The 61,956-nt window shown below is 40.2% G+C and overlaps 4 protein-coding genes across 5 annotated transcripts; 3 read left to right on the forward strand and 1 right to left on the reverse strand.

The window, feature by feature from the left end:
• Positions 1 to 1,370: 1,370 nt before the first annotated feature.
• Positions 1,371 to 9,656, forward strand: rgmb (repulsive guidance molecule BMP co-receptor b). The gene is made up of 3 exons (XM_032515719.1): positions 1,371 to 1,927; positions 5,811 to 6,364; positions 7,938 to 9,656. Exons 1-3 carry the CDS (start codon positions 1,810 to 1,812, stop codon positions 8,691 to 8,693), a joined length of 1,428 nt encoding a protein of 475 aa, XP_032371610.1. The 5' UTR covers positions 1,371 to 1,809; the 3' UTR covers positions 8,694 to 9,656.
• A 3,211-nt stretch (positions 9,657 to 12,867) lies between these two features.
• On the forward strand, positions 12,868 to 20,911 carry erap2 (endoplasmic reticulum aminopeptidase 2). Its single transcript, XM_032515669.1, has 21 exons — positions 12,868 to 12,963; positions 13,603 to 13,976; positions 14,073 to 14,259; positions 14,349 to 14,518; positions 14,641 to 14,779; positions 14,863 to 14,997; positions 15,093 to 15,213; positions 15,316 to 15,470; positions 15,553 to 15,666; positions 15,769 to 15,900; positions 16,225 to 16,356; positions 16,921 to 16,989; positions 17,074 to 17,249; positions 17,437 to 17,516; positions 17,616 to 17,799; positions 17,933 to 18,089; positions 18,186 to 18,370; positions 18,522 to 18,683; positions 18,890 to 19,030; positions 19,479 to 19,560; positions 20,614 to 20,911. The coding sequence occupies exons 2-21, from the start codon at positions 13,807 to 13,809 to the stop codon at positions 20,758 to 20,760; spliced, it is 2,838 nt and encodes a 945-aa protein (XP_032371560.1). The 5' UTR covers positions 12,868 to 12,963; positions 13,603 to 13,806; the 3' UTR covers positions 20,761 to 20,911.
• A 510-nt stretch (positions 20,912 to 21,421) lies between these two features.
• lnpep (leucyl/cystinyl aminopeptidase) lies at positions 21,422 to 36,481 on the forward strand. Its single transcript, XM_032515898.1, is given in 21 exon segments — positions 21,422 to 21,868; positions 24,177 to 24,271; positions 24,927 to 25,129; positions 26,266 to 26,377; positions 26,552 to 26,809; positions 26,975 to 27,165; positions 27,412 to 27,550; positions 28,124 to 28,262; positions 30,194 to 30,273; positions 30,447 to 30,483; positions 30,486 to 30,557; positions 30,560 to 30,579; positions 30,868 to 31,028; positions 31,122 to 31,210; positions 31,295 to 31,478; positions 31,636 to 31,792; positions 31,912 to 32,096; positions 32,302 to 32,463; positions 33,361 to 33,501; positions 33,608 to 33,689; positions 33,883 to 36,481. Coding segments are annotated over 21 exon segments (2,667 nt in total). The 5' UTR covers positions 21,422 to 21,840; the 3' UTR covers positions 34,015 to 36,481.
• A 10,862-nt stretch (positions 36,482 to 47,343) lies between these two features.
• Positions 47,344 to 52,603, reverse strand: slc14a2 (solute carrier family 14 member 2). 2 transcript variants are annotated; one of them, XM_032515709.1, is made up of 10 exons: positions 52,422 to 52,603; positions 51,941 to 52,018; positions 51,635 to 51,818; positions 50,741 to 50,930; positions 50,410 to 50,538; positions 49,817 to 50,009; positions 49,412 to 49,559; positions 48,146 to 48,280; positions 47,962 to 48,011; positions 47,344 to 47,877 (listed from the first exon to the last, which is right to left on the reverse strand). In XM_032515709.1, the coding sequence occupies exons 1-10, from the start codon at positions 52,443 to 52,445 to the stop codon at positions 47,467 to 47,469; spliced, it is 1,542 nt and encodes a 513-aa protein (XP_032371600.1). In that variant the 5' UTR covers positions 52,446 to 52,603; the 3' UTR covers positions 47,344 to 47,466. The 2 variants fall into 2 exon arrangements, with proteins under 2 accessions (XP_032371600.1, XP_032371601.1); XM_032515710.1 differs by lacking the exon at positions 52,422 to 52,603 and having other exon boundaries at positions 51,909 to 51,975.
• Positions 52,604 to 61,956: the final 9,353 nt, after the last annotated feature.

Genomic DNA, 61,956 nt, shown 5'->3' on the forward strand with positions numbered 1-61,956 from the left:
TCCACAAAGAGCGGGTTCAGTTATTCATTTATGAATTATAGCTGTAGGGGAGGAAACAATAGTGATAGCAAAGGTACAGGCTCCTTTGCACTGTCTATGCGGTGTCTTGCCATTATTGCGTTAGGGTGTTTACATATAATAGTCACACATCGTACCTTCTGCAGTTTTGTTCTTTTGACTGTACAGATTTACGACTGTTACAGTTTGAACAGCTTTGTTATGTCTGGACTGCTTCATGTCACAGAGGTGCTCCCTTCACTTTGTGTTCTGTTCTCTGTGAGCTTTTTTGCCAATAACGTAAGCACAAATGCAAACTTATCTTTAAAAATCCACAGAGGGAGGGTTGGTGCACATCTTCCAACTGCAACAAGTTATTTGAAAAACAGTTAAAAATGTGAGGTTTAAGTCTTAGAGGGTTTTTCTCAGAAAACATAAAACGAGCAAGCAGACAAGGAGCCTCTCTGTGGTGTATATCATCCACCAATTTCTCCTAAGTATTTACAGCTCATTTGGTCAGTGCACATGATCAAATAAAAAAGATGAAACAGACTAAAACCATAGCAGTGTGGAAAACTTTCTGCATTCAAAGTTATGACAGGCATTAAAACTTGCAAGTCATTATTAAGTCTTCACAGAATTATATTATTTTGTATTTAGTGTGATCATTTCAAGATCAAAGTGTGCATGCATAGCATCCCAAATAATTAGAAAAAGGTTTCATTTATAGCCTACCTAAATAACAAACAAATGTATACATGTAATGTATACATAAATGTATATCTATGGGAATGTTTAGGTCATAACTAGCCTATTACAGCTTGTAAAACTAATTTCCTTAGTTTCCTTTGGTTAATACACTGATATTTATACTATTATAGCCTACTATTTATACTATTTGTGCAACTGCAACACAGAGTTTCCCTCCGGGATCAATAAAGTATTTCTGATTCTGATTGTCCGGCCAGAGGGGTTACTATCATTATATAATAGGACTATTTTTTATTGTTATTAGCCTAGTATTACTATTATTAGAAAGAAAACACGAGAAAAACGAACTCAAAGAAATAGGCTATGGTGAAGGGGATATAGGCTCCGGTTTGTGTTGATCAGTTTTCACTTTGCCAAGTAAAATACTTTGGCTTGGCAGCGCTCGGACACCCATTATTCTCTTCGGTATACACATTTGATTTGACACGTGTGATTTAATGGCATCTTACCAACGTTTTACAACTTTTATCTCCGGCCTCTTCATTATTTTGTAGTCTGCCTCTCTCTCTCTGTGAGTGAGAGTCGTGGTAGGCGGGTTTTCCGCCAGAAGGGTTTGGTTGATTCTCTATTGATTTGTTGGAGGGGCAGAGGAGGAGGAGTAGGAGAAAGTGAAAGGGGAGGAGTGGAGGAGAAACCCCGGCCTGGCTGGTGAGGAAGAGAGAGATGTGATTGTGCGTGTTTAGGACGGTAGAGGAGAGCACATTGTGATCACAATCAAGGGGAAAGTCCGACCGCGGAGGGAGCGCACTTAAATCACGTGCGGTGTGGATGTTGTACAGGGGGAAAAGTAAAAGTGTCGTCGGAGTGACTTATCCTTGTACTTTGTTTTTCTCATCTCTTTGCCTTTCAACCCCCCTCCGCCCTGCACTCCGCGGAGCAGCTGTGTTTTAATGCCCCTGCGCACCCGAGGAGGAGAGGAAGGAGAGAAGAGTGAGGAAGAAGAGGCAGAAGAAGAAGAAGAAGTGAGAAGGCCTGGACACCACTCCTCCTCGCCCTTTGGAGGTCCGTCCACTCTCCCCTCCTGGCCCTGCATGGACGGGGATGGGGAGAGCCGGATGCTGTTGCCGCGGGGCTGAGCGCCTCGCCTCCCCGTCTCTGGTGCACCGCTTCCGGCCACTGCTGCTGATGATCATCGCTCTCTGCTGCGGTGCTCACATAGGTAACTAACTACACTTCAACACTCCAACAACGAGTGTGTCTCTCGGACTAATCACAACTAAGCTGTAATTTCATGCACTGCATTTCGCACTTATTGCTGTGCGCTGCACTTATTGCAACCACAGTAAGAACATTTATTGTCAGTCTGTTGCATTAGGTCTTAATCAGAGATACTTTATTAGTTATTAGGCGTTTGCAATCATTGCGTTTCCGATCCTTGTGTTTGGCCCAGTGCTGCCTGACAATGGCTCTCGCTCTAGCGGCAGTGCAGCAGTCTGAGCACGGATCGAGTTTCTCCTCCTCTCTCCTGGGCCGTCATTCTCCTGTCTGCCCCTTAATGGCTCATGGTCCATGGAGGAGGGGAAGAGAAGGGAAGAGAGGGTGACTTTCTCTCTTCGTGTCCACATATAACAGATTACTGCTTTCCTCAGAGCAATATCGAAAGAAACAATGTCTAAATGAACATAACTCTGATCTGACAAGTTAGTAATCGGGTCTGTACTGTTTTGTAAATCAGACTAAACCTATTGTGGATTACATTTTATGTTCAGTGGCATGGTGCACATTTAAAAAATGCATCATAAGAGATGGTTTGAAAGTGATTTCAAGTGACTCAAGGTATATTCATCTAAGGAAAAAACATAAAGTAGGCCTAATGCTTTTCTGAACAGTAATTTGTTGTCTTCTAATCACCAAAAGCAGAAAGTCCCACTTCCCAATCTAAGACACATGCTGGACAGAAGAAGAAAACAAAGAATTAAACAAAACAAGAGAAAGACAAAAGTTAATAAGGTGTTTGTCAGAGTTACTGACACTAAAACAAAATATGACTCCTCGGCTGTACAGAGGTCATGATTTACCATCCACCTATTTATCACACTGTGTGTTGGTTTTAAATTTATCATCACAGATGCATTTTTTGGGGCTAAGTCTGTGAATGTTGCTGTGTGTGCAGGGGGTCTGCTGTTGTGGCAGCTGTCTGTTGAGCAGTCACACCTTCAGTAATTAGTTTAAAATGGCTCAGGCAGCGGGACAAAACCGCCTCTGCACGCAGCGTGGTGGGAACAGAGAGACCCACTTCACATTAAAAGACCCTCTTGGCACCTTCTGCCACACGTGCGTCACTTGGAAAGAATGTGCATATATTTAGTCAGTTGTTTTATTTGTTATACCTTGTACATAATAAGGCATTCAGACATATTCAATTTTCGCCCCAGCCATTAGGTCCATGTGTCTGCTTAGACTGGGTCGTAGGAATGTCTGAGTTGTTGACTATTGTTTGCACTCCTGAGTGTCTGAGAGGGAGAAAGAGTGCACGCTCTAGTGAGCTCCTGTAAAGCTTTGTATCTGTAAGCTTGGAGGGCTGTTTGTGTGATTTGAGCTCAGTTTGAATGTGTGTGTGTGTGTGTGTGTGTGTGTGTGTGTGTGTGTCTTTCTGTGTGTCTGTCTGTGTGTGTATGTGAGAGAGAGAGAGAGGAAGAGAGAGAGAAAGTGCACACAACAAGATGATCAATAAGCACTTCACAAGCTATTCCCTCAGTTGAGAGATGATCCCAGTAGATCCTTTGCTGATCTCTTGAGATCAAAAAGGTTGGAGGCTGTCGGATAGGGAGACAAAGAATTGCTAAACTGAGCCTGAGAGATTCAGATGGAGGATCTTTTGACCTCTGTCTGATGGTGGAGAGGGTGCCTCAGGATGCAGGAGTGAGAGGCCGGCCAGGGAATTAGACTGAGATGGCTGTAAACAGGAAAGAATAGGGCTATATCAGAACACTGCTGATGGAGGGAAATAATTTGAGCTGGAAAAAATATCTGACAACAGATGAGGCTTGAGAGAAAAGAAGAAGTGAGACCGGGGAGTGGGGGATGGAGTGATAAAGAGAGGTTAATATTGTGGTAGGACATGGAAGGAGTGCTGTGGGCATTGCTGGCTGTTTTATTGTGTCTATATTAGATACTCACCCCAGGGGATGAAATAAACCAGGCTCTGGATGTGTTGAACGGCCCTTGTGCATCAGCTCCTCACATGAGAAGTTCTTTATTCTCATCTTAACAATATTTTCAGTCAATTCAGTATTCATCACCTCGACTCGACTTACCACAAATTGCTAATTTATATGCATAGATTGGATTTTCTAGAAAGTAGAAAAGTACAGCTGTGCGTGTTTCAAAGGAAGGCTTAACTCAAAAGGGAGATCATACTGGAAGCCATAAAGAGCAAAAATATGAAAATTGTGCTTTATTATTTTTATTAATCATCTCATGAAAATCCCCTTTCTGTGTGTGTGTGTGATGCATGCACAGGGAGGCAGTGCAGGGTCAGACGCTTGTTGTCAGAGAGGTTTTAACCTTTATATAAGTCAGCAGTTTGAACTCAATTCCTTCAGTTACAGGGCCGACTCTCTTCTCTGCTACGTCATCCTGCTGGGAAAATGTCAATGAATGAGTTCTTTTGTATGTTTTTAGAGCAGCTCATGATTCTGATACCCCTTCGAAAGAGAATAAACCCGCTCTGATTAGATTGGGAGCGGTATTTAGGTACTGCAGGGCAGATAGGAGGAAAAGAAGGAGGCTGTTGGTGCGCCAGTCGAAGACACAATGTGTCCTCAGTACTCAGACTGTCTGTACAGTGGTTGTCGGCATGGACAGCAGCCTGTGTGTGTGTGTCTGTGGGTTGGTGTCAGTATTTAACAGGCAGGAGAGAGATTCTAAAGTGGGGTGTGAGTGGGGGTCCGTACCTGCCCCTTGATTTCTAAAACTCAGATCACTACTGCCACCAAATGGTGGTGCCCAACTCCTTCATGCCCCAAAATAAAATAAATGTACAAAGAAGAGCTGGAATGTGCTGTTTGCTTGTGTGTGTTTATGTGTAAGTGGTTTTGAAGTGATAGTGTGACATTAAGGGAATCAGTAAAAACCATGCACTTTCTGCTTTTGCTTGGCCATTAGAAGATCATAGCACCATCTGAAGATCACTGACTGTGTGCATTTAACGAAAGCACAAGCAGAATTCTTTCTAAGATAGCTATTTGTATGTGTGTGTGTGTGTGTGTGTGTGTGGTGTGTGTGTGTGCAGCTGCCCATACACTGCAGATCCTCCCTCTGGCCTAATCTAATGGGAGAATGCTGTGACTGATGCATTAGGTCTGGTCTCTATCTCTCTCTCTCTCACTCTAACTCCCTCTCTCTCTGATGATCTATGATATAAAAGGCTGGTTTGACCCGTGTTACATTCAGAAATATAGCAACAGATAAAACATCAGAGACAATTTTAGACCAAGAAATTTGTTCCTAATGGGTTAACAGTGACAGAATAATCGGTCTTTTGGATGCATTTCCTTACTTCAGCCTGCTCTGGTACTCATAACTGCAAACAAACATATCTAATAAACTAAATACACATTTGTGATTGTGTAATTTATCTACTAAAGCTACACAGGATCCCACATACAATACCCTTCACAAAGTCATGGTAGAATGTTTGTGTACATAGCACACCTTGTATTGTTATGTGCTCCTTGGCTATATAAGCAGTATTATCTCACTCCTTGTGGGAAAACAATCTTTATCTTTTCTCTCTGACTGATCTTTGGTTTATTACACTTAAGGTTTATTACACAGACGGCACTACTGATTCATCAAGACTTTTAACCAGTGGATGGCCCTTTTTCCGATTGTATTAGGTTGGATTGTAACAGGCCGGTAGCATTGTGTTTATGTTGAAAGTAACCTTAATAATCTTGTGTGTGCACATGAGCTTTGCATTTTTCTCAGTGTAGTAAATACCCACATTAATGGACGTGTGATCATCTTTAAGGCTGTTATGGCTGTTCCTGAAATGATTTCACTCTGCCGACAATATTTCTGCTCTCTGTCCTCTCCAGGTCAGTGCCAGGTGGCCACCCCTCAGTGCCGTATACAGAAGTGCACCACTGACTTTGTCTCCCTTACCTCCCACCTGACGTCAGCCGTGGATGGCTTTCACACTGAGTTTTGCAAAGCTTTACGTTCATATTCGGCCTGCACCCAGAGGACAGCCAAGTCCTGCCGTGGGAACCTTGTCTTCCACTCTGCTGTGTTGGGCATCTCCGACCTCATGAGCCAGAGGAACTGCTCCAGAGACGGGCCCACGTCCTCCACACACCCGGAAGTTCAACACGAGCCCTGCAACTACCACAGCCGCACCCAGCATGCTCACACACACTCCCATATGCATGCACACACACACTCCCATGCTCACGGCCATAACCATGGCCACTCTCGGCCTGTCTATCTGTTCTGCGGGCTGTTCGGGGACCCACATCTGAGGACGTTTAAGGACAGCTTCCAGACTTGCAAGGTGGAAGGGGCGTGGCCTCTCATCGATAATGACTACCTGTCAGTACAGGTCACTAATGTTCCCGTGGTACCTGGCTCCAGTGCCACAGCAACGAATAAGGTGAGAAGAGAACCTTCATAAAGCAGGAAGGAGAAATGAGCTTTAGAGGTCTAATTTGCTGTTATTAAGGCTAAAAGAGTTTCCTAAGTGAAGGCAGCTGGCGTAATCTAGTTATTTGTGTGTGTGTGCATGTGTGTGCGTGTGTGTGCGTGTGTGTGCGTGTGTGTGTGTGTTACAGAGAGAGAAACATTTTCTATAAGGAACTCTAAATTGCTTCTTTTTTCTTTCTGTGCTTCAGAGTAATAAATATAATCAATGTGAGGCTAGGAAACCTGCTTGCTCTCCCTGCTACTTTTCTCTCTCTTTCTGTTTCGTTCAATGTGTCGCTCAATGCCTCAGACTCAAAGGTGTGAGGAAAACAGCCCAATCTTGTGACTATCTCTTGTGACTGAAGCAGTGTTGAAAACCTAACTTGGTTAATGGCTGAATATAGCCTGACCTCTAATAACATGGAATGAGATGTGTGAAAGGACCCACTGTTTACTCATGTGTGTGTTTCCAAGTATTTTTGTGTGTACGTGTGTGTGTGTGTGTCTCATAAGTGGCACTCCTTGCACTCAGCTTAAAGCACTATGTGTGTTAAGGGGCCTTATCCCTTTATGACAAAAAGACACACACACACACACACCACACACCTTCACATACACAAACCTACACATATACACACCACCAAATGGATGGCGAGCCACACAAGGTGATCTTTGTGGTGTTAAAGAAGCTATGTTGATATTTCCCCTGATGATCTGCCCTCTCTAGCTTAGTCGATAGCTTTAATTATTAAAACATACACACCAATGCATACACTTAGTCATGCACACGTTGACATAAACACACACACACACACACGCACACACACACTAAGCAAATGCAGAGCTGAAGGTTTGACCCTGTGTCAGAGGTGGGGCAAGTTATTAGTCACGATATTATTATAGACACACACACAACACACACACACACACACACACACACACACACACACACATATACACACACACACACTCACACACACACACACACAGCCCTCCAGGCTTAATGGCCTGCCATGCCTCATTCCTCACGGCTGTCATGTGAACAATGCAGCCATTCACCGGAACTATGATGCGAGTGCTAACCGTAATGCTCACACCACACCCCTGTATCCACTGCCTCCACTTACCACTGTGCCCTGTGTGTGTGTGTATGTGTCAGCATGTTTGCATAGCTGTGTCAAATTACAAGTTGTTTAAAAGTAATTTAGTCATTTCTCAAATGTTGTGTGATGAGAGTCAATAACCGTGTAATGGGTAAATGTTACATTTGTGTGTGTGTGTGTGTGTGTGTGTGTGTGTGTGTGAGAGAGAGATTTACCTTGTCTCAATTTTGTCCAACGAAAAGATACTCAATAAAGAAATTTATTTGAATGATAAATCAGTTAACTATGATTAATTGACTCAGCTCTTCTCATCTCCTTGATGAAAGCTGTGTTTGTCCTATATCTAATGTATTAAGTTTATAACTGTGAACTGTACATCAAGCATTATTCTTTATTGAACCCACTTTAAATTTACATGTCTGTCTCTCTCCCATTCTACAGATCACCATCATCTTCAAGCCCTATGAGGGTTGTACAGACCAGAGGGTCTACCAGGCCGTCACAGACAACCTACCCGCTGCCTTTGATGATGGAACCGTAAGCAGCGGAGACCCCATCCACATTTCTGCTGGTGCGGAAGGTGCAACTGGTAAAGTCCGGGCTCTGTGGATCTCTGAGCGCAGCCCGGGGCGCCACGTGGAGCTGCATGCTGGCTACATAGGTGTAACTGTAATCGTTCGCCAGCTAGGTAACTACCTGACCCTGGCGGTGCGGATCCCAGAGGAGCTGGCTCAGGCCTACGATGCCACCCAGGACCTGCAGCTCTGTCTGAATGGCTGCCCCGGCGGAGAACGTATCGACCAGGCAGGGCACCTTCCCCTGCCCCTCTCCCCTCCTGCGCTCGGCCTGCAGGTTCAGCAGCTGCGTCGGCCCAGCTACTCCTCACAGACACAAGCGTCCCCCTACGGTGCCGCGCAGGTTTTCAGTGCCGAGGGGGCGAAGGAACGCTGCAGGGAGCAGCTGGAGGTGCAGGACATTTACTTTCACTCCTGCGTGTTTGATCTCCTCACCACCGGTGATGCTAACTTCACAATGGCAGCGTACAGCGCCCTGAAGGACATGGAGAGTCTCCATCCACACCGGGATAGATGGAGGATCTATCCCCGCGGCGCTGCAACCTCCGCCTTACACTCTGATTCTCAACCTACGGGGCTAGCTCTGCTCCTGCTGTGTGCTCTAAGCGTAGCATTGATGTAAGAGCAGGAGTGGGAGGCTTGTGTATGTGTGTGCACTAGAGAGAGAGTTTGGCGTGATTTTTGCTAAGCACTGAAACTGAGCACTGATTCCTTTGTCATGTTCAGAGGAAACAGCAGTCTAGACAGTTGCTGCGAACTATTGTTTTTAGCACCGGAGATGGCAACACTAACTACATCTTACCTGGCAGAATCAGCCCTCTGGGAAATAACACAGGTGATGTGATGTTGGCTTTTGCAATCTGTCTTCATCTTTGGATAAGATCCTTGACAATGACACAAACGTACCTGTATGAGTGTGAATGGAGTGTGTGGATATACACTCCAAACTGTAAATAGCTTGTCTTCAGTGCAAAGTGGCGTGGAGTTCATTTTTTGTGTCATTTGATGTGATTTTTTCTTTGATACCTCAGACAGAGGATGTTTATTTTAACAGAAGCACTTTATTTAGTTTTTTGTTGTTGCTATAACAAATCCACATCAGTGTTTCTTCCTCTCACTTACTGTCCTCCTTGACAATCTCAAGTTTTGGAGATCATCCATAAATTGATTTTTGATCCTTTCAAAGTAAAAGTCTGTTAAATACAAGGAGCTGCCATTTTTGCTAAATGCCTCATTCTTCCAATAGCTGATTTGACTCAGCTTCTCATTTTAAGTCAGTCAATGTGAGTTGTTCCCTTTTGAATGTATTGTGAATAGTGTCACAGCAGATGTCATCAGTACTATTTTGTTGCTGTATGAATTTCTTGTTTTTTCTCAGTCCTGATTTCAAATATGTGCGATTGTGTATGAAAGTGTGTGTGTGTGTCAGTGTTTTTTTTTCTATTACAAGTTGGTGACGTGCTTGGATGTTTTTTTATTTTCTCTGAGAATCATATCAGAGTTAATCCCATCTTTTTGCCAAAAGGCTGTGATGATACCGGCTCATGTATGTTGCTCTCTGTATTCTTTGTTGTTTTAATTTGAGCCAAAGACCGATAATGTATGATTTTTATGTACAAAGGAGATCACAACGCACCACCAAACCAGCACTTGTCTCCTCCTCACACTCCCTCCCCTGTTTTTAATGTTGCTCCTGTAGATTGTTTTACTCCTACTGCTCCTTACTAGGATATGTGTAAGATACCTGAGTGCTAACAAAACTCGGAAATTCACTGAAAACTCTACCACACCGTCTGCTTCAGCAGTGTGTTGTGGGAAATGTATGCTATTTGATACCTGATAGACATGTCAAGACTATGAGCTTTTTTAAGATGTAGCATTCTGTATAATTATGCCCCATTTGGTTGGCCATAATCAGCTTAATATCAGTTTTTGGCAGTGTGATATCTTACATCATGTGTGAGTGTCAGTTTGGTGACGAGTGACTGGTCAATATTGAAATACTTAACTTATTTATTAACGTAGTGTCCTGTAGAGGAAGTAAAGCTCCATATTCTTGCTGTTGGATAATTTAAAAAAATGTCAGATGTGATTGTACTGCCACTTAGTGGTGCTCTGTTGCTATATTAATGTGTTACTCAAGGCGCTCAAAAAAACAAAGGAAACAGGAAAAAACTGTGTGCAAGTGTTTTATTTAAAAAAAAACAATAAAGTCAAAATGGTCCAAGCTTACATCTTGTTTATTAATGTCACATTTAACAGAAATATGAATAAACCAAGCAATATCTTAAAAATGTAAAATGATCTTTATTTGTAACTCCGCTATGTGTTTAGTAATTCAAGGAATTGAGGATTAAAGAATACACACAGATCTTGTCACAAACACACACGGATATAACAGCATGTGCACCAACCCATCTGTCTGAGGTTAGGTTTTGATCAGATACTAGGTTTGGCCTCACAGGCACGGTCTCTTTTCAACTGCCACAGTCGGCAACACCTGGGATGTCAATGAGAAAATGCTGAAAAGGGCGCGACAAAACAATTGAAGCATTTGAGACCTGCTACTCCTGTCATCCCGAAAGTGGATTATTTCCCATTTAATTCATGAGATTCAATCCGAAACCCTCAAGGGCCGACTATGCTCAACTTTTTCCAGTGCAGAAATCCTCACTGTGCAGATTCAGACAACAAAGAGTTCCCCCCTCTGGGTTAGTTTTCTTTTCAAGGCCACAAAGGTACATCAGAAGGTCTTCCAACCATCTGAAAGATCAAATACACCGTAAGAAACCTTACCCAATGAGTTTGATAAAACACATTTTCACACTGTTAGACAACACCATAAAGGTTAGTAAAAACCTGATTATTTTCTCAATAAAGACACATCAGTCCAAATAAGACATGTACTCATCCTCTTACCACTTAATCACAACGTAAGTGGTCATCAAAGTGTTGAAGACAATAATCTTCATGAGAAGCAACCTCATAAACAAGACAATTACTGTGTTTGTCCACACAGCAACATCTGGAGATCAAACCACATAGACCAACATAAGAAACAACATCTGTACGGATTACAGGGAAACATGTTTTTAATTGTTTGCAAAATGTACCTTGTGTCTCTTCGTATTCATAGCAGATCTTGTCTTTATGATCTGAAATTATCAAAAGTAAAATAAAATGTATCTTGTATTTGTGAGAAGGGATGACAGAAAACAAAATCACAATCAGCAGCAGTCCTACCTGATAGGGGGGTTTGGTGTCTCCTGGTGACTTTTGGGTGTCGTCGGTGACTCACAGAGCAACTGTACGAGGGCCAGTCACCGGTTGCTACTGTGAGGATCGCCACAGCGCTGTTGCCACGATGCTTCCTGCTTGCGGCAATGCTGTATGGCGAGCTGGACACGTGGCCTTCTGACGGTGATCTCCAGCTGACTTCTAGGTGGCCTCTCCTGAAGTCACTCACCACACACACCAGCAGAGTCCAGCCCAGCCTCTCGCCTGACAGGTGGACTGGAGGGGCCAGAGAAGCCAGCACATGACCCTCCACCACTCCTAAAAGAGGATGGAAGACAACATGAAAAGGATGCGGAGAGATCTTGGTCTGTAACTATCTTACAGAAGGTTAAGGTTAGGGTTATGCACCGGATCAAACACAACAATGCAATCATGTATTGAAAATGTATATATTAGTTGTAGATAATAGTTGCTGTTAGCTTATAAGAACAACATTTCAAACATGGACATCTAAATAAAAACAATGTTACATACTGGTGTGTACCAGTTTATAATTGAATCCTTCGTGCATTTAACACTATTGCCAGATACAATATTTCACTCATTAGTTTTTGTGCTGCAACCTCAAAAACCTTATCATTCTTTGTGATTTTAATGTAGTAACTCCAGTAGAAGGAGTCAATACTCCTCTATGAGTGACCACTATTGATATCATAAAAATCTAAGGATAAAGGTGTTGTATATAGTGTAAATTTGTGATTTTTGGTTTTATGAATAATATTGAATCAGCCTCATGAATGAACTCAAACAACATAGCCGTGTTTTAAACAAAAAACAAAAAGTCTACCTGAGAAGTAGATATTTTGATTATTTATGAATATCTTCAAATAGTGATGTTGAATTTTCCCGCACGTTGATTCAGAATATGCACCATAATCATTCGTTAGAAATTCAAAGCTCTTACCTGTCCATAAGTAGATGATGGGAAGGTAAAATAGACCCCTGGATGGCTCAGCCATGTCTGCTTTATAGTTATAGTAGCTAGAGTAATAACTGCCTTGCCTCTCTCTCTCTCTCTCTCTCTCTCTCTCTCTCTCTCTCTCTCTCTATGTTTTTGTGTGTGTGTGTGTGTGTGTGTGTGTGTGTTTGTGTGTGCACACACTTATGTATTTGTGAGTGTGTGAAATGGGGACATGTTGTTTGCCTTTGCCAGGAGCATTGCATTATGGGGGATTAACATGTCACATTGTTGTGACCTTACTAACAATGGAACCCCCCCACCACAAACACACACACACACACACACACACAAACCCACACAGAGGGAGAAAAAGAGAGCTGTAACACAGTTTGGACTGCATTTGATCTGCATTCATAAAGAGGACAAACTCAGGACAGTAATGTGGACAGTAGAAAGTCAGTAAATTTGAATAACTGGAGACCCACCTGCATTTGGCTGTTAGATCTGAGGTAAGACAACACACCCAGAACATTAGGAAACACTCTTGTAGGGTACACCTGCACACACACACACACACACACACACACACACACACACGGCAGTTTTTTCAGCACTGGGCGGGAGCTAATAAGAGAAAGTGAAACTCAGCATCAGGAACATGAGGGAAGGATGAGGAAGCTAAAAATTTATCGAGGTAAATGTTTATGATTTCTGTTAAAACATGCAGATACAAGATGAGCATTACTTTAGCTAAGTGTAACTTTATAAGAAGTCCGCAGTTAGTTACATTTCTGTTGTAACTAACATAATCTGTCATAATCAGCATGGTAAAGCACAACTACTGCCTATGCAGCCTGATTTGAACTGCAGTAATGCCCCTGCAGCTGTTGTCACCTCTCTATTATAGCTGTGTCCTCATCTTGTTTTGTCCGCATGGAAAATCATGTGGTTCATTTATCACATGTTTGCGTCTCCTTCAGGCTGTGCTGTGGTGAGGGCCTAAAACTCAAAACGGTCCCTTTGTCAAACATAAACCCTTATTGTAGGTAGGAACAGATTTGCTACATTGCAAAATATGGTTACATTTGTGGGAGAGGAATTATTTTGAAGCATGGATAACAATTAGAAGTTGTAGTAAAGGCATGTCCAAGGGTTTACTGTGAAAATAAGTAACCTTAACCACAACTATAATGCCGGAAGACATTAGTGGTAAGACACAGTCAATTTAAACATTTTTGATTGGACTCTAGAAGAACACATAAAGAACAGTGGTATACGTGTTTTAATAAGAAATGTATGTGGTGCGTTCCTAATCCTTCTCTATGACTTTCAGGTTTAAGAGAAAAAATCCAAACATTTATGATTCAGCCATATTCTGATAGCGCGACATCTGGACAAATCATCCCAGCAGGAATTCAACACTCACATCAGGCGATCCTTCACTGCTCCTCATGTTTGTGATTTGACCAAGTTCAATACAAGCTGCCAACCTGTTACACGGTTAGCTTTAAAAAAAAAAAAAAACATTTCCTCTACAATGGTCCCGGTTAGGATATTAGTGCTGTCTCTATTCCACATGTCTCTGGCTGGGTCTCAGCCCACCCAGCGTTCACAACAGGCGTCAAGCCCTCCTCACCCTGCAGGAGAACAGTCTTCTTTGGGTACTGGTAATCTGTCCTTCCCTTGGAGCCGTCTTCGTCTGCCAAGGTACCCTTCACACTAGTTTTTTAACAGCCGTATCCAAGAGATGAACAAGACCTCTATCTTTTGAATCATAGATTAAAACATGTTTCTTTATCTCAGGTACATCATTCCTCTTCACTACCACCTCTTCCTGCACCCAAACCTCACAAGTCTCAGTTTCACTGGCTCTGTAAAGATCCAGATTGATGTCCAGAACAATACAAACTGGGTTGTATTACACAGCAAGGGCCTGCAGATCTCCAAGGCCACCATAGTGGACCAGAACCATGCTCATCTGTCTGACCAGGTAGTAAATGCAGAGCAGTTATTATTACAGCTTAGTTGTCATTGTTACCTACAATAGACCAAACTTATTTCCATCTTCTCCTGTTGTAGGTTCTTCCAGTTCTTCATAACCCTTCCCATGAGCAGATTGGCATTTTCTCTCCCAGGGTGCTCAGCAGTGGACAAAAGTACTTTCTGTATATTGAGTTTGGGGCAGAACTTGCCGACGGTTTCTATGGCTTCTACAGGAGCCACTACAGAACCAGCGCCGGAGAGACCAGGTAAGACCAGATACATTGTTTCACAGCAAGCTTAGTAAAGGATCTTACTGGTGGTTCCAACTACAGTTCAATAGTCCACTTTCTATTCAATACAATAAGTATCTGCTGATGTTTCTTTTCAGAATCTTAGCTTCAACTCACTTTGAGCCCACAAGTGCTCGGATGGCATTCCCTTGTTTTGATGAGCCGAGTTTCAAAGCCAAATTCTCCGTACGGATCAGGAGGAGTCCAGAGTTCATTTCCCTTTCCAATATGCCTGTAGTGAGTGTAGCATCTATGCTAGTTATCACACATGTTCAAATGTGTGTGTAAAATGGCTGCAATAAATTCTTTGTGTATTTCAGGTCAAAACAGTTGATGTAAGCGATGGCCTGCTTGAAGACCAGTTTGATGCAAGTGTAAAGATGAGCACATACCTCGTAGCTTTTGTCATCTGTGACTTTAAATCGGTCACGGCAACAACCTCTTCTGGGGTGCAGGTGTGTTCCCCCTGGTGATATTTAAAGCTCTTTATTTCTTGCCACCAATATTTCTTTCTCAGGGACACATTTTTGTTTTTGTTTTGTGTCTGTAGGTGTCCATCTATGCCGCCCCTGAGAAATGGCTGCAAACCAGCTACGCCCTGGAGGTTGCTGTCAAAATGCTAGACTTTTACGAGGAGTATTTCAACATTCGCTATCCTCTACCCAAACAAGGTACCCTTTGTTCAGTTTTCCTTTAACTACTTTTAACAATTGTCATTTCCCCTCTTTAACCTGCCACTTTCTGTACCCTGACCTGTGTTTTCCCTCTCTCAGATCTGATAGCCATCCCAGATTTCCAGTCTGGTGCAATGGAGAACTGGGGTCTGACCACCTACAGAGAGACCAGCCTTCTCTTTGATCCTCTCACATCCTCCATTTCTGATAAACTCTGGGTCACTATGGTGATCGGCCATGAGCTGGCACATCAGGTGAGAGTGTGATACTATCTGTACTCAGGATTAAGTGTTTGTTTAGCTTAAGTAGTCAAATCATTACATGTCTTGCCTGCAGTGGTTTGGTAACTTGGTGACCATGGAGTGGTGGAACGATATCTGGCTGAATGAAGGATTTGCCAGATACATGGAGTACATTTCAGTCGAGGCCACCTACCCCGACCTCAAAGTGGTACATGCTTTGTTTAATCTGAGAATCAACTTAATTGATTAATAGTGGTAAATTCATATCAAGCCTAGTACTGATGATCCTGTTCTGTGCACATTTTTGCAGGAGGAATATCTTCTGCATACTTGTTTTTCAGCAGTTGGTCATGATTCGTTGAACTCTTCCAGGCCAATATCCAGCCCAGCAGAGAACCCCACTCAGATCAAACAGATGTTTGACTCAGTCTCCTATGACAAAGTATGCTTTCAGTCTCACACATGTGGTGCAGCTTCATTCACAAAATGGGTTACTCAACTGATAATGACAATTCAATATGAGGATATTATCTGTGAAAATGTATTAACGACAAAATCAGGGGATAAATACAACAAATCTATGTCTCTATCTATAAGCACACCTGTGTGACTGCATAACTATCAATTTCTTTATTATGATAACGTAACAGAAAATCTGATCGTTTTCACATTTATGACTAAAATTCAAACTTCTTTGAAGAATAACCTACAGCATAACCTGTCATGGCTCATTGATTAAATAAAGCGTAATTCTCTTTCCCACCAGGGAGCATGTGTCCTGCACATGCTGCGACACTTTCTGACAGATGATGTGTTTCAGCGGGGGATAGTACGGTACCTCCGCAAATACAGCTACAGAAATGCACACAACCAGGACCTGTGGGACAGCCTAGCCGTTGTAAAAAACACAAATTACATTCTTTTACTATGTAGTCCTTTGATATTTGATTTTATTAATTATTATTATTTATGTATCTGTAATCTGGTATAGTTTGTTAAACATTTCATGTTGGATGCTGTATTGTTTTAGAATTTTTTTAATTGTTTTCCCTCCTATCAGACAGTCATTGTTTCCCATTACTTCCGTTGTGGTGCATAAATCAATTTTGCTGAGACTTGAAAGTTGCTTACACTAAGTAATTCAACAAAATGAACAGTAGTCTGATTTATAGCCATTAAAGTTATGTTATCTTTTGCCAGAAGTTAAAATGTAAATGATTGTAAAAGTATACACTGTGCCATGCATCGATAACAAAACATTAACGAAAAATAAAGCAGAAGAGGTGTCCATAGTGATGGAGTACCCATCTCAAGCACGTTTAAAGTCTCTCATAGTAAATTGGACTATCTTGTAAAAAATGTAATTGGAATTTAATTAAACAGCTGCCTTCAAGGCAGGAAGATTTTACATTTTTAAACATGATGTACAATGTTAAGCTGTAATTTTGTTGTTGTTTTCAAGACATGCTCTGAGGAGGACTTCATCTCAGGAAAGCATTGTTACAGCAGAAGCCAGGCCTTCAAGAATGCAGTGAGTAAACTCACAGACCTCTCTATCACATAACCTTGGGACGTGGTGTGGTCACATGTAGTGATCACCGATTGTCTCCTACAGTACCTGTTTGCAGGGGAACACTTGGACCTGACAGCCATGATGAACACTTGGACTCTGCAGAAAGGTCTTCCTCTGGTAACCGTAACTAGGAAGGGGCCTCGTCTGCTGCTTAGACAGGACCGCTTTCTGAGGACAGTGCTGCCTTCGGACACTCTCTGGTCCACATTGCAACAGGGGTGAGCAGTTACTTGTACAGTTTTTTTTTAAATTATTATTTAGTTTACTCTTCTAATAACACTGTACATTGCTCTTCTACTCTGTTTTTGCCCCTGCAGCAACTCGCCCATTTATACTTTTAATCTGGGGTCACTCTCGGGTTTAAACTTGAGGTTTTACATTTTTAAATGATACTCTCTTGTCTAGTTTCCTGTGGCATATCCCTCTGACATACCAGACAGATGCTTCCAACACCATTCACAGACACCTGATGACAACACACACAGGTAACCAGGAAGAGAGAACATGCTAAATATAATTCATGCATATCTTCTTTATATTATATTGTTTTCTATCCTCTCTTATGTTGTTCATGTCTCATTTAGATAGTATACATATAGGAGAGGAAGTCAGCTGGGTGAAAGTAAACACCGACATGACGGGCTATTATGTGGTTCATTACGAGGACGGTGGTTGGGACGAGATGGCAAAACTACTGAGGAAAAACCACACTGCGCTGAGCTACAAAGACAGGACTCACTTGATACACAACGTCTTTCAATTGGTCACGTAAGCATCTGTGTGTCTATGTTTGTGGGTTTGTGTGAGACAACAAGACAGACAGTGACTTAAACAAAACGGCTTTAATTGTCCCACCTTAAATAGCATCTAACATTTTAAATATTCTTGTATGTCTCCAAAGGGCAGGTTATCTGCCGATCAATCAAGGCTTAGACTTGATTGGTTACCTGCAATTGGAGACACACAATGTGCCTCTCCTCGAAGGACTGGGCTATCTAGAGGCCTTCTACCGGATGATTGAGAAAAGGAATGAGTTTGATTTAAGAAGCAGCCTGGGGGTAAGAAGACTAGAGTGCACATTTAGATAGATATTTATGCCAATGTCAATATGAAATGCAGTTTAAGTTAACAAGATGCTGTTTCACTGTGTGCAGATGTACATCCTGCGATTTTTCCGCACGGTCATTGACCAGCAGACATGGAGCGACAGGGGCTCTGTGTCCGAGCGACGACTGAGGTCAGAGGTCCTGTCACTGGCTTGCCACCTGGATGACCCTCCCTGTCTGAAAAAGGCACATCAGAGCTTCAAAGACTGGCTTCAGTCCAACGGTACACTCAAGTATGTCGTCTAAATTATATTTTAACACTCATTGTTATCAGCCAACAACCGCTATTATAAGTCACATAAACAGCAGTTATTTGCTTTGCTGGACTGGACCGTGTAATTTTATATTTTATCATGTCTCTGATGTGCGTATCTCTACTTCTAGCTTGCCAACTGATGTGGCAGAAACAGTGTTTGCAGTTGGAGCTAGGGATGACCACGGCTGGGCTTCACTCTTACATACATACAACATCTCCCTCTCTGCAGCACAAAAAAGCAAAATCCTATTTGCCTTGACCTGCAGCAGAGACACAAACAAACTACACAGGTACAGTTCATCACCAATACATGTTTCATACAGTGAATGCTGCCACCGTGTGGCAAACATTGGGTATTGTATCAAAGAACTGGAGCCGATATTTATTCTGTGTCCATGTGACAGATTTGCTTAACAACTTTCATTGTAGGCTCTTAAAGTTATGACAGATAATATGGCGCTAATTAAATAGGTTATATTGTGTGTTTTGCTTGCAGACTGCTGGAGTTGGGTCTTGAAGGTAAGGTGATTCGATCCCAGGACCTGTCCACTCTCATTCTGATGGTGGCCAGAAACCCGCGAGGACATCACCTTGCCTGGGACTTTGTCAAAAAGAACTGGGACACACTAGTTCAAAAGTTAGTACAACATAACGGAGGAATTGCAAATCACAATATAAGTCAAATAAGTAATGAATGATGCTATGAAAATGCTATGTTTTCCATACCTTTTTAAAGCATAACAATAATATCTTACCCAGTATATACACACAAAGTGACATTTACTCATTAAGCTGGTGTTCTGAGTTGGATGCAAAAACTTTGTGTAAAACAAGAAGTCCTGTCTTTTTAGTGGATCCATGCTGTTCAATAAAAAGGGACAGGTTGCTGATATATCACGGACCTGAATTTACCAAAAGCAACACAATGGGTAGTTGATTCCACAACAATGTCCGCCCCACAGCGCTATGGAAATAGGTCTGGCAATGCAAGCCTATGACCGCCCTAAATCACAGTGTGTGTACAGTATATGTAGGAAATTATATTAATCTGTGTGTGTCCTCTCTGTTTTCTTTCTGCTCTGTAGGTTCCAGTTGGGATCATTTTGTATTAGAAACATCATCATTGGCACCACAGGCCAGTTTTCATCTCCAGAGGACCTCACTGAAGTAAATGCTCTCTTACATCTTGAACTAGGCATTTGAGATTACCAGTTGTTGGAATAATTCCATTATCAAGAATAGACAGGAACCACTGAAATTATAATAAAGTTTGTTTACTTGCAAGTAGAATCAGTTTTACAGTACTCACAGCATCAGTACAGAAAATGACGAAAAAGCTTTCTACAGCAGCCTTTGTAATACAATGTGGAATGAGATAAATCACGCAGTCACAACAAAGCAGTAATATTTACAGTTTCTCACAGGCCAGGGGTGCATGTTCTTTTCCCAGCGTCACACCGCGCTCAAGACAAGGACAAGACAGTGGTTCCCAGAGACCAGATGTCAACTACAGTAATGCAAACAGTTTTAACACTGATCGGAGAAAAAGTATATATGTATAAAGTACATTAATAACGTAATTTTTCTAACACCAGTATTTCTTATGCTGTTGGCATTGGCTGGCATTTGCAATATGAGCAAGATACTAACAGTGATGTTAAAACCAAAACCTGACCAAAACACAACATGTTTTGTCCTTGCATTTGTACTATCCTACGGAATTCTAATGGTCTTCACTTGTAAAATAGTGCTATATCTAAAAAAAACACAAGCATCAGCAAATGTGTGCCTGTCTTGTTGCAAACATAATGGTGACTATAAAATAATATGAGATAGACTTATCAATCCCACATTGGGAAATTCCTTAATTACAGCAGCTCCAAAAAAATTAACACACGTCAGAATAACACAAATATAAACAGACAGTATACATACACAGATATACAGATGAGTAAGGTGCGGATGAATAGAAATGCCATATTGCAAAGTAGGAGGTGACACAGAATAATAAAGAAATAAATATGCATAGTGCAGAATATTGTCCAGTGGTGGCTCTTGTAGCAGAATCAGTTAGCAGTGCTACATTACAATGTTTTATAGAGTCTAATGCTGCTGGAATGAAGGACCTGTCGTAGGTTTTTTTTTAGCTGAAATTGGTCTAATTTTCAATTGTATGCATGTATGTGTTTTTGTTAATATATGTGTGCGTTTGATTCTCAGGTGCAGTTGTTCTTTGAGTCCATCAAAGAGCAAGCATCTCAGCTGAGAGCTACTCAGGTTGCCCTGGACAACGTGCAGAAAAATGTTCGCTGGTTTGAGAGAAACCTCGAGAATCTGAGAAACTGGCTGGGCAAGCAAATGAAGTGAAAGACAGCAGAGAGAGAAGTTGTGGTTGACAAATGCAACAAGGGAATATTTTGAATTTTGAATTTGTGTTTTTATTTGCTATTTGTATTGTGCTCATTATAACTAAAGAGTTAACAGTTTGGTATATTAAAGAGTGTTTTGTAAATTTTCAGGGGACTTATTTATTATAAGTTAAATGTAATTGGTAGAACTGGCAGCTCAGAACCAAATAGACAATACAGTAAAAGTAATAAAATGCACCTTTGTATTAACCAAAACACAAAATTGTGTTAAATCCATTGTGTACGTGTAATTGGTATTCATTGTATTAAAGTATTTCATTTAGGATTTTATACCTTGTTATGGTAAAAAAAAAAAAGTTAACGTTGGCCAGCAGGGAATGCATGATAAACAGTATGTCCTCACAAGTATAGTAAAAAGAGTGTTTGCAGCTTTTCGTCATTTAAACTATTTATTAGAGGGTTCAGACTTGGTTTTAGGGTTAAACTAAGACCCGTTAGATTACTTAATATCCCTGTCGTGACTATGAAAATACAATGTCCAAGTGAGGTAAAAAAAATTTCAAGTGCGTGTTTTTCGGCGTGCGTGAAAGCGTGTGTCGTATGGCCCGCCCCGCTCCTAGTAGTAACATCCAATAAGATGTCAGCATTATAATTTGATGGGCGGTTGTCAACAACTGTTCGAGCAGGAAGGAAAGTGTCATTTGCGTTTTCGTTTTTTTACCGAGCGTGTTAGAGGAAGATTTGTTTACATATTATTAGTGTAAGGTTGGATTTTCTTTTAGATAATCCAGCCACATTCACGTTTTTAGTCTATAGCTATGGTCTTTAAAGTTATGGATATTAGCTAACGTAAGCTAACTGAATGTCTTTCAGTCAGTCACAATTGTCAGAAGTTGGCTAGTTCCAAGCTAGCTACTAGCTACGTAGCTCACGTTAGAGCAGTGAGGATAGGCTGCTATTTATTGTAAGCCTCCGTATAGCCTGCTGTGTGGCTAGCTAGAGAAACAGCACGTCTGTCGAGCTGCTGTAAACCTGTTTCTTTGTTTTGGAAGCGAGGAGCTGTTTGAGATATTCTACCATGGATCCATTTGACAGTAACGTTGCAGGTAAGGAAGATAATAGATTAATAGCAAGCTTACAGCAGGCCAGCTAATAACTAGTAACAGGACATTAGCAGAAAGCTCACTGAGTGAAATGAATGTCACCCTAGGACACACGTTGAGAGGGGTGGGTTTGACTTTTGACATTAAGCCAAGCCTTTATTTCTGAGTGACTTTTTCCCTTTTACAGTTGAGATTCTCAGAAGCAAACTTAATCGCTGTGTCTGTGTGTTGACGGTCCTGCAGCGGCATGATAAGATTTCACCGCACACGACTCTAATCACAACGCGGGATGGGATGTCTGTGTACCTTTTAGTTTATTCATGGCACATTTTGTTAACTGAACAAATCCAAAAACACATTTCTAACAGCTTAAACAATGGCTGTCTTGACAGAAAGAGAATATGTCACTGTTAAGACTCAAGTTGTTAGATGAAACACAGCAGCGCTGGTTGCCCAGTTTCCGCCTGTTGGTTTGATAATAGCTAGCTATGTTTTGTCTTGGTGTGGAGAGCTGATAAGTCCTACTCATCTCAGGCCGCCAGCTGCTTTATGACCTCTGCTATATGGCTCTATGTTGTCCATGGCTTTATTAAAACAAACAAAAAGCCCAGTGCACACAGAAAAATGTTTTTCTCCTACCCTTAAACCCGGAAGAAGCAATCATTAAATCACATCAGTTAGACTTCCTGTTTTTAAATCCTACTTGGTTTTTGTGACTTAGTGATTTATTGGTAAAACCCAAAGTTACATTTCACAATCACATTTCAGATCAGATAATAATATCAAAACAGAAGTAGATGCTTCCTTCCCACATGATTTGAATGACCAACCAATAACAATATTGTGGTTCAGCACTCTGCATCTATGTATTTGATCTGTTGTCTGTTTTTACCTGGGCTGAATTAGTGGACACAACTGTCAAAGTCAGACATATATTTAACTATATTTCTGTAACTCATCTGTATGGTTGACATAATGTTTGGAGTAAACAGGAAGAGTGCAGTAAACTGGTGAACATGCCCTGCAGCTGTAGTTGCATTACAGTAGTTGGTTGTTCACATTTGTAGTGTGGCTTATAACCATTTCATCAACTGCCTCCCTCATGTAAGCACAACATCCTTTTAATGAAATAAATGTCACCATAATCTCACAACAATTAGAAGTAGATATGATAATCATTATTAATCAAGTTTGAGGTGTTTTGTATGGGTCTTTTTTATTTTTATCAAATCCTCCTCTGCACTTTACCCAGTGCTTAGCTCTTAGCCTATTAATAGACATACATACCACAGCAATGTGGTCCAGACAGGGACATGGTGACAGCCCATACAGTCTTATAAAAACACTGTACAGGACAGCCATGAAACTTAATTCACCTCATGCTCTTGGACTTTCTTTAGAGGAGCTAAAGCCATTGTGCCATTGTTTCTTTCTGAATGGTACTGTGTCTTCAGGAAGCGTTGACTGTCTCTCTGTGCTTTCCACTTAAATCCATCACCAACTGAGACTGAAAATGCATTGTCTTAGGCCTGTAAATGAATGGAATGGAATGGAACGTGAGACAAAACAGGAGACTTACATTGCTTAGCATTATACTACTTTTGTTGTTGTTATTAAATTAGGAAGTTGAACATGCCTCTGATTGTTTCAAGAAATACTTAGATTTATTGAGGGGAGAAATCAGCTGCCAGAAAATCTCATGGATTTTGTAAGGCAAGGCATAACTCTTGTCATGCTGCTGAAGATGCATGTTAGTTTGTGGAAATAAAGGCATTTGTAATTGTAAACCGAAGTAGTAGCCTATGTGACAGGGCCAGATGATGAGTATTTATTGTATTGTTTTTTTTTTCTGTTTTTGAGGGCATTCTTAGTTTTTAGTTTTTTTTCTTAATTTTCTTCAGTTGAATGAATGAACTTTGAAGGGAATACAGCCATTTATGTCATAAAAGATTTTATAATATACCAGCATTGAAAAGTAGCTTTCTCACATGTAGGTCAAAGTACCAGGAAATGCTTTAGGAGTTTTACCAACAGGAAACTGAAGACACTCTGCTTTGTTAAACCAGGTTTCATTTGCCTGCACATTTGTTGACAATAATAAGCCTTTGTGTTAAAAATGGCTAGTCGCCACAACTCTTCTGTAGAAAACTCTGAAACTCCAAAAGTCACTGCACATACATTGACATCAACGTATAATGTAATTTGTCAGTGTATATAATCATTTAGATTGTGTTCTCTCTCACTTTTTTTTTTTCTTTTTTTTTTTTTTAAAGAATCCTCTATCTGACTTCTCTATTTCTGTGTTTTGCAGACCGAGCCAACCTACCGAGGAACATGATTGAGAACAGCATGTTTGAAGAAGAGCCTGATGTTGTGGATTTGGCTAAAGACTCCGCTGCATTTCCGGTATGCTCATGTCATGTTTTCTTATTCAATGCGTACTATGCATGTCTTTATTTAAAGTAGCCTACTATCCTGGCTCAAATCAATCTATCCTATCTATCTATCTATCTATCTATCTATCTATCTATCTATCTATCTATCTAGTCAAAACTGTGAGAATTACTTCTAGTAAAAAAGGAACTTGCTTTAGGCATGACGATGCTATATCCTTCTGTTTAGAGCTACACTGACCCTTTTTCCTCTTTTAGATTTAGTCAGTACAGACATACTGTATCATTGAGCCTCATCAGCAAAGTACTATAGATCTTAAGTTTGTAGTTTCCACTTCCTCTGTCCTCCCTCACTGTGTGACACCCAACAAACCCTCTCCTAAAGTGATGATGATGATTATTTCTGCATCAACCACAATCCTAACAAAAAACACCCCTAATGCTCTCCATTCATTATGATTGTGCCCTGTTTGTTGTCCCCTATTTGTTGTCAGACCATTCTGTCCTTATTATTTTCCATTATTCCTGTCTCTGCTCTCACTCTCCTCACCACCTCCACACATATTACCCTGTGCTAATTGATTTACCCGGGAAGGCAATCCAGTTGTTGACATTATATGGGAAACACTGCAACGTTTAAAAGAGTGCACTGTACACACTCTCTGCAGACGTTTCCTGCTCTTGACCCAGATGAAGTGGTATATGAGCCTCGTAGCTCACGGTTGCTTGTGCGAGGCCTGGGAGAGAATGACATGGACGAGGATGATGAGGACTGCGAGTCTTCAGCCCGTCTGCTGGGCATGTCCTTCATGAACCGTAGCTCTGCTCACAGATCCAGCTCTTCCCCCTACACCAGACAGGCTGCACCCAGGTAATGGGCTGAATATGTTACAGTTTGGTATTTTGTTAAAAAAAAATCAAGGTATGCCTTGTGGGATTTTCATCTCAAAGCAGTGCTTATCATGTAATATCATGTGCAAAGCTTCTGTGATTAGTCTTTGAGTGTGGCGATATACAAATGTTGAAATCAGGTGGATGTGTTGTAATACTTTAACTAAGTTTCTAAAACTTCTATTTGAAATAAATATTGAATTACTTTTTTTATTGTTAGGAAACACATTTTAAAATAAGTACGCCATGTTCAGCTAGTAACTATAGATGGAAGTAATAAATGCTTAGCAAGCACAGTGCCATGGTTAATCTCTGGGGCTCAATAAAAATGTTTTCACTTCCTGAAACTGAAGCTACGTTCCAAGACTTTGTCACGATTGCAGCTTAATGGACTGAATCTAGGTTAAGTAAGAAGCCAAAAATTATAGTTAGTGCACTTTAATATAATATGAAATATAATTTAAATCACACAACCAGCCATCACAAAACCCAATATAAATGAGTATAGACTAAAACATCTGGAACCATCTGGAACTGTTCAGGAAACCTTTCAGTGGTATTCCCAGACCAACAAAAGTAACCATTGAATGCAATCCCATTATTTGACAAAGTAATTCTTTGATATCATTGTGTAGCCCTGCCTCACTCAAAATTGAGTGCATAGAATGAATATCAAAAGGTGTGTTCAAACATCATGCCTGTCTCACACATGAAACCTGCAAAATTACCACACGTAACAATCAAGGCAAGGGAAGTGTTTTCTAAGTATCGTCTTCTGCACAGAAAAAAATGTATGACCATTCTGAAAAGATCCGGCTTTTTGATAGTAACACTTCTTTGTAGTAAATCATGTTAACTGCCTGTCTTACGTAATAAATATAGTCAAGGTTCCTACAATTCCTACATGAGATAGTGACACAGATAAAGTAAAAATGTGCATGGACAAGGGTTTTAGTCTCCTCGGCAACAGATTACCAAGTTGAAGCTTTATGTTTATAGCTTCTGTCCCCCCGGAGCATCACCATCTACAGCTTTTTCCTGAACACTGCTGCTCCTTTTCACCCTGAATCTGTAAATGAGTCGAAGTCAGTAATGTTAAGCTCTTTCTGGTCTCAGGTCTTGTTCACGACCCTCAGCCCGTACCACCGTTGTATGTGTGTTATTCCTGGTGATAGGGGCCTCCATGGCCATGCTGCTTTACTTCTTACCTGGATGCACATTTACCAAGGTAAGAAAAACATTCACTAGATCAGTTTAAGTAGGTTTTTGTGAGCATGTGTAAAAAAACTAAACGTGACTTATTAGACACATTATATTAAAATCTTTGTCAGATTATTTCTCTTTTGAAATTCTCTGGCGCACCCATTTCTCTGGCTGACCCCAACCCTCCTTCCTTTTGCAGGCGGGTTGTCAAAAAACCAACAAGACCACTCCCTTCGAGCCAGTTTACCCTCTGTCCACAAATGGCAAACTGTTTCCATGGGCTCAGTATCGGCTGCCTCGTAGTGTACGTCCTCTTAGCTATGACCTCACCCTCAACCCAGACCTCGACCACATGACTTTCACCGGCCGCACTGTCATCACCATGTCTGTGCTTCACAACACCAAAATCATTGTCTTACACAGTGCTAATCTCAGCATCACCAAAGCTACCTTCAAGGTGGGATATGAAGTTTTTTTGTGTGCAAATGACAGCGTGTAATTAGAGTTTAGATGATTTAATTGTCAGTCTAATCAGATGTACGTAACTTTATGTAAGGATTTAAACGTTTTGCTTTAGGTTATGTTGTCTGCTAGTTGTTTACTCATACTTCCTCTCTTCCAGCTGGGTGATCAGGAGACCAGAGATGTGACTGTCCTGGAGTACCAACCCAAACAGCAGATAGCTGTTCAGTTGTCTGAGGAGATGAAGGCTGGCCAGTACTGTGTTTTGACCCTGGATTACTCAGCCAGCTTCTCACACACCTATGACGGTTTCTACAACAGCTCATACATTGATAAAGCTGGAATCAAAAGGTACACTTGACTTACTGGCTGTGTAAGTACTTTGCAACAGCTGTAAAATACGCAGAGGTAAGACTTAGAAAAAAAACCTGTATGGAGAGGATTGTGTGTCTTCAAAGCTAATCGTGTGACTTTTGAGAACTCATGACCAGACACTAACAAAGCAGTGCTGCAAATAAAACAATGACAAGTTAGATAACTGATTTTACAGCAGTCATCTAATTTGCATGATCATGCTCATCTTTCTCTTGCCACCAGGGTCTTAGCTGCAACCCAATTTGAGCCACTATCAGCTAGGAAAGCCTTTCCCTGCTTTGATGAACCAGCTTTCAAGGCGACCTTCCTGATTAAAATCAGCAGGAAACAAAACTACATGACTCTTTCCAACATGCCTCAGGTATTGTAACATTAATGCTAACAAGTGTTGAAACACCTCATACAGTGTTCTAAATGGCTTTAGCACAAATTAAATATTCTTTCTGAACATACGGCAAATGTAAAGGGACAATTGATAATTGAATAATATTTTATCTATTAAGCTTGAAACAGGTTATTTCAGTGTCTGTCTTTAGCCTTATTTGGTTAGCACATATGTTTGGTATTGACAGGCTCAATGTGATACAACTGGTTTCTAGCCGGCAGTAAATACCAAAATAAAATAGAATTTGGCATGTTCCCTGGCACAAATGGGGGGTAAAAGACCTAGAAAAGGTTTTGCCTTTGTGCCATTCTCTGCTCCCCAACACATTGCCAACTGCAGCTGACCAATTATGTCATGTGTCACATAGATGGACAGAATTTTCAATACTCGTCACTTCTTGTCTTGAGGAACTTTGGGTATTTCCTCTTCCCCACTGTGACTCATATGCTTTTATTGTAGGCATAACTAAGCAGACCATGCCCTTGCATTTGCCTGCATTGCTGTATTTATTAGTTGGTAGTTATCTTGTCTGTGTGCTTTGTGTTTCAGGCTAAAAGCACACTGCTTCCCAAAGGCCTCATACTAGATGAATTTGAAAAGACCAGTGTTAACATGAGCACCTACCTGGTGGCCTTCATTGTCGCTGACTTCACCCCTAACAGCAAAAATGTCTCTGAAACTCTGGTAGGTCGGACACAACGATAAGTCCTTTTTGCTTTCAGTGCAGGCTGTACATTTGTATTTTTCATTTAGTATTCATGGGGTTTGTTTTTGCTGAAAACTTCTTATGTGTACTATGGGCTCTGGTTCTGTGCCAGACAGAAGGGCAAAATGACTTCCCGGGGCTCACCCTCAAGCTGCTGAATACTACAATAATTCTTTGATATTCTATCCCCCCAAAAAATAGGTGAGTACACACAGGTACTACACGTTGAGATGTTCAAATACTTTTTACTCCGATCCCGATTCCATACTTGCTTGGGGGTACGGCCGATAGGGTACCCTACCAGTGGTTTTAAAAAAAAAAAAAAAAAAAATGAGTCATAATTTTACTTGTGGTAAGGCCTGGCTCAGTTTAAAACCCCTTTTTAAAATGAATTAATAACCAAGGGGAGCATATATTTTTAAATAGAACATAAAAAAATGTAAAACATGACTTTGGGCCTTGGGGATTTCCATTTACTAGAACCCCCAATTGATTCGGCAATTAAATGTGCCGTATGTGACCATGGAACCCCCGGGGGTCGGATTTCCGCACTTCGAGGGGAAACTTTTGACTCTTTTGGTGTCCACCAGGGGACGTTAAACTTAGAAAGACATGGGGAAACACGTCGGAGGCCAAATGCCCGTGGTAAAGCCCAAGCATACACGAAATGTGCCCCCTAACTGTCTCGTTAAATTGGGTTTTAGCGCATTTCGGAGATATATTTAAAACCCTGGCAAAACGTACCTTGGCTTCAAATGCTCCATTAAGAAAGCGAATCCCAAATTTTCAAAAACAGAGGGTTGGTAACCCGACAATAAATTCCAAAACTTGTTGGTTATCGTGTTGCTTTTTGGCGTCTTTGGGGAATTATCCCATTAAGGCAGTTTCCAAGTTTGCTGCTGCCAGTTCGCCCTTTTTTTCCCCCTAGTTCCGTAAATTCGTTGGCTCTTAGCTTGAGCGTCTTCAAATTTTTAAATTTAAAGTTGCTGTGTTGAAATTGCACACATGTCCACCCTTGAAATTGCTTCTTTGAATAGGGTGCATGTTCCCGTTTTAAAGCCGGGGAACGTCCACTTTTAAGTACTGCCAAACGGCAACATGATGCCCCTAATGCTAGCTTGTTTTAGGAGGGTTAGGCCGATCATTCTTCTTCGCCCCTCTAAAAAGCGGGCCCCCAAACTATTTAAGAGTGGGAAGAAAACTGTGTCCAGCTAACGGGCTCAACCAGACAATAGATTCCTATTTTAATGGGTTTAGTGGTATGGGACGGTGCCTGTACTCAGTAATTCCCGTCCCGATGCCAGCTTTTTTCGGCATTTCGGAGGCAATTTCCCATTACTGGTTTGAATCGGACATCTTACTACACGTTCCATACAAGGGAAAACGACATGCTTTTTCTCCTCCTCCGATGATCTTTCTTTACGCACACCCCAAATGCTGCCTTTTTTGTCAATTTGGTAGCCATTCCAGATTCCTAGCAGGAGCCATGGCAAAACTGGGTCTCATCCCACTTTCAGGGAAACCACCGCTGGTGGGCCACCAGCCTCCTCTGAAAACAAGTAGTGCCTCCCCCTAGCATGAGCCGTCACAGTAGGGTGTTTGCCTGTGTTTTGTGAAAGCGCGATGCAGTAAATATATGACATCAGTCCTAATCTACCCTCTGAGTTGTTTTTGCAGGGGTTTTGGGAAAAACTTGGTAACAATGAGCTGGTAATGCCTGTGTCTAACAAGGCTTTGCATTACTGCAGACATGCGCTTGCAGATGCCTTCCCAAGCAGACTTGATTTTAGATTCAACATCTGCCTAACATATTTGAAGCAATAAAGCTGTGCTTACTTTTGGCCTTCCAGAAAACCCTAATTGTTTTCCAGGGTAATTTGTTGGGTTCGCTTCAGAGTTGGACAAGATGCAGTAATCCTTCCACCCCGTGTCAAACTGAGTTATAATCCCCGAACAGGTGGAAGAGATGTTTGACTCCGTCTCCTATGAGAAGGTACACTTTTCAAAATTATATATCTGTAGATAAACAGATTAAATGTACAGTAAGTTACTGGACGTCCATATCCAGCTGTTAAGCTCAGAGAAAAATATCTCTACTGGACCTCAAACTCAATTATAATTTTAGTAATGCTTGTTTGGGTGCTTTTGTGCTTCTTTGTCTTCCAGGGCGCATCCATTCTCATGATGTTGGAAGCCTGGCTGCCAGGGAACAGTTCAGTAAGGGCAAACATTCAGTAAACCCGAAACAGTTCAGTGGGTTAAACACGGAAACTGACGACTCTGGAACAGCCTTACACAGGTGTGGGGTTTGGTGTGTGTGTGTGTGTGTGTGTTTTGTGTGTTTTTGGGGTGTGTGTGTTCGTGTGGGTGTGTGTTGTGTTGTGTGTGTGTTTGTTTTTTTCCCTTGTATTGTCAATCAGCCCTGTGGCTACAATTATATTTCTGACAGCAAAAGCTTGACAGCTGATCACGAGCTGCATTATCAATCTTTTTTTGTGTAATATTTATATGGGTTTAAATTGGAATTGTTACCCTAACTGTTCTGCACAGACTAGATGTGTCAAAGGATTTGTCTTCCTGTCCTCAGGTCTCTGTCTCGGCGCAGTATCACAATGTGTCAGAGATGATGCGCTCATGGACGTCACAGAAAGGCTTCCCATTGGTCACTGTAAGCCGCAAGGGAGATCAGGTGACCCTCACACAGGAGCACTTCTTGCTCACGTCTGACAATGCCACATATACTTCCAGGTGGGTTACATTACCACGCACGCACACACTCAAACTCAGATCATAGAAACACACCAAGACCCAACAGCTAACTGTATTTTGCACTCTCTTTAGCTTGTGGAATATTCCAGTGACGTACATAACTGAGAACTGTAGTTTGGGCTCTGAGTGCAGACAGATGTTTAATCTGAAGACCAAGTCAGGTAAAACACCAAGTTTTAACCTTTAACATGTCAAGAGTCTGAAGTACTTCAAATGTGAAATGTGTTTTTTTGTGTTTTTTTTAGGGACTTTGGAGTTACCAGAAAGTGTAAAGTGGCTGAAGTTGAACCACAAAAACACAGGCTTCTACATCGTCCACTACGGAAAAGAGGGCTGGGCTGCTCTTCAAGATGCTTTGTCCAGCAACGTCCATGTTCTTGCACAGGAGGACCGTGCCTCACTTATACACAACATCTTTGCTCTCTCCAGGTATAGCGGACAACATAAATAGTTGTTCTTTTTGCGTTCAGTCACAGGAGAAACTGAAGCATAGGAGTGTTTTCCAATTTCTGTATTTGACTTTTAAAAAGCTTTCATTCTCCACCTTTCTTTCTTCTCCCTCACTGTTGTTGTTTTTTTTTAACAGACTGGGACATGTGTCCTTCTACGATGTCCTCAACCTGTTGAAGTACATGTCAAATGAAACTGAGAGTTCTCCTGTGACTGAGGCCTTGTCACAGCTCAATGCAATCTACCGACTCCTTGACAAAAGACAAGAGGACAGTCTTGTAGCCCGCATGAAGGTACGGACACACACACACACACAAAAACACAAAAAGGTAACCTTACATTGCGGGAACTAAGATGTACAGCTACATTGCATTAACAAAATGACTTCTTTTTTTCTTTTTACATATGACAGCATTATATTTTGGATCTGTTTGGTTCTCTGATGGACAAACAAACGTGGGGAGAGGAGGAGAGTGTGTCTAAACAGGAGCTGCGCTCTGCCCTGTTGGGGTCAGCCTGTAGTCTGAATCAAGAAAACTGCACTCAGCAAGCCAAAGCCCTGTTCAAACACTATGACGAGTCCAATGGGACCTCACGGTACGTACAGTGTAACACACATTTTATTTTTGAGTTCCTTTTCTGGGTCACATTGACAGTGACAGCAGGGTGGGAGGAGTAGCCCAAACATATTTTTATAGATAAAAACTATCTTTAGCAGGGACAGGGGAATGTGACATTCGATAAACAGAAATTTGGTGCACTTTTAACTTAAAATTTGTTTGCATCTTTTTATTTTCTTAAGGATCCCAGGAGATCTGCAGCAAGTCGTATTCAGTGTAGCTGCTCAATCAATTGAAGGTTGGGAAACTTTGCTCCACATGTACCAAACCAACACCTATGATGCAGAGAAGCGAAAAATGCTACGGGGCCTAGCATCCACTCAGGATGCAAGGCGTATAGTATGGTAAGTGTTTGTGTTTGCTTCTGGCCAGGATCAGGCGTTCACATATTTCCTTCTACATCAATGATATATTCAGCATGCATTTACCTGATCATGTCCATGTAATTTGTAAAGCTTAAAGAGAGAAGCATCCAATGCACCCGTTCAAAGTGAGATTTTCTTTTATTGGAACATGCTTTGTGTGTAACAGAACAGCACTGTTTTAAATGTGCAAAGCATTTCCCTTTTAAGTCCACTGAGAGGCAAAATCCTACAATTTCTTGATACATTACAGTTACTACTATTACTCTAACCAAACATGGACTCAACTCAAGCCAGACGCTGTATTCAATAAAACACCTGAACCAAAACCCTATACGTCTCTTGACCCCAACTGTTTGAGTCAAGTAACAGATCATTTGATGCAACATACACAGTTTGCTAAATCAACAGTGTTGCACCTGTTTTTCAGTGACCACTTAAATAGCACCAAAATGTGGCATTATGTAAAAATATATTGGTTCCTGATGTGGTCCATGCTAACTCATAAAGATCCCCATTCTCCTCATGATATTATGATTATATTACTATTATTGTACAAATTAAATGTAACCTGTTACCCTTAACTTTCCCCCTGTTAAATATTTAGTTGGCATTTTCACATTCATCTTGGTTATTGTTTGCGAATTCCATTTACTAAATTTCCAATATTTGAGATGTGATGAAAACATTTTTTGTTTTTTCTTGTCATTGATATTTGAGTCCTTCATTTTGTTCTTTTAATGTGTTCATTCTGAAACACCTTTTGTGATTAAAAGGCTTGACAAATGTACTTTTCACTGAACAGCATTTGAACACTATTTTTTTTTGTGATAACTTTTTTTTATTTAAGCATTTGAACACTAATTATGGTCTGTCTAGGATTCTAAAGGCAGGTCTGAGGGGGGATATCATTCAGACACAAGAGTTGCCTTTGGTCATCCGCACTGTGTGTAACGGCTTCACCGGTTACTTGTTTGCCTGGAATTTCATACAAGAGAACTGGGACCGCCTCATAGAGAAGTAAGTGGTCCTGGTCAGCTTCATATAAGTTATCACTGAGAGTACATTTAAGATCATTTCACATACAAATGAAAAGATGAAACAGCATCAGTGTTTTTGTCTGTAGGTTCCCTTTAGGCTCCTATGCCATCCAGACAATCATCAATTCTGCCACCTCTCAGTTCTCCACACAGGTGCATCTTGATCAAGTACGTTTTTAATGTTTGTTTACACAATATAGTTATGCCGCACGCGTATTTGAGGTTTTGTGCACCTGCTTTTGCCGGTATTCAGGTGGCATTTAGTATGTTATGCCAAGTGATCTGACTAATATTTCATGTGTGTTGTGTTGTGTTGTGTTGTGTGTGTGTTGTGTGTGTGTGTGTGTGGTGTATTGTGTAGGTTCAGGGTTTCTTCTCCAGTCTGAAGGAGCGCGGCTCTCAGATGAGGAGTGTGCAGGAAGCTTTGGAAACCATCAGGCTGAACCAGCGCTGGATGGACAAAAACCTGCCCGCGCTCCATCAAGGTCTCTAATAGAGGCGCTCCATCCAGCCTCCGCCCCACTGACAGGGATCCTGGGGCGTTTCGTCAAGACGACAGCAGTGTTTGCACTATTGAAGGACTGTGTCTCTTAACTCCTTTTATTGAGGTCCAGAGTACTAATCAAAGCCAGAGGTTTTGCTCTACCTGGGTGGACAAGATGTTAGATTTTCTGAGATTGATTGTGAGTTGTGTTTGCTAGCTCAGGGTGGCTCTGATTATGTGTCTGACAAGAAGTTGTCAGATGCAAACGCACACTCTTCACACTTTATGCTGTCGACCAAACCTCTCCTCTGCAACTCTCATCTAAACCTCATGCCTGAACAGACAATCATGCTTTACCCACACTCCATGTGTTCAGCCTGCTCTCAGGCTCTTAACTCTATAAGCTGTGTAATGGCCACTTGAAAAAGAGGAAATATGTGGAATGTCAACATTACTGAGTATGTACTGTATGTACTGTTGGTCCAGGACTTTCTCTCAAATCGTTGGATATGTGTTGATGCAGCTGTCAGGGATTTATCAGCGATAAGAGGTTGAAATTACCGGTACTTTAGAGAAGAATTATTCTTAGCGTTAAACTGACCTTGTATTGCCGTGTTACAAAATTGCTGCCTGCCCATCTGGACTAGTTACTCGTGCAACCGAAAGCATTTACTATATTAGTCATGGTTTGGCTAGAAGGTTGGTTGATTGATTGCTTCAAATACCAAACTTGTGTTGGCATCAATTGAATGTACTAAAAAACCTTCCCACTGTGTACAATAGATGGCGTACTGCACAACAGTGCAGGTTTAAATCCACAACCAATGTGTCTTAGGTGAGAGCACGCTGGAGCCAAATGTTTTTTTCTTTTTTTTTCTTTCTTCTACCAGTCATATGCCTAGTTTAGCTAGTTCAGTTTTATTTTGATAGCTTTTGGCCTGCGGTGCAGTCACTGTACAGACTCATCCTTTAACACAGAGTGCTTTTAAACTTGTAATTACTATTATGTAAATATGCTCAACCCTACAGCGTTTTCCCCTGTGATTTTGGATGTACTCTTTTAAACAACTTGATATTTTACGATTCGCTTTGTGTTGTGTATATAGAGTGTAAAGACTATACATGTATACATAGAATTGAATCTTGATCAAATACTTTTACTGTATTAGACTACCTAATGGAGGACATTTGTTTGTGTTTTAAGGGCTAATTTGCGTATTGAAGATACAAAGTGTATAGAATACAAATTTGAATTGGGCATGACTAATCTGTCCAGTAAGCTGTTCGTCAGCCTAATAAAAATACAGAAGGTTTAAAGTTACTCTAATGTTAACTGGTCGTGTTGCTCCTGAGAATGGAGAGTAGCCTAGCTATTTAATGAGTGTCTAAACATGTTTTCCCACCTTTTGTTCCAAGATTTTATTTAAATAAGTTGTACACTCATTTTGAGCTTTATTTTGGTACTGCTTACTTTATCCACTCCATCACCATCACGATATTCAGGATGACTGAGTAAATATTGTAGAGTTAGGGTTGTTCAAAGAAAATCACTAAATCTAAGATATTAATTTATTTAAAAACTTTTCCCCAAATGTTTTGTCACAAAGGCAACACACGTTGGTTCAATTCCCTGTAGTGTTACCTCCTTACCGCACACAGGTGGGAAACATTTTGAAAAGGCCATGTGTTCGTTGCTGCACTGGTGACTCCTACTGGTTCGACCAACCAGTAGGAGTTGGTGGCTGCCAGGATGAGTGGGATCCAAGGTGGACCAGACAGGGAAGCCTAGCATAGACTCTCTTAGTGAGATGACTGGTGGAAAAAGACACCATGTGTATCGAAGGCCTGGCTGTCTACATCATCACCAGGTGTGGAGGTTTGCAGTATATAAAGCATCACAGTACAGAGAATTGTACATTCCAAACCAAAGTCGTAATAACTTTGAAGAATCTCATTGCAGTTTAGATCTGTCTAGAGGTTATCATCAACAGTATTGCCATTCACTTATGTCATCCAGTCCATCATAGTTTTATAGACAGTGTGATAATGCATTAAGAATTTAGAATATGCCTTTAAAATACACCTTATATTTTATGTCCTGGCTATACCGTTTTATTGTGAAAAAGTGACACGTTTTTTCCAGCTGACCGCAATCACATGAATAAATCAGCTTTATTGAGGCTCTGGGACTTTGTTGTTTCATCATTTTTTATTTGGAAAACAACTTTCATTTGAAGTTAGTTGCGATAAGCTTTAAAAGACAAGAGTTGCTGATGTCATTTAGGTACAAGGTTTAGTCAAAGTTGGTGAATCCGCTACGAGGCCGGTCTCATGAGAGGATTGTAGTAGAGTACCTCATGTGCAGTAAACCCAATCCCATTGTCTTTGTTTTTGCACTGGGATGAAATGCTGCAGATGCTTTTAAACTGTCACTCTTCATGTGAATAAAGTATAAGTAAAAATTGTTTTCAGAAGATTTAGATTTTTCAATTGAAATACAAATATTATTGTTATACTTTGTTTTTACGACACAATACAAAACGATTGGAGCAATGATGGGAGCAAAATGCAAGGTGCTTCTTCAGACAACGCTGTACTAGGGAGCCTATGAAACCTTAAGCTGGGTCATCAACTTACCACCAAATCACCTCTACAGCCAAACAAAAACCATTTATCAAAGGCTTAAAATCCTCCTCATCCTGTTTCACCAAACTTTGTCACATTTGAGACCAGAAATGATTTTTTACGTTGATTGTTGCTTTTGAAAAATGTATTGTGAATGCCGAGCTGCAAGATCTCTCAATGACAACTACTTCCTAAACACAGTGGAGATGGTGATGATGCTTCTCAGTTGAACCACCAGGGGTCTTTCTCGCTCTTCTAGAAACTTGCGTACTGACTCTCATACTGTACTACTCAAATTGTGGATGTGTGTGTTGTGGCTGTGGGAATGATCTTTTAAAAGGACTTAAAGCCATAGTTATTTCATGTCAAGTGTGTAAAAGAAAATAAATAAATCAGTCTACTTATAAAAGGGATTTTTTATGTTAAACAACTGAAATTATTTCTGCTTTTAAATCCAGTTCAGTGTGACAAAGTGTGTTCTTCCCATGTGTGTGTATTTTGTGTGTGTTTTAGAAAGTCTGTTTTGCTCCTTGAAGACTTTCTTTTGGCAGAATGCCATACAGCTGGAAGACATATAATACCAGTATTTTACCCTTATACTTTCTTTCTTGACCAATTAACAAAAGTGCACAAGATTGAAATACAATCGAGGGCTTTGTATTGAAATAAAAAAGTCCAAACTCAGTATGATTGATTAATGAGCTGTATGAGACCTGACAGACATCAGTCGGCCCATTATGCCTTTGTGTGTTTGTAGTTGTTACAGCAGTATAGTTTGAGTTGCTTATCCTTAATAGTGACCATAAATTGATTTTTTGTCGTAGTCTTTCCCAACATTGTTTTTATTGAAGATTTATAGCACATTGTAGCCAAAATATAGTGTTGAAGCAGTTAAACATAACAGCACATAGCAACCTATACGTACCAATTTCTGTTTTTTTGAGTGTCCCAACTACTTGCAATCTTTAGTTTCATTAGAATTTATTCAAATTTAGAATTTGTGAGAAATCACTTAACACACACCTAACAGTACATGTTTTATATGGAGGGGTTGAGCTCTCATGTAGTTAATTGTATCAAAGTCAGAAAAGGATTTATTGCTAAGTAAGTAACACTTACAAGTAACGTGCCTTTGGGGTTGGTGCATACATAAACACACATTAAACATTCATATAAAATAAACAACAAAGGCAGAAACAAATGTATACAAAATAGTTGTTTAACATCAGAAAAAGAAACCAAATGGTTTACTGCAGAATATGCAAAAATGTTTAGGGATATGCAAAAAGTGTAGGACAAATAGTTTGTGCAATGGGCCTATTTGGGTGTATAGTCCAGGATGTAGGTTTATGCAAAGTGTAGCAACTAGGGGGGTTAAGAGTTCATGTCAGTGGGGGTGGGTGGCTTTGTTAATGAGGCTGACTGCATAGGGGAAGAAACTGTTTTTGTGGCATGAGTATTTGGTCAGCCTCCTGCCAGAGGTGAGAAATTTGTGTCTAAATTGAGAGGGATTGGCCATCTGTCCTTCCCACGTTGTGGAGGTGTACAGTTCCTGGAGAGACAGCAGATTCCAGCCAATCATCTTCTCAGCCAAGCAGATGATACACCGCAGTCTTCCCTTGTCCTCAGCAGAGGCAGCAGCGTACCAGATGGTGACGGAGGAGTTGAGGATGGACTCAATCATGGCGGAATAGAAGTGCACCATCATTGTTTTCGATAGGTTGAACTTCTTCATCTGACGCAGGGAGTATATCCTCGGCTGGGCTTTAGATGAGGGAGCCGATGTTCAGCTCCCACTTGAGGTCCTGGGAGATGATGGAGCCCAGGAAGTGAAAGGACTCCACAGTGTTGACTGTCAAGTCACCCAGGGTGATGGGGGCGGGTGGGAACTGCATCCTTAATACTGTGATTGTTAAAACATGAACCACAACTATGTCATAATAATATTAGTGTCAATCCTATTAAAACTATATTCTAAAAGCTGATCAAAATACTTAATAAACTGATAGCCAGCCAATATACTTTTAAGCACATAAATGTTTTTGCAAAAACAATTCAAAGAAACTTCCAACTGTAGATGTCAGATGAAAATCATTTACTAAAAAATATAATTTACTTGTATTCATTTCAATTCAGTATTATTGGTCCCATTTAAAAACACATTTAAAACCAAATACTATTACTTTGGAATGCTGTATTATAGAATACTACTGGCACTTTAAAACTGAAGTTGAGTGCAGTACTTGAGTAAATGCATTTAATTTACACATTCTTTTCAGTCTCCAGTGAGTGAAGTGCCAGCCCCCAGATGCACCCTCTCATCACACAGAGGACCTCAGTGGGAGATGGGGACAAACTCCACACCAGCAGCTGGAAGCTAGATGACTGTTCCATGTGTTCATGTCTCACTGTAGATCTATAAAGCCTGACCGACACAGCCTGGGACCCATCCTGCATGTCTGTGTGTGTGTGTGTGTGTGTGTGTGTTGTGTGTGTGGTGTGTGTTCATGTCTTTGTCTGATGTTTGTCTGATTGTTGGTCAGCTATGTTTTATTGTACATTTTAGCTTAATAGTACTTTTTACCAAATGTATTGTAATTGTTATATTGTTATGTAAATATGTAATTTTACTTCTTTTAGGGTGACTTTTATCATCTGTCTAGGGACTGCAGATGAAAAATAGCCTTTAGCTCATGTTGCCATATTGACAGAAATGGTCATTAATATTCACAGTCCCTGTAATACTTTTTTTATGTCACTGTTGGCCTTGTTAGAAGCACAACTATGCAGCCTTACTGAATGGAGAGGTCAGGTTGACACTATCAGATTCATGATCACGCACATAGTCACGTTCATAGTCACCTGTGTTTGCAGCTTTAGCTCTGTGATCTGTATGATCTAATGGTGTGTCAGTGAGATTAAATATTACATGCGTCTGATTGCTGATATGCAAGGCATTGTGGGTAAAGGCTTTGCATACAGACACATGAGCATCAGTTAGCAGTGTGACTAGCTGGAATTTGTTGATTGCTGTTCAATGTGAACTATTTAAACTAGTGGGATAGATTATTTTTCATGGCTGTGGGATTAGGGGACACAACCAAACATTGCACTATATCTGAACTCTTGGAATGAAAATGTGGTTAGTCCGTATACTACATTTAGTGAGAACTAGTATAAACGTGCGTTCCCTGAAGACTATGACTGCAGAGTTATGCATTCTCAGCCAGCAGACCAGCTGGACCACACTGTGACAGGAGGTGCAGCCTGTTGACCCTTGTGATTGAAACCACTGTGACACAATCTGTCTAAAATAATTCTGCTCATCAGTAATGATGTTGTGTTTGTTAGGCTTGTTACACTGGAGCTTTATACAGGACTTTAGGATGGGATTACGTTATTTTTACAACGTCACGTTACGTTATTTTTTTAACACAAACCTAACCCTGACAATTGGATTTGCGGCATTGAGCAATTTCAATGTTGGTACTTAGATCATTACACTTTGACTTGAGATAACTCTGCATTTCTAATCTAAGTTGGCAAAGTTTTAATCTTGCTGACCTCCAATTTTAGTCTTATCATTTTTACAAAAGCTGCCTTTTCACTGACTGATGAGGCTGGCTGAGTCTCAGATTTTGTGATACCATGGAACTGAGATGGTAAGATAGAAAGTTAGGAACATGCCCACATACATTACATAACAAATCCTCTGACAAGACTTCCGCGTGGCATAGCCAAAGTGTAAAAAATGATAGGAAGGCTGTCAAAACCAAAAATAATGTATTAATATTTATTTTATTTGCAAAGTACACTTACACGTACACATACATTAAACCCATCTTGACCAATTAGGAGCAGTGGCCAGCCACAGGTCACAAAGCAAATATGTGTGAATAGCAAACACCATAAAATGCTTATTACAATATGACAGTGAGTTACTACATGGTCACAATGATAGACAAGCCATAAACAGGCTTTTGTTTAGGCATGTCACATCAAGTCAGAAATGCCCCATTACCCCTCAACACAACGCCCATCTGCCAACCATAGTCCAGTGCCTGGGGACCACCTCTAATTCTAATGCCAGTACCTACATCATGGGAAACGGAAAGAGTTAGCTTGCATGTCTTTATTCATGGTGGGAGGAAACCAGATAAATGTATGTAGACAAGCACAAGGGACAAATGGTGATTGTAGGGAATCCCATCCATATACTCTTGACTTTGTCACAAAGACACTGCGTAGCTGCTGGGCCGCACCACTAGAGGGCACTCTACCTTTCCTCTTACTGGTCCACATATGGTGCATCTGCAGTGGTCCTGGACTCTTCTGAAGGATATTGTTGCATTTCAGAAAACTGTGTTTTTAAAGAGAAGCTAAGTAGAATACATTGTCTGTATGTCCTAACAAAGTTGATCCTGTTTTATACATGTAAATATTTTGTGTTGCACTATGATCACATATCCATAATTGTGAGTTGTTGTTGCTGTGATACCAAGACATTTAGCTTGAGAGCAGAACATTGGAATCTTAAGGGTTATTTTGAGGGATTATGGATATGTCTATCTAGCACTGTCACACGTAAGTTTTCAATGTTGAAGACATGCCCTATAATTATACTGACACATACTACTATATTATTATTAATAGTCATGTCATATGACTATCACATATCATTCAGTAAGTACCATTGTTCGTCATGTCATTCCATTATACCCACTGCTATAAATTTTTTGAGTCATATTTCTTAGGGATTTTTGTATATTTCGTTTTCTGTACATCTCCCCCCTCCCCTCTCTCTCTCTTCCCCCCCTCTCTCCCCCCTCTCCCCCTCTTCCCCTCTCTCTTCCCCTCTTTTCCCCTTGAGGGGGACCCAGAGCAAATTTGTTAATGTATTGAATTAAAATTAATTAAAAAAAAAAAATTGAAGAGGTCCCCCCTTGTGGAAAATAAATTTTTTTTGGTCAGAAAAAATCCTTTTAACAGCAGGGACTTACTGCACCTGAAAAACAGGAAAGTGTACTGAAACTTCCTGGAATTTGTTTAAAGGCCAAAATCATGATAAAACTTTGAGGGTGGGGAGGTAAGGAAAGAAGGCCAAAGGGAGTGGGAAAAGCATGGCACCAAAAAACCCCCCAAAAAAAATCTTTATCCCCTCCATTTTAAAAGTGGGTTTTTTTTTCCCCCCCCTTGCTCCCCCCCCTCTCCCCCCCCTCCCCCTCCCCCTCTTCTCCCCCCCTCTCTCCCCTCCCCTCTCTCTCTTCTTATCCTTTTCTTCCCGGCTGTCACTGGGGGGGGGGGGGTTTTTTGAAAAACAGCTTAAAAAGGCTTTTTCAGAAATTGGGTTTTTTCATTTGAATGGCCCATTTTAATTTTAGAAAAATTTTTCATTCATGGGTTGCACTATATTTTTAAGGGCTGGAAATGAAATCCGTCCAGCGTTTTTTTGTCACAGTCTGTTTTTAATTCAAGTTTTTTTTAAAACTCACATTGGCTTTAAACCTTCAACTGAGCATTAACCCTCTGTAAAAATACAAAAATACACTAATCATTAAATGATTGGATCTTCGTGAGTCCGGGACCACTCCCGGGTTGTAAACCATGGCAAAAAGGGGACCCTCTTCTTTATTCTCCATGTCTTTCATTTTTTTACTCTTTTTTTGCTTTTCCCCTTTTTCAGCTATTGGGTTTTTTTATTTAACTTATTTTAAAATTTTAATTTTGCTTCAAAAACCCAAAAATTTTTTCCCCATCTTTCCCCTTTATTTGGGTTTTTAAGGAACTTTTAAGTTCTGGAAATTCAGTTTAGCATCAGCTTTTCAAATTGACACATTATTGGTGTTATTTAACATTTCAATGCCATTTATACTACTACTACATTCACACTTTTCCAACTATTCTCATTACTTCACCTTCTTCTTATGCATTTAAACCAGCAATCCAGTTTAGCTTTAGCAATTTAGCTTTTTAGCATTCACAAGCATTTTCTGCAGGAAATGCATTTTCTAGTAAACAATAACATTTTATGTTATTTTAGCTTTTCATTAATTTGCATGGGTTGACAACTTGAGCAAAAAAAACTTCAACACCTGTCACAGATGCAAGACACGAGACGCGTAGCCTTCCGCACTGCAATCCAGTTTGGAGGTCAAAGGTTTGCTGCAGTGAAAATATGTAACCCTAACCTTTCTAGAAGCTTACAAAGTCTTCTTCCTCAATCCAAGCTAAGTTTCGTCAGAGGATTTGTTATGTAATGTCGGCATGTTCCTATCTTTCTATCTTACCATCTCAGCAGTCAGTGAAAAGGCTGCTTTTGTAAAAATGATTGGTCAGAAAGATTAAAACTTTGCCAATTTAGATTAGAAATGCAGTGTCATCTCAAGTCAAAGTGTAATGACCTAAATAGCAACATTGCAATGGCTCAATGTTGCAAATCCATTGTTTTCACCAATAAAAATAACTTAATCCCATCATAAAGTCCTGTATCAAGATCTAGTGTACTAATCCTAGACAACATCATCATTTATAGGCAGAATGTAGTGTCTTATGGAGCTTATATTTATTGCAGTCTTAACAGTTAACAAGTGGTGGCAGCTCCATACCATATCTCTTCTTTTAGTCCTTTCTTTCAGCACCCCCTACAAAATTAAAAAAAATTTAGCCCCTGCAGTACATTTAACGGAGACTCACAAAACTTGGTACACATATGAAGCATGTCGAGGCATACAAAAAAGCTCATTAGAGCCATACCCTAAACCCAACTGGAAGTCCGCCATATTGAATTGAAAGTTCAAAATTAATGTGATTTGACCATTTCCACATGTCGTACTTTGATAAACTCCTCCTAGAGATTTCATCCGATCAATTTCAATGGGAATGGCCGTGGCGGGGCAGCCATTTTGTGAGTTTTGCTGTCAAAACAGGAAGTGGGTGTAACTTGAGTACACATTGTCCAATTTGCGAAACATTTTGTAAGATTCAAAAGACTTTAACTCTGAGGAAATTCCAAAAAAGTACTCAAAGTTATAGTGTCCCCTAGTGGCAACAGGAAGTATGTTAAAAATTATATGTGCTATACTTTAACAAACTACTCTGAGAGATTTCAACCAATCAACTTCAAATCTGGTCTGTGTCATCTAAAGACCTTAACAATGAAAAGTCATTAAAAGCTAAACTTTTCGTTCGACGGTGTGGGCGTGGCGTGGTGGCCATTTGGGGCATTTATTTATCAACAAAGAAGTTGTTGTAACTGGAGTGTACGTTGATGTATCTGCCCAAAAGTTCTCCCGATTTACAAAGGTCCAGGCCAGAGGACATGTACAGGCCAAAATGGACTTTTGGTCATAGCATCCCCCGCTGGCAACAGTAAATCAGCCTTTCTACAGTATATATGACAAACCATCCGATTTACGTGAAACGTGTGTGGTCTATGTGTGATACTGAGCCGCTCCCTATTCTAACCACGCCCACTTACAGACCATAGAGGTCAACAGGCCCGCCCACAGCGAGTTCCGGAAGTAAAAATAGAATGCAATTTCTCCATTGACAATTGGATTATAAGCCATAAAATCGTAACCGTTGATGGTAAACTTAAAACCAGCTACCACATGACTAAGCGATTGTATATGCCCATATAGATGCTAAAAGTTCCTGGGGCACCAACCTTGTCTTTTATTCGGGATGTTTTGGGTAAGTACTTTATCATTACCCACAATCCTGAACAATCCAACAATCACACAGGGATGCCTCTGATTGGTGAATCTAATGCTGGTGAGGAGGGGGAGCTGTCGGTTCCTGATCTGTGAGCATGCACAAGATGAGAATCCTGTTTTCTGTTCCCATGCTTCTGCCGTAGCCTCCACTGGGAAGCTAACGTTAGTTTAGCTAACAGCTAATTTGGCTAACCGCTAGCAGACAGCTTGATTCAGTCTAAAATAATGTTGACTCAAACTAAACACTGGGAAAGCAGGCTATAGCTGACATAACAGCTGTTTTATTTTAACGGTTATTTTCAGGTTTTATTCTGAGAATCTTTTAAAGTTAGTACATGCTGTGTCAGCTTGCGGGTAGCCACATTAGCTGGAAATTTACTTCCGGAACCCAATGCCTCTTAGAGTAGGGGTGGGACTGTTGAGCTCTATTTTAACCATTTAAATTAGAGTCTTGTGTGAGGTGTTATTGAACTCAGCAGAGAGTTCCTTCTTCTTGGTGATGGTCCGCCCCCTATACTTAAGCCACGCCCCATTTCACAGCTAGTGAGTTCCCTTTTCATTGGTGATGATTTGTAGTGTCTGGGTGCCGCGCTAATGCACGGTTGAAGGAGTGGCGTCCGCCAGTGACCCTGACGCGTGCAGAGGAGCGAGAGCCCATCCAACACTGCTTGCAGCTTTAATTGTATTTTGAGGTTGTACCAGAATAGAGAGACAAAGTCACGCCCCTTCCGGTGGACCTCATGGGACCTATCTTACAAAAAAATGTGAACGGTAGTGAACAGGGCGAGGCAAATTTTTGTGATATGAATAATATTACAAATATGATGTTCGTCAATTTAAAATATAATTTTTCAACTGAAGTAAGTCTCAGTTAGCTGTAGGTTTGTGTGAAACCACTCAGTGAACCACATCTCTCGTCTCACACAATTTACATCACCTACCTTGATGCTTTACTTGCTTACTTTCCTACTTGCTTGCTCACTAGCTAGCTTAGCTCTGTTCCACAACACGTGTAACATTATCTTACCTGATGTGTTTTATCCAGTGAAGTGTTTTCAGCAGATAAATAATAACAAGCAAGATTGGCTGCTCATTTGAGTAAGATGTCATCCATGCGACTTTGTAGTACACATTTTTTAGTAACATATTTTCACAGTTTAACAATAAACGGAGGCTTTCTTGACTTAATTATCTATTAAACTGATGAACATCAAATGTGTAATCCATGGCTCAATTCAAACGGGTTTAAAAAAATAATTTGTTTATCCCCATTTATTCCTGTTCATATTTTTTTGAAAGATATGTCCCATGGACCAGAAATAGAAGGGCGTGACTTCTGCTCTCTATAGGTTTGCATGGTTTAACTTTAAAAAAAACACCATATTTTTGTTGCTGCACATTGCTGCAGCTCCTCTTTTCACCCTGTGTGTTGAGCTCTCTGTTTTATCTACAGAGTGAGGCATCATACTTCTGTGATCTTTGTTGGGAGTCACACATGCGCAGGACTAGAAGCTAGTGCTACAAGCAAATAACCACCTCATTGTCAATGGCAAAACACTGCTACAACACACACCAGTTCACTCTAATCTACAAAATAAATTGTATAGAATTACTTAAATGTCCCTTGTTTCTTGGGTATTCCTGCTTTTTACTGACCAGTGGTTAGCATACACCAAATGTTTTGGCAGATGACGTAGACGACCCTGCAGATTCTGACCAGCTTACCCGGAGGCTGAATGCAGGATACATTCCAAAACCCACATCTCACTCAAAACAGCATAGATTTTTGTTTTTTTCCAGGTGTGTATGCGTGTTGAAGAACCATAGACACAAAATAACATCCCAAATCCCAGAAAAAGTGATTTTGTTTCATAATATGGACACTTTTTTCGACCAGCTCAACAGGAGACTGAATGCAGGATACATTCCAAAACCCACATCTCACTCAAAACAACTTGGATGTTTTTTTCAAGTTTGTATGCGAGTGGAAGCACCAGAGACACAAATTAACATCCCAAATCCCAGAAAAAGTGATTCATTTCATAATATGGGCACTTTCTGAAGGTTAGAGTTTAAATACCTTGCTAGAAAGTCTGTAGGCTGAAATATAACACTGTCAAAAGTAGAAGTTAAAATGTATTAACTGAAAAGGCTAAAGAAAACATAAAGATAGAAAAAGAATTCAAGCATGAATACATAAGAGCATGATGTCTTGACATTTTGACCGCACTAGTTAACTAGTAAAGTTCAAAGCGGTCCAACTAGTGAACTATTAAGTTGTTTGGTTTTTACAGGTTAACTAATGGAGGAACCTGACTTTTGATATCAAGGATATGGAGTTAATACTCAAACGGCTTGCCATATACAACTCTACAGTCTCCAATATAGCTATCTTACGCAAACCAAACCCAGTATTTGTGCCACCAGCACCTGAGGGAGTTCTTTGTTTCTCAAAAAGTACATGGTACATGTACATGGTACATGCAAAACTAGCTCTGCTTGTTACATCTTCCCAATCATTAAAGCTGTGGTAAAATGATTGGAGACAAAACATTCTGTGCCATAAAATAGAGTGCAGACAGATATATTGCCTAAGTTAACAAAGGAAAGGTACAGCCCTACCCACACCATTCTTTGAATTTCTTCTCTGATGAAGCTTGCGTAGTCTGTTCACGGCCAATAAACAATATTTCTGGATGCAACATGCAGCACATTAATTTACAGTTAATTTCTAAGGATACCATTTATGTGTATTGTGTGACTGTGCCTTATCAACAAGAAAAAGATTTATTAAGTAAGTTATATAATATAACTAAATGATATATTACAAGTGTTTTTCAGACAAGAAGAATAGCTCATCATCCCAACGGATGATACATTTCAAAGATTATTTGTAAATATTTCATATGTAACTAGTACTATAGTAACTAGGAAGTACTTTCAGACAAAAGTGAATAAATCAACATGGACTACATTATAAAAGATAATATATTATATATATAGAAAAATAGTTTATTTTAAAATATATACTTTAATATTTAAACAAAGTTTTACAGAGAAAATAAGTGTGACGCGTCATCAAATCATCAAATGATTCTCTCTCTATCCATCTCACTCAATCTTAATCACCAAAAGTGACCTCAGTTAGATCAATGTGTCCAATTTGGTCATCTCCTGTACCTTGCTGTTTGACCCAACGGTCTTCGACATGTGTCTCGTCATTTTCATCCTCTGATGCCTCACTTTCTGCCCTCCCTTTTTCCAATATTTCATGCTCTAGCCTCAGTTGCTCTTTCTCGTTTAGTATAATTTTTTCTTTGATGTCTTTTTGCTGCTCCTCTCTCTCTTTCTCAGCCTTCTTAGCCCTCTCCATTTTCTCTTGCTTCTTCAACTTCCAGAAGAAGCCCAGGTTTTTCTCGGGGTAGGTGACTTTGGCCAGCGGCAGCTTGAAGATCTTGTTGGTCCCCGTTGTCAAAAGGAGGAAAGTGAGGGCAGAGAGACAGAAAGGCCAAGTGCAGGCGGGCAGACCAAACTGTAGATGAGAAATGCATCACGTTGCTGTTAGTAACTATTATGGGCTGATATATTTTAGGCGTGGGAGAAAATGTGTACTTACAGTGGACATGATATTGGCAATGGCTGAGCTGAGGTATGCGCAGAAAAAAGCTGCAAAGAAGAAGATGAGAGGTGCCGTGAGATGCCATACATGTGCTGTGATTAGTAATTAAACATTACAAATATTTGGTCACATGCCATCCTTTTTGTAGATGTTTTTCTTCTTCTTTTAGGTTTATACTAACCACATGTGATGGCGAGCAGGTGCACCTGCCAGGTCAGGGCGTAAAACATTCCTCCAATGGCAATGCATGCCAACACACAGTTGTATCCCCAGAGACCAAAGTAAATGTCTCCAAAAGGCGCTGCCAGTGCCAAGCCTGCAAATCATTCAATCACAGCCATCAAGGAAGTGCCAAGTTCAGTATACATTTGGATTCTCTTTACAAATAGTAACCACCCTGGTTATTTTGCAGCTCTAATGGATTTTGGGGGCCATTTTGGAGTTGGAACACATAAATTGTGGCCTGAATTTGATCTGTAAGAATGTAAGAAAAATACGTTGTGATGTTTATTAAAGGAGAATTCTGGTCGATTTCAACATGTAGCTCTGTTGTTTGGAAATTTGGAGTGCTGTCAGTGGAGACAAAAATGAAAACAATCGGTGCTGCCTACACCATGTCATCCTCCTGCTAGAGTTAGCACCCAACAGGCTTAAACAGGACAATTTTTTAAATTAGTTTTAAGCCTTTAAACATGTTACAAATGTCATTACAAGTGCCTACCCATGTGCAGTGATTCCTTCCGAGTGAACACAGCAAATCTGACTGCAGTAGATGTGAAATAAAGGCATAAAAGTTGTGTCAATCCATACCTCTGTTCCATACCTTTCTTGTTTTCCGATGAAGTCCACACTAGTCAATTGTCAAACTCATACCACCCAATATTCCAAAATGTATTTTTTTCCACAATAAACAATTTGCCGTTGTTATATCCAGTAATGCCTATGTAGAAACAGCCTGTAACCTGCTCTCTTGGCTCCACTGTACTATTACATAACAACAGCAAACTGTTTTCTTGAGTAAAAAATACATTTTGTAATATTGGATTGTATGAGTTCGACAATTGACTAGTGTGGACTTCACTGGAAAACAGGAAATAAACAGAGGTATGAATTAACACAACTTTTATGCCTTTCTGTAACATCTACTGCAGTTAGATTTGCTGTGTTCACTTGGAAGGAATGCACGTGACACGACATTGTGAACATGTTTAGAGGCTAAAAACACATTTTAAAACTTGCCCTGTTCTAGCCTGTTGGTGCTAAGTCTAGCAGGAGGGTAACACGGTGTTGGCAGCACCGAGTGGTTTAATTTTTCTCTCTACTGACAGCACTCCAAATTTCGAAACAACAGAGCAACGTGTTGAAATCGACCGGAATTCTCCTTTAAAGTAAGACAGAATTACTTTTACATTCGGCCACCTGCCAAGGTATTATCTTGTCCTCTCACCTGAAACCATCCCCACAGCAGATCCCAGGACAGCATGAGCGCAAGTGATAGGGGAGGAGATGAAGAGTGAGATGATGAAGATTCCTCCCGTCCAAGGTTTGTCACAGCCGTAGACCTGGCCAATTCCCACAGGCACTGACGTGAACAGCTAAAGATATACAGATAATGGTTTCGTAACTGTAGACTAGAAACAAAGCATGATTTAAAACCTGCAGGTTTTCTAACTATGTGCTGACCTGTCAGCTTTCATGTGCCTACTGTTCACATGGGTACACACCTACAGTATGTATTCAGGATTGTCATTTCAACATTTATCAAATACTTTGCAAGGAACATAACAATAATAATATGTATCAGCTGATGAAGCTGGGATGTCTGTGATGTCTAAATTACCAGGTCACTGACCTTGGCTACGTTGATTTCAGCCCAGGTGATGTTGGCCATCTCTGAGCGAGGCTTGAAGAGGACTTGGGGGAAGTGGTTGTTGTAGTGTCCGGTGGCAACCATGTGGAGACACACCAGGATGTTAAAGGGCAGGGTGAACACTGGCAGATCCCAGCGACTGTTAATAGATGCCAGAGCACTGGACACAATCGGGCTGAATACAAGGATACAACATCACCAGTATTAAATTAATTATTTAAGTATGCATTCAAATGTGTGCTTATATCACAAACACCTTCATTGTTGTGTCTGCACATTTCGAGCATGACTGTAATACTGTCTACATGTTTTATCCACTCAATCAACATGATTAAATATATTTTTTTATTATTGCTGACTGGATCAGCAATGATTGACTGAGATCAGTCTAATGAAACCTGAATCTAGAATGGGAATGGTTTATATGGTTATTATGATACAGTAAAGTGATTGGTTTTGACATTTGTATGTAAAGTTTTGGTTAGTTTATGTGTTTTCATACATCAACCTCTCATTTTTTAAGATATGAATCAATCTACTGCATTGTTTTACCATTAGTCAATCAAGTTTCTTACCACATCATGGACATGAAGATGTTGGGTAGCAGGAGCCACCAGTACCAGTCTCCTTTATTGGAGAATACAGCCATCAGCAGACCCACAAGGATGCCATTGTAACCATAGAGTCCTGCAGCTATTGCACCCCTGAAAAAAGTTATTTTAATTAATTAATTCATGTTTTCCTGCTGTACACCACAGTGTAAAATCATTTTACATTTCACCATCTACTACCAAGAAGAAAGAGGAAATTATCACCCAATAGTGTACATATATTTTTTGCATCATGTTTCCAATTAGCACATACAGTAACATCTATTTATTATCGGTACTTTGAGTTTGTTCAAACCTGTTCTGTTGTAGAATAAGGGCAGAAATGGTGGCAAAGAGTGTGCCCACAAAACCGTTGAGAGCCCACCAGTAGTTCTGCAGGATGAGACCAGCAAAAATGATGAGGCCACTTAGAGGGTTGTTAACGAACATCACCTGAGCAGCTCCACGCAAAACCCAGTCCAGCAACTGCAGCAAAAAAAACTGTTCTGGAGGACAAAAAGATATAACTGAGAGAGAGAGAGAGAGGAGAGAGAGAGAGAGAGAGCACTGGCATTTGACCAGAGCTGCTTGATAGGCTTCCCATGGTGAATGTTGTGCAAGTCTAAGTTTTCTCAGCTCAAAGTCTTGGACTCTGAGATATATAACGACAGCGGATAGATCTGTGTCACAACATGATTCTCCGATGTCAAAGAAGCCATATCTTACAGACAACCGGTTATTGTACTGAAAGAAAGTAAAATGTACTGTATTTTCACAGTGAACACATTGTTGGTCTGGTGAACTCTCTATAGCCTGGCTTTTATTTAGAGTGAGTTACACATACTTGTTTGTAGATACTGTATGTTACACATGATATTCTTGCCTGTTACTTGCCTGCTATTGCAATTCCTTCTTGTGTAACTCCCTGAAAACCAGTTATGTAACTAAATTTAAGATGAAAAAAACTGATAATGTGACAGCGACATTGTGCTGCCCACTTGCACTGCAAAACATACTCAAATCTGTCTAACTGTATATGACAATGAGTAGTGTAGAGATTTAATATATATTGCCTAAGGGTACAGTTGTTCTCAGCAGCCAGTTTTTAGCATTTTTTGTCATAATAATGTCATTTTCAGTATACTATATGTACAGTTTACATGCTGTACTGTTTTTGTTTGGGCCAGAAGAAAAAGTAGTGTTGTCTTACTTTCCATCCATTTTCCAAACACCTTCATGTCTCCAGAGAAGTAGGAGATTCCCTTGAAGAAGCGGGCCCTGGCCCTCTGCAGATTTGTGGGCCCTGGCGGCACAGGGTCCTTCTCCTTCCTGTTCTCCTGTGAGTTGTCATGCTCAGATGGCGGGTCAGTGTGTGCCATCAGGGACTGAAGCTCCTGCAGCCACCATTATGGTTAGAAATGATCTACAGAATTGTATTCTTTGACTGTTTAAGCAGGTAAAAATATACACAGCATTGAAACTACACTCGACGTCTAAACTGTGAACACTGACTTACAGTGGAGGTGGTGGCAGGAGAGCACGAGGCAGCAGAAGTAGAAGAGTTTAGATTATATATAATATTTTTCTGAATACCCTGAGAAGAGAGAAAGAGGCGTCACTCAACAGGACATTAAAGGACTTGCTTATTATGAGGAAAGAAAAATACATATTTGTGTAATTGTCCCTTCTAGATTATGAATTTGTCACTTTATTTACTGCATAGTACACAGTACTTATGGTACTATATATAGTTAATGGTTAAAATTAATTGAATTTTTATTAATCATCCATCAAAATCAATGCTCTCAGGTGAAGGACGGAAGTTATAGGTACCTAACATATTCTTATACCTAAATACATAAATTCAAATTAAATTAAATTAATTTTTTTTAATATATTAGTTATTTCAATTACACAGGCTCACATTCATTGTATTTTAGTCACATTTTACTGTCCTGCTGGACTTTGGAAGCTTAGACAAACGCAAGTGCTCCTACCTTTGTGCAGTGTGATCCAGGCATGTGTCCCAGAATGAAAGCAGCCTAAATAGGTTGCCAGTTTATCTCAAGCTGTCACGGCTGCTACGGAACGTTCTGAAGAAGGCTTTTATAGCAACAGTCCACAGAAAAAACTCCACCTCCTCTGTTCCTTTTCTCAATCTCCACTGGATGGACTCACACTCTGCAGAGTATTTTTGCCACACCCAGGTCTCTCCACCCAAAAACAATAATGTGAAATGCATCAGAGCATCTGTAACAAACTCAGAAAGTGATCTGCACCTTATTCCTCCCCAACACCAACATGACCAAGAGGTCCCATTCTCCAAGTATCAGTGTTACTGCCAGACACTGGTGAGTGCCTACTGACATCAGAGCTTCAAGGAATATCAGGAAAAAAAGTTGAACTACACTAATTTTACACATTGAAGTCTGTTCTCCGGATTACTACAGCTACACAAAAAAAGTAATGTAGTATATTGAATGATTTTAGCCGCAAAATAAAGCTAAGTAAAAACGTTTTTATGTGAGTATACAGCTCAAGTTCATGAATCCTGAACCTCCAGAAGTTCAGGTGCACCAGGCCTTTAACAAAATGAGACATCCACGCGCAGAGCCATAATTTTAAAGCAATGTCAATTAAATGAGGCCTATCTTAAAGTGACGGGCGCAAAAACTGAGCGTTTCAGAAAAAAAAAATGAATACAGGCATATCCAGGAAGACTGTATGAGAAAAACATTAAATAAAAATAATGTGCTTTGAAAATCAAAGCATTTAAACATGTTCTAGTAGAAATACAAAATGCGAGAATTAACCTAAAACTTAGCAGAATATGGGACCTTTAATAATACTGATCCATAGTGTGTACGCAGCATTTTACTGGTCTAAACTGGTTTTTACTACTCTATATAGTTTGGTGGTTTATTCCAGTGGTTCCTTGATCCCTTCCAAAGACTCAGAAGATAAATCTGATGTTTGCTTTTTTGTGAAACAAAAGAACATTTTACCTATTTGGGCCTCCAAAAGTTAAAGTTGAAATAAAGAAATGGGAAATTACTCTTTGGTGGAACTGCTACAATTTTTAGGCCTCCGTAATGAAAAAAAAAAAAGGTTGTTTATTCTGTTGCACTAAACTATCATTATCACATGCCATCAAAGTCACGTTATCATAAACAGCAGACACACATGCGCTAAAACTTACTTACCACACAAACACACACACACACACACACACACACACGTACATACACACTCTTACAGACAGATAATGTGAGCGCAGAGGGGTAAGTTTGTTGATTTAGTATTTATTTAGTCGTTAAACACCATAAGACAGAGTATATTTACAGAACTGATAGCAACATTGGTTGCTACCGCAGACATCTAGTCATCGCTGAAGAAGGACCAGGACCAGCCTGAAATAGATTTCTAACAATTTTTTGAGACTCATTAAAAGAGAAAATGTTTGTTTGTGCAACTAGTTTGACTAATCAAATACTGTGGTTCCACATGTTGGTCCACTTGGATAAACATAGATGGACATGAACATTTTTTAACAGATCACCTTTCCAACAGACAAACATGTAGATGAAAAGTAGATGTTGTATTTTTTGTTGTTGTGCTACTTGTGTTACCTCACGTAAATATAGCTCAGTTTTAATGCTCTTTAAACAGTAAGCTTTTTCACTATGCACAAAGTGTGTGATAAACACAACAAACAAATCTTAAAAATTGGATGGTGACTAAAGAAAGAGACATTTTGGTTTTAAAATAAAAACATTTAGTCTTAAAAATGATTCCGTGAAGTGTTTGTGGTATCTATGGCAGACTACTCATCACGTTCTCCACTAGCAGAGAGTTAACCTGTTAGTCCGGTTACCTGAGGCAGCCCTTGAATGGACCACCTACATGTTTTTCTGATTAATTGCACCTGTCATCCTGGACATGCAATAGTTGTGCAAACGGCAAAAATGTGAGGCGTCACATGTTATTGCTTTGACACTATGAAGTGGTATGTGTAATAACACAGACAAATTAGTTTGGTTGTGTTAACATGTACATGCACGTGTTAACATTTTCATCCAATGACAACAAAAAAAACAGATACATTAAGCCTTAACACAGGTTGATTTTCTCCTTAAGACATCACTTGCAGTTTTTTAGAATCGCTATGACAGATTTTTCAATAGATTTAACAAGTTTCCTAAACTCTTAACGCACCAACACACCTAAAACACACAATTGGCAAAACAGTTAATTTCATGCTCAAATTCACACATTGTAAACTAAACTCCAAAACTAATTTTCAAAGTACAATAATACACTAACACTACACACTATGTCTAAAAAAACACTGCAAACATGTTTCAAAATCAAATAATTATTCAAAACACCAAAACATGTTCTCTTCCAACAGGAACATTTAGTCAATCATAACACAATGACACAAAAAACACTATCATCAGCTGAAATTACACAAACTGCATTATTTTAGATGTGTCAGGTATGCCCTTATACAATAGACAGTATATTGTATTGATTATAGATTGTGTTTTGCACATGCATTTAGTTTCTTTTGCTGCAGAATTCAATGCCAAAAATAAATGACCATCTCAGAGTAGCTTTATAGAATGTACAGTTTATAAAAAAAAGACAGAGACAGAATTGCTGCAGTAAAGACTGTATTTGCAAAGGACATTACTGCAAGATATACACACAGAAAAAACACCGGAATAATGATAATAATAAAAAGTAATCTTCTAATCTGCTCAGTCTTCTGCATTTGGCCACATGTTCTCATCCACATCACACCTGATCTTCTCTGGTGAGGCATTGTGGGAAGAATCTTTTTGCATGCCTTATCCACCCCTGGCAGTGTTCAGCTGTGATGTCTTGGCATGAAGCATCCATTGCATCCAGGAGGGACATTTGGTCATGTGGACGATGGTCAAAAACCTTCCATCTCCAGGCTGAGGAAAAACTCCTCAATGGGGTTGAGGAAAGAAGAGTAAGGGGCAAGGAAGTGGGACATCATCCTTGGATGGGCGTCAAACCAGGCTGTGATTGTAGGGGAATGGTGGAATGCCACATTGTCCCATATGATCACATTTATTGGCAAGTGGTCTCCCACCTGCCCCCTTTCTACCTCTGGCACCAGTCTTTCATGCAGGTCTTCTAAAAACAGAAGAAGGCGGTCGGTGTTGTAGGGGCCAATCTCACATTTATGCAGGCGTGCACCATTGTTGGAGATTGCACATGGTGATGTTTCAACAATTGCATAACTTCAATAAACTGTTTCTCATTAGCTATGGAATGAAATATAGGGAACGTATTTGTGTTTCAATTCACAATGTGAATAGTTGTTCACTTTGACTTTAGCCTGTAAGGTTAGGTGTAGAACATGGTTACAGGAGGGTCAATAGCATTGATAAGAGTCAATGCAGGGACCAAGTGGAGTTCGGCCATCAGGGCTCCAACACCAGAACTATGTGGGCTGGACTAAGAACCATCACAGACTTCAAAAGACAAACCAACATTGCTGAGGTAATGTCTGCATCGCTCCCAGATGAACTTCACTTCCTCTAAGCACGCTTTGAGCACAACTTGGCTGAAGTAGAACAAAAGGCCCTGGACCCCTGCCCACTAATAAAATCCAGCACAGATGTGTTCAGATCCTTCGAAAGGTCTAATCCAGGCACCTGGACCTAATGGCATCCATGGCCACGCGCTCAAGGTGTGTGCAGATCAACTGGCAGATCTCTAGACATTTTCAACCTCTCTCAGTTCTAGTTTGCTAGTCCCCTAATGTTTTAAGAAGACCTCCATTGCCCCTGTTCCCAAAAAGGCTAAATCTCTTTTCCTAAATGACTACCGCCCAGCAGCGCTCACACAACAGTGCAGGGAGAAGGCCAACAGGATCATCAAGGACCCCAATCGCCCCGCCCACAAACTGTTCTGCAGCATCCGGTCCTGCAGCACCAGGCTCAGGTGAAACTCATCCTACAGGCCGCAGGACTTTTGAATTCTTGAGCTCATTAATATTGTCACTTTACTTTTATAGAATTGTATTTACTGTTTTAGACCTTTTACAACTGTACAAACATATTTCTCATTATGCATGTATTTACTACATCCCTGTTTGCATTACAGTTTATTCATTTTACAATTACTGTCTACGATTAACACATTTTATTGATGTTATTATTATAATATTTATTTATTATTATTATTATTATAATTGATCATTATCATAATTGATTTTACCTTCTGCACCATTTAATATTTTAGATTTCCTTTATTTACTTGCATGATTTTCTTTTTATACCTATCTATTGAGCATTGTTGGAGGAAGCCTAACATCTAAGATTTTTTTGCCAAAGAGTGCTTCTTTGGAATTGTTGCGCATATGACATTAAATGACTTGAAACTTCAACTTGGATTGTATTCATTGATTTACAAGCTTATCAAGTTTCTGGGACAGAGTGGTTTGGTTCAAGTAGCTTTACATGGGAGATGTACACAGAAATGTTGGAAAATCAGAGCATTGCTCTGTTGCAGTTTTTTACAATTGCTATGACAGATTTTTCCATACTTTTAACAATTTTCCAAAACTCTTAAAATAGTTAGCACTACATCCGCATGTGTGAGCTATTCTATTAACACATTTCTTGTTGCTTTAACACATAATGCTTACAATTAACACAAACTCCTATTACACACAAGCTCAAACAAGACCAAAAAAATAGACTTTTACTGCCAAAATTACCAATGCTTTAACACTGTATGTCAGAACAGATAACACCATGTTCTAAACCTGACCTTACAGGCTAAAGTCAAAGTGGACAACTATTCATATTGTGAATTGAAAAACAAATATATTCCCTGTATTTTTATTCCATTGCTAATGAGAAACAGCTCATTGAAGTTATGCAATTGGTGAAATCACAGCTGATTCCCATCTAGGAAGCACACTGTGTTGAGGGGCTTTCAATTACATGATCATATGTTCTAAAAGAGGACTCTTTGGGCTGGTCCTGGCTGGAAAAGGAACAATTCAAAGCAACACAAAGAAAGAAGGAAAGAAATGCCTGCACGAGGGTGAGGAAGATGAGTACCAGGACAAGGAAGAGGAGTTAGACAGCATGGTGGCGCTCAAAGAAGGACAGAGCTAGGGTAACTGATCAAAAAAGAGCTACTATCATTGACCATGTCATGAACCACAGGCTAGCATACAGAAAGGCTGGTGAACGAGGAAAGTCAAATATTAGCCGGGACACAGTGGCATCTACTGTCCGTATTTTCAGAGAAACCAACAGGTAGGATATTGCTTCTCCTATAGTAAAGTGTAAATACTGTAAAATTACCATTTACAGTATTAGAGTGACTTTATGCCTGGACATTCAGTCCAGAGTTGTAGAGGACAACCTTGTCTTTGGGAACATTGCAGCAATCAGCATAACATCCATTTCTCGGACTTTAGCTAAACACAGAGTCTGAATGAAACAACTATATGAAGTTGCTTTTGAAAGGAACAGTGAACGCATCAAAGAACTCCGTCACCAATACGTGCAGGTAAGGTTATGCAATACAGTCATTACTGTAAACTACTCTATAAACCTGGAGTACATTAGGACATACAGTAGATATACAGTACAGCACAGCAGTTACATACACTGCGTCAAGTTACTTTCAAAGAGTCATGGAGTTGGAGGCCAATCAAGTCCCACATGAAATTATCTATGTTGACGAGGATGGCTTCTACTTGGCGAAAAGGCGTCGCCGTGGGAGAAACGTAATTGGAAAAAGGGCCACAGTTACCGTGCTTGGCCAGAGGGGAGGTAACATCACCATGTGCACCGCAATCTCCAACAATGGTGCGCTCCTGCATAAATGTGAGATTGGCCCTTAGAACACCGACCGCCTTCTTCTGTTTTTAGAAGACCTGCACGAAAGACTGGTGCCAGAGGTAGAAAGGGGGCAGGTGGGAGACCACTTGCCAATATATGTGATCACATGGGACAATGTGGCATTCCACCATTCCCGTACAATCCCAGCCTGGTTTGATGCCCATCCAAGGAAGATTCTTCCCACGATGCCCTGCCAGAGAAGATATCAAGTGTGATGTGGATGAGAACATGGGGCCAAATGCAGAAGACCGAGCAGATTATAAGATTACTTTTTTTTAAATTATTATTCCGGTGTTCTTTCTGTTTGTACATCTTGCAGTAATGTCCTTCTGCAAATGAAGTCTTTACTGCAGCAATTCTGTCTGTCTTTTTTTTTCATAAACTGTACATTCTATAAAGCTCCTCTGAGATGGTCATTCATTTTTTGTATTGAATTTTTTCAACAAAAGAAATAAAATGCATGTGCAAAACACAATCTCTGATCAATGCAATTTACTGTCTATTGTATAAGGGCATACCTGACACATCTAAAATAATGAAGTTTTTGTAATGTCAGCTGATGATAGTGTTTTTTTGTCATTGTGTTATGATTGACTGAATCTTCTTGTTGGAAGAGAACGTGTGTTAGTGTTTGGAATAATTATTTAATTTTGAAACATGTTTGCAGTGTTTTTTTAGACATAGTGTATAGTGTTTGTGTATTATTGTATTTTGAAAGTTAGTTTTGGAGTTTAGTTTACAATGTGTGATTTTGAGCATGAAATTAACTGTTTTGCCAATTTTGTGTTTTGGGTGTGTTGGTGTGTTAAGAGTTTAGGAAACTTGTTAAATGTATTGAAAAATCAGCCACTTGAGCATCAGTGGTCACATGAAGAGTAGGTTGACAGTGACATCTAGTGGAAAAATAAGAAATTACACAACAACTGTGTCTATTTCCCTCCTTTCATTCATGATTACTTGACCTTTAGACCTCATACTGGATCAAATAACAAAAAAGGTAAAAAAGTACTGGGCTACAAAGTGTGTGTGTGTGTTTGTGTGTGTGTGTGTGTGTTTGTGTGTGTGTGTGTGTGTGTGGTGTTGTGTGGTGGTGTGTGTGTGTGTGTGTGTGTGTGTGTGTGTGTGTGTGTGGGTGGTGGGTGGTGAGGGGGCTCTCTCCAGCCTGTGCCAGAGTCCATGGAACCTGATACTTGATGACTCCCCATCACAAGAATGTGAGTTTCCTTCTCTCAGAGTATCTGGCCCAATGCCCGGCCACATCTCCATCTCCATCTGTGTGTGTGTGGTGTGTGTGTGTGTTGTGTGTGTGTGTGTGTGGTGTGTGTGTGTGTGTGTGGTGGTGTGTGTGTGTGCGTGTGTGGTGTGGTGTGTGTGCATGTGTGGGGATCTGTGTGCAAGTGTGTTACTTGTTACTATTTGCCCCTTTTTTCAAAATGAGCGGCCTCTTTTAGCACAGTGAGACATTCTTTGTGTGATGGTTGTCTGATTTGTTTTCTCAGTATTCTGCTAACATGCTGTCACTTTCATTTGACTTAGACTTAGACTTAGCTTTATCAATCCCTTTGGGATGACTCCCGCAAGGAAATTAAAGTTACCAGCATCCATTGCAGCATGAAGGAGAAAAAAGAAGAATGCAATACAAAAACACAATGGTATGATATAATAATAATTTGCAACAGTCTGTCTGAAAAAAGGGGTGCTTCCAGGCTTTGAGATACATGGGTCTGAATACACGATAATTTTATGAGGATTCACAAAACCTGGGAATAAGTGTTATTTACAAGTGTTTTCATTGTCACAGGAAACAACCTGGACAGAGGGCTAACATGTAGACAGTCACATCCACACCACAATGTTTCTGCTGACCTTGAGTGGTTTTAACTCCTCACCTTGCTTCAGTGATGTAGAGGTTTATACATCACTTTATTTGCGTCGTTTCACAAATATGATGTGATACAAACAATATTTGAACAATTTGGCATCGTACTTAGAAGAAGTCAAAGTGTAATGCAGGGTGTTTTAGTACACTGTGATATCGTTGTCAGGTGTGGTTTACAGGCGCACCAGACTTGAAGCTTTTGACCACAGTGAGCAGTGAAGCACTGCCTTTCGTCCTGGTAAGTTACTCTCAGCCTTTATGTCCTGGGAACAAACTGAGGAAACCCGTACAGACGCTGGTTAACACCACAATACTGCAGGGACACTGCTGGCCACTGGTTACGTTTCCTGGTCATTAAATCAAGATTAAAAGGCTTGTGTGAAAGGAAAATGCTTTAGCTGAAGAAAACTTGTAAGGCATGATTTTATATTTTGCTCTAATATTCAAAATAAAGTATGTGATATTGTATTAATTCTATTCTGAAATAAAATTCATTAAGAATTGGTCTGTTTAAAAACATAATAATTAGATAACACAAGGCCATTGCCGTCTCTTAAATGAAACTTGAAAATGATTGGGGATGGGGGGAAAAACATGGTGACATCTCCAAAGAAATACCTGTGTGTGTGTGTGTGTGTGTGTGTGTGTGTGTGTGTATGTGTGTGTGTGTGTGTGCGCACATGCCCATGACAACCATTTCTTAGCACTTTCTGCATTCTCTGCATTTTTGCACTTTGTACAAGTCAACATGGCCAAAAATAGTCAAATATTTGAGCTACTCTCACTCCTCAGGAGCTTCAATATAAAATCTGTCATGTAACAAATGTATTAAAACACACTGGAATTTGAGTGAGGATAGCTGTACAATGCACTTTGTTACACCTTACCTGTTGTCTTTGAAATTTAACAATTTTAAAGTTTACTGTTATGCTGTCCAAACTACAAACTCTAATCACCTAAACAAAAACATTATTCGTTCTTCATATATTTCAACACAGTGTGATGTCATCCAGATGTAATATCGGCACCAGCTAGTGACTCAAAATCTATAGAACTGCTTTATATGTGATATTTAAATTACAGAGAAAAGTATCAAACATTTAGTCCTCAAATTGCTCAAAGTACCAACAGACTTTCAATAATCCCACGTACATATATAAATAAACTGCATGTCACAGTATATCCTGTTCTACTCCTAAACTACAGAACATTGGTACATCTGACACATCTATATTCTTGTGTCTTCTTTTTAATCAGGCTCAAACAATATCATATGGATTCCTGGTCATACAGCTTACATGTACAGTATTTCATTTTCTCTCAATCAAACCAATAACAAAAGTTGCAGTTTGGTGACGTTGTGAAGTTTGGGATCAAGGGAGTTGTTGTCTTCACCACCCTTGTTGTCATTGCATCCAGCTTCTCCTGGTTAGGACTCCTTTAGTGTTCAGCCAAATTCATCCGCAGAGGTTTCCTCCTCTCCAAAACGAACAGACCAGCAGGTTATTTAAACTAGGAAAAACACTAAAGCAGGTTCATGTTAAAGATCAGTGTTCCCTTGGCAGGCTGAGCTGCCACTAACGTTTACTTTTGTTTTTCTGACAACGTGCACAAAGGGGACATTACTCCATTGGCGGATGACCAAATAATAGATTGTTACCTTGAACAAAACTACAGATTTGTCTTCATTTGAACATTGTTGAAAACATTTTGAACATTGTAATTATACTCAACAAAATCTATAACATAGGT

The sequence above is a fragment of the Etheostoma spectabile genome, chromosome 5 (genome assembly GCF_008692095.1).
Source record: "Etheostoma spectabile isolate EspeVRDwgs_2016 chromosome 5, UIUC_Espe_1.0, whole genome shotgun sequence".
Lineage (NCBI taxonomy): Eukaryota > Metazoa > Chordata > Actinopteri > Perciformes > Percidae > Etheostoma > Etheostoma spectabile.

What these genes read in the sequence shown, in the direction of transcription:
- rgmb (XM_032515719.1), top strand. Translation starts at nt 1,810, where the DNA reads ATGGGGAGAGCCGGATGCTGTTGCCGCGGGGCTGAGCGCCTCGCCTCC. An exon ending in CTGCTGCGGTGCTCACATAG is followed by an intron (nt 1,928 to 5,810) that starts GTAACTAACTAC and finishes TGTCCTCTCCAG; the next exon opens with GTCAGTGCCAGGTGGCCACC. An exon ending in GTGCCACAGCAACGAATAAG is followed by an intron (nt 6,365 to 7,937) that starts GTGAGAAGAGAA and finishes CCCATTCTACAG; the next exon opens with ATCACCATCATCTTCAAGCC.
- erap2 (XM_032515669.1), top strand. Translation starts at nt 13,807, where the DNA reads ATGGTCCCGGTTAGGATATTAGTGCTGTCTCTATTCCACATGTCTCTG. An exon ending in CAACCTCTTCTGGGGTGCAG is followed by an intron (nt 14,998 to 15,092) that starts GTGTGTTCCCCC and finishes TTGTGTCTGTAG; the next exon opens with GTGTCCATCTATGCCGCCCC. An exon ending in TGGGACACACTAGTTCAAAA is followed by an intron (nt 19,031 to 19,478) that starts GTTAGTACAACA and finishes TCTGCTCTGTAG; the next exon opens with GTTCCAGTTGGGATCATTTT.
- slc14a2 (XM_032515709.1), bottom strand. Translation starts at nt 52,445, where the DNA reads ATGCCTGGATCACACTGCACAAAG. An exon ending in CTTATTCTACAACAGAACAG is followed by an intron (nt 50,539 to 50,740) that starts GTTTGAACAAAC and finishes AACTTTTTTCAG; the next exon opens with GGGTGCAATAGCTGCAGGAC. An exon ending in ATCTTCATGTCCATGATGTG is followed by an intron (nt 50,010 to 50,409) that starts GTAAGAAACTTG and finishes CCTTGTATTCAG; the next exon opens with CCCGATTGTGTCCAGTGCTC.